This window comes from Phoenix dactylifera, chromosome 8, assembly GCF_009389715.1.
Source record: "Phoenix dactylifera cultivar Barhee BC4 chromosome 8, palm_55x_up_171113_PBpolish2nd_filt_p, whole genome shotgun sequence".
In the NCBI taxonomy this organism is placed as follows: domain Eukaryota; kingdom Viridiplantae; phylum Streptophyta; class Magnoliopsida; order Arecales; family Arecaceae; genus Phoenix; species Phoenix dactylifera.
Genome location: NC_052399.1, coordinates 6,981,912 through 7,051,709, shown reverse-complemented (window position 1 = coordinate 7,051,709; position 69,798 = coordinate 6,981,912). Strand labels below are relative to the sequence as shown.

General features: G+C 40.9%; 10 protein-coding genes across 12 annotated transcripts in view; 5 read left to right on the top strand and 5 right to left on the bottom strand.

Annotated features, from left to right (window-relative positions):
* The window catches only part of LOC103716008, an 8,275-nt gene extending 7,170 nt beyond the window's left edge, over positions 1–1,105 (top strand). Inside the window, exons 6-7 of the transcript XR_005512758.1 lie at positions 299–430; positions 946–1,105. The gene's annotated coding sequence lies outside the window, so the exon portion shown is untranslated. The remainder of the gene's footprint in view (positions 1–298; positions 431–945) is intronic.
* Positions 1,106–1,222: 117 nt separating this feature from the next.
* LOC103716009 (phosphatidylcholine:diacylglycerol cholinephosphotransferase 1-like) lies at positions 1,223–5,078 on the top strand. Of its 3 annotated transcripts, none has more exons than XM_026808072.2 (4): positions 1,223–2,653; positions 2,845–2,982; positions 3,080–3,440; positions 4,747–5,078. In XM_026808072.2, exons 1-3 carry the CDS (start codon positions 2,165–2,167, stop codon positions 3,428–3,430), a joined length of 978 nt encoding a protein of 325 aa, XP_026663873.2. In that variant the 5' UTR covers positions 1,223–2,164; the 3' UTR covers positions 3,431–3,440; positions 4,747–5,078. The 3 variants fall into 3 exon arrangements, with proteins under 3 accessions (XP_026663873.2, XP_026663874.2, XP_008802057.2); XM_026808073.2 differs by lacking the exon at positions 4,747–5,078 and adding an exon at positions 3,629–4,717; XM_008803835.4 differs by lacking the exon at positions 4,747–5,078 and having other exon boundaries at positions 3,080–3,607.
* Positions 5,079–6,093: 1,015 nt separating this feature from the next.
* LOC103716010 (elongation of fatty acids protein 3-like) lies at positions 6,094–8,294 on the top strand. The gene has a single exon (XM_008803836.4). It carries the CDS (start codon positions 7,041–7,043, stop codon positions 7,881–7,883), a length of 843 nt encoding a protein of 280 aa, XP_008802058.2. The 5' UTR covers positions 6,094–7,040; the 3' UTR covers positions 7,884–8,294.
* Positions 8,295–20,913: 12,619 nt separating this feature from the next.
* LOC103716011 (ethylene-responsive transcription factor ERF014-like) lies at positions 20,914–22,625 on the top strand. The gene has a single exon (XM_008803838.4). It carries the CDS (start codon positions 21,123–21,125, stop codon positions 21,765–21,767), a length of 645 nt encoding a protein of 214 aa, XP_008802060.1. The 5' UTR covers positions 20,914–21,122; the 3' UTR covers positions 21,768–22,625.
* A 4,939-nt stretch (positions 22,626–27,564) lies between these two features.
* Positions 27,565–28,356, bottom strand: LOC103716012 (uncharacterized protein C6G9.01c). The gene has a single exon (XM_008803839.4). The coding sequence runs from the start codon at positions 28,258–28,260 to the stop codon at positions 27,811–27,813; it is 450 nt and encodes a 149-aa protein (XP_008802061.1). The 5' UTR covers positions 28,261–28,356; the 3' UTR covers positions 27,565–27,810.
* Positions 28,357–30,533: 2,177 nt separating this feature from the next.
* Positions 30,534–36,028, bottom strand: LOC103716033 (transmembrane emp24 domain-containing protein p24delta4-like). Its single transcript, XM_039129672.1, has 4 exons — positions 35,683–36,028; positions 31,549–31,755; positions 31,369–31,445; positions 30,534–31,268 (listed from the first exon to the last, which is right to left on the bottom strand). The coding sequence occupies exons 1-4, from the start codon at positions 35,908–35,910 to the stop codon at positions 31,124–31,126; spliced, it is 657 nt and encodes a 218-aa protein (XP_038985600.1). The 5' UTR covers positions 35,911–36,028; the 3' UTR covers positions 30,534–31,123.
* A 1,321-nt stretch (positions 36,029–37,349) lies between these two features.
* LOC103716013 (WAT1-related protein At1g21890-like) lies at positions 37,350–41,072 on the bottom strand. The gene is made up of 7 exons (XM_008803840.4): positions 40,798–41,072; positions 38,974–39,036; positions 38,763–38,879; positions 38,411–38,651; positions 38,130–38,288; positions 37,892–38,043; positions 37,350–37,791 (listed from the first exon to the last, which is right to left on the bottom strand). Exons 1-7 carry the CDS (start codon positions 40,986–40,988, stop codon positions 37,593–37,595), a joined length of 1,122 nt encoding a protein of 373 aa, XP_008802062.1. The 5' UTR covers positions 40,989–41,072; the 3' UTR covers positions 37,350–37,592.
* Positions 41,073–42,474: 1,402 nt separating this feature from the next.
* LOC103716034 (protein kinase PINOID-like) lies at positions 42,475–45,808 on the top strand. Its single transcript, XM_039128532.1, has 3 exons — positions 42,475–42,488; positions 44,495–45,180; positions 45,732–45,808. The coding sequence occupies exons 1-3, from the start codon at positions 42,475–42,477 to the stop codon at positions 45,806–45,808; spliced, it is 777 nt and encodes a 258-aa protein (XP_038984460.1).
* A 7,352-nt stretch (positions 45,809–53,160) lies between these two features.
* Positions 53,161–53,958, bottom strand: LOC103716014. Its single transcript, XM_008803841.4, has one exon. It carries the CDS (start codon positions 53,956–53,958, stop codon positions 53,161–53,163), a length of 798 nt encoding a protein of 265 aa, XP_008802063.1.
* Positions 53,959–54,825: 867 nt separating this feature from the next.
* Positions 54,826–63,416, bottom strand: LOC103716015 (dr1-associated corepressor-like). Its single transcript, XM_008803842.4, has 6 exons — positions 63,117–63,416; positions 60,814–60,886; positions 59,882–59,975; positions 55,550–55,666; positions 55,406–55,466; positions 54,826–55,321 (listed from the first exon to the last, which is right to left on the bottom strand). Exons 1-6 carry the CDS (start codon positions 63,147–63,149, stop codon positions 54,935–54,937), a joined length of 765 nt encoding a protein of 254 aa, XP_008802064.1. The 5' UTR covers positions 63,150–63,416; the 3' UTR covers positions 54,826–54,934.
* Between the last annotated feature and the right edge of the window lie 6,382 nt (positions 63,417–69,798).

Below are 69,798 nucleotides of genomic sequence, written 5' to 3'. Positions count from 1 at the left end.
TAGAGATGCCGAGCAAATATGTATGAATTATCAAAAGAGGGTACGATATTGACATGAGAACCAGTCATCAGAAAAAAGAACTTTCCAAGTTTATCAATGGGAAGAAATTTTCAAACTAGACATGTTATATCAGATAATTCTTGCTTCAAAAAGTTTATTTTATATTTTTTCCTCCTGTAAATATAAATGAATCGACGTTAGTTTACTTACTAAGAGCCAATACTCCCCCCCCCCCCCCAATACACACGCGCACACAAAAGAAAAAAAAACTGATTGTTTTTTGGATGAATGGTGGCAGGTTAGAGATCTTGAGAACCACTGAGCTGATGAAAATAGAGAGGCTGCTAAATTCTCCAAGCTAAAGGTCCTCACAGTAGCAGCACTACAAAAGTTTCCCTGGTACAAGATAAAGAGAACTTTTTGTCAACAGGTAAAGCCTCTGCGACTGATCCATGAAAAGTCTCAACAAAGCACGAAGGATATCATTGCCCCCCCATAGTCCGACATAATGTTCTCTTTTTTTTTCGCGCGGGTGGGGGGGACACTTTTAGTAAGTAAACTGACATTACAGGAGGAAAAATATAAAATGGAATTTTTGGAGCAAGAATTATCTCATTGATAAACTTGTAAAGAGCATTAAGATTGTACATATCAAGTTCGTTTTTCTGATGACTAGTTCTTTTGTCAGTATAATACCTTCTGTTGATAATTCTTGTCGTTAACACATTTACATAGGAAGGGAAAAGAAAATAAATTCTCCTATATCCACCCAAAACATAAAACACCAAGTAAATAAAATTCATTTCAACAAAACCTTTATTAGCTCGTACTTCAGCTCTCCTTTCTTGCTTATTCTTTTTATCTAAGCTCTGCCCGACTTAAGCATCAAATAATCCTCCATCAAACAAGTCCCAGCAATCTCCTGATTATCTTCTTTGCTTGCAGGTCAGATTCCATGCCAACCAGCTTCATCCAAGCCGATCAATCTCCGCCATCAATGTTAGGCTTGCTAAATTATGGGTAAAACATCCAAGTGTGAAAGGATAAATATGTTATCTAGTTCCAATTGTCTTCTATTATGAAATTAGTAACTAGATTCGTACCATGCATGCCCCAAAAAATCATAGAAAATATAAAATTTAAATTATAAACTATAAATATAAAAATTTAAAGGATGGAGTTCACTCTTCAATGGCTGTACCGACATGATTTACCTTGCTTGCGAAAATCTCCTCCCGCTACCAACTTACAAAAAGAATTCTTGTTAATCATGCCACATAACACCAACATGCTTGCGCGATTCATGTGAGCCATTTTTTAGATATGACCGTGGAACCGGTGCAACCCGTATCAAGTGAGGCAGCCGTGCAAGCCAAACCATGTCATTAAGAAAAGATAACTGAGGAACATTCATACGCTGCTCCCAGCTGGCTGAGGTGACAGCTAACTCCTCACAAATCCTAAATGCTTCGGGGCCATGTGATTAAGGCGGAGGCGACGAAGGTAGCTGCGTCTGAGAAAACGGCTATTAAGAAAGAAACGAGAAGGAGCATGGAATTTAATTCTCCAGCCTGTCGTTGAAGGATATAGCTCGGAAGGCGGTGCAAAAGTAGTGGGGAGCGAGGGTGACAGATTCCACTCCGCTGCACGCTCGGTCGCCTCGTTTGAATGCGCGCCCGCCGGGGTCTCTCCCCGCAGGGAAAGGACGCGTTAAAACCGCGTTTTTCTACTGCAACCACCACACCATACTCTGAGCCCTCTGTTCTTGGTAAATTAAGAAGACCGTGTTTTCTACCGCATCCACAGTAATTTGAGCCCTTCTTCTGCCGTCCCTCTCTGTGGTCGACCCACACCCCACGCTTCCCACGAGACTTGACCATCTCTTGTACGTGACCCAGCTCTGTCTTCCCCACGCCCGTTCTAATTTTGCACATTGCACGACAAGCACCATTTGCGTGGTGCCTTAACTTTTCTTGCACCGTCCTTCACCCAAGCATTCGATCGATCGTTGGGACCCCGCCTCCACATATCAATTGCCGTCTTAGGCAACCACATCGTCGCCAATTTCCCCTGGGGGACTCCGCCGCAGCACCCTATAAAAACGAGGCTTGGACAGCACGCGCAGATATGCCTCCCGGCAGCAGCACCGGAAGAACCGACGGAGATGCGCGACAAGGTTGGGAGCATCATCCGGCCCTATCTACATGAGAGGACGAGCGACAAGGTAAGGTTAAGACGGGAAGCCGCTGAGCATGACGACAAACACGTCGGCGGCGACGCCCACAGAAGCTCCGCCCGCCCCCTGAACGGCCATCACCACCACCATCCTCGGTGGCAGCCGCCTGGCGGTAGTATGATGAACGGCGGAAGCAGCAGCAGGAAGAGCAGCAAATGGACCGCTGCCCTTTTGCCTCCCAAACGCGCCTTCATCGCTAGCCTGTCGATAGAGGACGTGGCCGGGATTGCGAGGCATCATCCCCTACCCTCTCTGTTGTGCATTTCCTTGCTCTTCTTCATGGGCGTGGAGTACACCCATGGAATGGTTCCTTCCTTGGCCCCACCCGTGGACCTCGGTTTCGTCCTCACGCAGCCCCTCCACAGCCTCCTCGCCACCAGGCCCTCCCTCAACTCGGCCCTCGCCGCCCTCAACACCGTAAGTCCCTGTTCGTTCTGCTTTCAATACAAACGCATGCAGGGGTGTCAAAGGCCCCCCTCGCGCGCCATCGTCCATGGGCCGATCGCACATGTTTGAAGGACCATCGACGACGACGATGGCGGATCCGGCCAACCAACAGCTCCAGGCCTGCAGTAACCGGGTGGATGTATGAATTTTTTTTTCCTCAGGTGTTCGTGGGCATGCAGATCGCGTACATACTATGGACCTTGCTGGTGGAGGGGAGGCCGCGGCCTACCATCGCAACTCTCTTCATGTTTGCGTCAAGGGGTATACTCGGATCCGCGACCCAGCTCCCGCTGCCGCAGGTACCGAAGAAGATCGGCAACGGCCGCCATGCCGTTTCATGTCCTCCTGCTTAATTTTCCTTCTAGTTCTCATGACGCTGGCCTGCATCTCTTGCAGGGCTTCCTGGGCTCGGGTGCGGATTTCCCTGTGGGCAACGTGTCCTTCTTCCTCTTCTTCTCAGGGCATGTGGCGGCGGCGGTGATCGCGTCTCTGGACATGCGGCGGACGCGGCGGCACGGGATGGCCTGGGCCTTCGATGCCCTCAACATGCTGCAGGGGCTGCGGCTGCTCGCTTCCAGGGGCCACTACACCATCGACTTGGCCGTTGGGGTCGGAGCTGGCTTCCTCTTTGACATCCTCGCCGGGAATTACGAGGATAGCAGGAGGCATGCGGCGGCCGGCGAGTACCAGAAACCAGAACGAGTATGTTGCGCCTGCGACTGCAGCAGTGGCAGCTGCTCTTCATAGCCATTCCCATGTAATGCAGAAACCTCTCGCCTGCCTCTTCATTTCTTTTCTGCCCTCTTGTTTTTTACACATAAATAATTCCATGGCACCGAATTTCACCTCCTAAAACACCAGTCACCATTTTGTACACCATCTTTGGATTCACTAGATCAGGAAGTCAGCATTTTTCTTTTTTTACTTCTTCTTCTAATCATATAGATATCACCAAGATGAAAACTGGTACCAAGCCAGCTTAGCTTCTAATGAGGTGGGAAGCAGCATTACATCGAGGTTTAAGTCAAGATTGTCAGCTGAGCTGAAGGATAGATCCCAAAGCGCTAGGATAGCTCATGTAATAGCGAGCTTGGATCCATGCATCCTGGGACAGGGTTCAGCTAGCAGCGATCTCCATGTAGATATAACTAGGATAGGGAAGAGGTCAGCATCCATTTATGAGGATGATGTCCCTGCTCTCTCTCATTCTTTTAGATTCTTGCATTTGATGGAAAATGAGAAGGGGTTCACTTACTCGATCAGAGTACGAGCTGCCAATTGCACAGCTTACAATCACATTGCTTGAATGTGGAAAGGTTGCTCTGTCGCAGGCGCCTTCTGCGCACTCAATTTTTTCTGCCAGACTCTGCATGCAAGTTGCATTAACCTTCTTACTGCCAATTCTACTTCAAAATTCCTACACTTTACCGAATGGTGTATTGAAAAAAAAAAAAGAAAGGTAATGCGTCAATTGAAAGGCAAGCGATCTACAACTTGAAATGAGGGAATATGGCCTTGATTACTGGCACTATTAGAGCTATATAGACAAACCCCAGGAAAACCATCACGAATCATAGAAGTTCTTTCGGGTAGATTGTTATTTGCAATGGATGAGATTGACGGTTCTCCAAATGCTTTCAAACAATTGTTAGTCACCTCTCTGTGTTGAGTATGTTTGTATTTTGATTTAGGTTACCCTCTATTTTGAGCAGGTTTACAATTAGTTTAGATTCAAAGTATGGCTATGCTGTGCTTTAGCTCTGTAAAGGATGGCTGGATGTCCTTGTGGCCTAATTTATGCATTGCAGGTGATATGAAAAATATTCATTTAGGAAATTTGAGAAGGGATATCAAAATGCCTTGCCATCAGTCAACAGTGACCTGCAACAACCACCACAATTAAGAGGCACCTTCCATATTATTATGGCATTGTAGATAGCCTACTGCAATGAAGAGAATAAGCTAGCCTGAAGAAATGGATATTTGTGGAGGATATTAGCAATTGATATTAAATTGATCATGATTTCTGCACCATTATCACATCAAAGACAATTTTTTTACAGGTACCACATTATAGGCATGCAACTAGAAGAGAAAAAGGAACTGAAACGTAACAAACAAGCAGCACAGTAAGTGCACCTTCTGTGGATCAAAAGTGACTGTGGTCCCTTGAAAGGATGTTCCTAAATGTTTAGAGCCTGAATGTTAAATCCATGACCCAAAAGCATCATGTATCATTAGGTCCATAACAGCAGATATCATCAAACTAACATAACAATGTCTATCACCCCAAAAAACAGAGTTAGTACTGTAGGGGGGAGAGAAAGAACTTAACTCCAATCAGAAGATGACCTTGATATACAAGTTGGAAGTAAAAGAAGACCTTGATCTACGAGTCTTATTTGTGATCTGTAACATTCTTCCTCTTCTTGTATAAACTGATTTGAACTTCCCTCAAGTCTAATCCATTACCACCTGATCAAGCTCAAACTCTGTTCCTCATTACTCTTCTTTTTCTTTTGTAGAATGGACGAATTAATTATTTAAAACAAGTGCAAACACATCCATGAAATTCTAAAAAATGAAATATTTTTACAAAGCTGCAGAAGCTATGTAGAAAAATCTCATAATATAAATTTAGTATGGTTAGCCACATAGCTCGCCATCCAATCTGCACCCAATTACTTACCAACTCGATGCATAGCGAGCCTATCAAGTCCATGTTTAAATCCAACACTTGATTCATCAAGTCAACTTCATCAGCTCGACGCACCACGGCCACCATGACTCAACCATCAGCGTTCACACCGCTTACTGGGGAAACAGGGAGTTTGAGCTCAACCAAAACAATGCCTTGATATACAAGTCGGAACTCGATTCAATTAAAAGTTTAAGTCACTAGTATATCAATCTATCTAGCTTCCACTAATTATTCCATAAGGGTCTAAATCTCACACATGATCCTCGACAGTTACAAAGAGTATTAGAGCTTAATTTAGAGTAAGTTCAGCCCTCTCAGTGCTAGGATGAATAATGCGGCAAGTTTTATACTTGGAGTGGGCAACGTGAGCATAGTGCTTGCTAGAATCAGTGGAGGCTAGTAGATTCCAAGGTCTGATTCATTTTACATACAGATCAGACATTCTATGTTAGCTATTCAGATACATGACAAAATTAGGTATCGATATAATTGTTTTAAAGCCAGGATAATAATCACCTCAGCCACCCACTGGATGAAAGATTTTTTTGAAAAGGAATAAACTTGCACATATTCACATAGCATTCATCCATAGATTTTGGATAGGGTAATACTCATCAATTATCTACGTGTTTGCAGAAAAACAATAAGCCTTACAGGGGCTCTCCTTCCCTCCCTCCCCTCCCCTCCCCTCCCCTCCAATTCAAAAGCATTAAGGAGGAGGAGGTTCTATCATTTAATTGGTCAAACAATGTTCTAATCAACTAATCTCCCCTCCAATTCAAAAAACTGTAAAGAAGGAGAGTGTTCTGGCATTCAATTAGTCAGACAATGTTCTCGCATGCCGTGGTGCAACCACAACTGCAGGCTGTCAGAGCTGTCGGTTGTTAGGACTGTTAGTCCTTTTCGACACGTGTTGATTGTTCTCCTTGGCTGATGGCTTTTTCTCCATCGAGACCGAAGTCAATCACCTCGGTTGGTTGGCTGCTCGGTTGAGACTAAAGTTGTTATCCTCATTTTATGCCTGAGGTTAATGCGGTAGGTTTGGCCCGAGTCGAGGTGTCCAATATTTCCTCCGGTCACCCTAGAGGCAAATGGGTTAGATGAGCCCGGGGCTATAGTTTTAAATTTATTCGATCAGACCCATCTCAAGATTTTATGCACGTATGAATGTCAGGCCCGGTCCAGGTTGACACCTTGGCCCGACCCATAAATCTACAGTTAGTATGTATACATTTATATATGACGTACATGTTTGAATAAAGTGTATAACTCCCTATTTTTTCTTGTACGACAACTATTTATAATGATTTTGTAGATGAAAACAAAGTAGTGGTTTTATTTTTCAAAAAAAAGAAAACAACAACAAAAGAACCTCATAATTAGGAAACAGAAAGAATGACAACATACCGGGCCGGCGTAGCCTCCAATCTGACCCTTCCTCATCGGCTTGGGTTCGGGTCGCATGCATTGGTTTTAAATCGGGCTGGGCTCGTCACTGCTGTGAACCGGCCCATTTACACTACCAACTCCATAGCACTCTCCACGTCTCGTCTTATCACATTCCTCGCCGTAGACTTTTCCCGAACTACATACTCAGCCGCAAAACCACGTCTTCCGCCTTCCACCAAAATCGTCCTCCAAAATCCTTAAAAGAGGATGGCGTCGTGGTGGCTGTACCGCCTCCGGTGGTGGTTGGTGGACCACCCAGCAATCGCCGGCTTCGAATGGCGTCCCAACGAGACCCCCGGCGCCTCCGTACCCTTCGTCGCCGGCATCGTCCTCTCCTACCTCTCCCTCACCCTCCTTCTACACCGCGGCCTCCTCCCCCTCCCCTCCCCCTCCGCCGCCGCCCTCCGCCTCGCCTCCTCCGCCCACAACCTCCTCCTCTTCCTAGTCTCCGCGGCCATGGCGGTCGGCTGCGCCCTCTCCGCCCTTGCCCAGGCCCCCTCCCCCCGCTGGATATTCTGCTTCCCTCCCTCCTCCTCCACCCGTGCCGGCGCTGGTCCCGTCTTCTTCTGGGCCCACATCTTCTACTTCTCCAAGATCTACGAGCTCCTCGACACCCTCCTCATCCTCCTCGCCGGCGGACGCCGCCTGACCTTCCTCCACGTCTACCACCACGCCGGCGTCATCGTGATGTGCTACATCTGGCTGGCGGCGGCGCAGTCGCTGGTTCCTGTGGCGCTGGTGACGAACGCCGGGGTGCACGTGGTGATGTACGCGTACTATCTGTCGAGCAGCGCCGGGTGGCGGTGGCGGCCGCGGTGGAAGCGGGCGGTGACGGAGCTTCAGATCGCGCAGTTCGTGTTCAGCTTCGCCGTGTCGGTGGTGTTCCTCTGGTACCATTTCGCCGGCGGCGGGTGTAGCGGGATGAACGGGTGGCTCTTCAACGCCGTCTTCAACGCCTCGCTCCTCGCCCTCTTCCTCGATTTCCACAATACCTCCTACACCGCCGGCGGCAAGAAGGGCGGCAAGAGGAAGGAGGACAAGGGCGAGTGATTGGATTCGGTTTTATTTCTTCTTATTCTGATCAGGAGGTGACGGGATACGTGCTGCGGGATTGGTGGGCTTTTCTGTGCGATGGGGACTGTGGACTTATTCTTTTGTTAAGCTGTTGTATTTTATGAAAGGTGTTCAAATGTGGTCCAACCGCTCCCTTTTAAGTGCGATTGAGTTTCTTATTTGCAAAAAAAGCCCATTAGGTTACATCTGCCGAGCTCTTGGGCTCGACTCCATTTGGGTTAGCGGGGTGGTCTGTGGGCTCTGAGTTGTGGGCTGGACTGGTTATTGGGCTTCTCTTATCTATCCTCTCATTTGTTGCCCATTGGTATGTTTTCTTCCTTTTGGTTATTAATGTTACAAATTGCACATTAGAGTGCAGATTAACAGAGAACCCAGAGATTTGGTAAAGCCTTGACGAAGATAAGGAACTTGCAGGACAGGATATGGCAACTAAAGCAGACTCGTTCTCTTATCTCACATTGTCAGAAAGCCTGATTGTTGGCTGGTCGTGTTTCTTCTTCTTGCTTTTAAAATAAAGCAGTATGCCATTGCTGTAATTCTACAGCAATCTGAACATCGATAGCTTGATGGCATTTTTATGAAATAAAACCAAATTAGGGCTTGTTGGGATTAGACCAGATTTTCTATAGAAATCGGGTATGTTAGCCTGTCCAGCCCATTTTTTCTGGAGGCCCGTTCTAGTCTTGGCCTAAATCCTATTTCTGGTTTTGTTATCCCGTAGGATTTTGACTGGAGAGGAATTTAGTTGATATGGGTCTTATTTAGAGGCCCATCGATAGCTTGTCTAACCTAAGATATCCCAAATAGAAAAATAGCTTCTTTTTGTTTTTGGGTACAATGGTGGCTCATGCTCTATAGATGTGGATGCAGCCAATAAAATTAAAAAAAAAAGACCAGATAAAGAAACTGGCACTGTGTCACGATTCATCCATACAAAGCTTCCAAAATGGTGAGCCGCATAAGCAGCAACTCAGTCAACTGCACCGTTTGCTTTTCTGTGGACGTGCATAGCCATAAGAAGAGGAAAGTTGCACTAACAACTTCTTGGAGATCTCTCCTGAAAAAGTGAATTACAAAGAGAGGAACATGACATTGCATATGGGCATGCCAACTAAATTATCCATCGGTGACTTAACCTTCATTCTGCATCAGGCTCTATTATGTTTCATTTCAGAAATATGAGAACTTTTATACACTAGATGTGAATCAAGTATAAACTAACGAAAGCTTGTAGCATTAGAACCGAAGATGGAGGAACCCTGGCTTACCTGAACCGAAGATGGGCAGATTCAAGGGTAGAAATGGGAGTAACAGCTTTAAACAAGTTTAAGGATAGATAAATTTTTCAAGATGGTCACTACCTTGACCCATATCTCCAAAATGTGGGCCCAACCTCAGCCTGTAATAAACTGATGATATCTAGGGTTGGCCCAACGAGCTACAAGTGAGCTCGGTCTGGCCCAGGTTGGCATTGGAAATGTTTTTGCTGATAGATCGACGACGCATCACAAATCTTTTCTTCAATATTTTTTTTCACATACTTAAAATATAAAAGAAAATTAATGCTGACAAAAAGAGATCTAGGATTAGTCATCAAATAAAAGTGGAAAAGAAAACATGATAATCTAGAATATGACATATACTCCAACTTTTCTCTTCAATATATTTGTTCATTCTCTTATCAAGTAACTGCACAACCTTCCATCCCATCAAAAGAGAATGGACATTCTTCCTAATCACCCAGATCAACTTTTAAGTAGCCCAAAAACCACAGCACTATAATCACTATCTTAGAGGCCTAAGATAGCTTTAGGGGTTTCCTGAGCCCATGGTGATTCGTTGGTTTGGAGGCTGAAGCAAAATCCAACCAATGACTTCTGCAATTGCGAAAAATCATAGTCTAAACATTTTTATTTCAACTAATCCTCGCGGTTTGTAAATCTGGGTGAGCATTTACCACCTCTATGAAAAAAAAGGTGGAAAAATCTTATCCAAGACAGTTTATATTGGCCTGGCCAAGATAATAAAGTTTGGGATTTTATGACATTGTATTGGCAATAAACCCAATATCTTGTCTAACATGAACTGAGGCCAAATCCTTGATTCTGTACATTTCATAAAATGTCAGCACTTTTCACAAGACTAAAGCTTACAGCTGTACCCATTATAATAAGATTATGTTATAAGATCATTTGTCCCATATTACATGTGTTTGGTGCTCTTTTTTTTTTTGAGAACATTTAATGGAGCTTTCTTATCACCAACCCTCCTGTCCCTCCCCTGCTTCCTTGTAAGAAGCACACAAGAACCAAAAAAAAAAAATGCTGATAAGTACACAAGAACGAAAAAAATGAAGATATCACTTGATACGGGCACCTCCACACTAGTACTTGGACATGTCTACTAATTAATGTACTTAACTATTGAATATATGACTTTTGTCTAGCATCAACAATGTTATTGTTCATAAAGGAATGCCACCTACATTGAGGAATGAGAAATTCTATGTTAAAGATGATGTGCATTCAAGTTCTTTTAAGAAATTTTTTATCTCAAAAAAATGTCCGAAGTTTAGCTCGAGTTGGTGTTTCCACAGACTTGCAATAAGATTATCAGTGAGGAGAAACTGCACATAATAAAGAGCCATGATGCTGTTGTTCAGATATAAACTTATATCCTACACAAATAGCTATTGCTCGAGCCACCTTTATGAAATAAGATGAAAGGAGGGGAAGAATCTGATTCATGTTAATTACCGCATCTATTAGAATAGCTTTGCAAGGTTTCTCCGAACTTATATATCAAACAAATTTAAATTTCGTTGTACATCATAAGTGGCTCCGAGAAACAAACTAGAAAAAGGTGGATTTGAGAGTTCAATATACAATATAATCAGGGTTAGAAATGAGTTTGGATCCTACTGCCGCTGTTCTCCCGCACCACCACCGCCGCCACCCCATCACGGTCACCTCGGTGGCTGCGGCTGCCGCACTACTATGATTCTGGCCCTATATCGTTGCCTCGCCCTGCATGCCCCCTTCGACAAGCCTCCGCCGCCAATTCTCCTACAAACGCCGCCTCCTTCTCCCCCTCCCACAAGCCTTATTAGCCAGGGCTGGTTTGTCTTCATCTTTTACGACGCTCTCCTCTCCGATCAAGAGCTAAAGCTCATGGATTTCGGCTCCTTCCAAGGGGAGTGCGAGTTCCAGAACGAGCTCGCCCTCGCCGCCTCCATCTACACCACTTCCTCGACGTCGTCTCCGAGGCCGTCCTCACCCACACCCCACCTTCTAGTTGCTCTCGCCCCGCCTATATCTCCAGGAAAGGAAGGGTTTCAAGAAAAAAAAATCTTTTGAAAAATAACAGAAAAGGGAGGCCAGCAAGAGAAAGGGCGGGCTTAGTTCAGCCGAGTCAGAACAGGAGGAAAAAAAGAAAAAGAAAAATTACTTTCCCATCCCTCCAAAGACTCAACTCTAACTGGAGGTCACTGTTGACCAAAACTCTTACTTTCAGTCCACTACTAAATGGTTCTCTAATTCTTGGTCCCTGAGTTACTGTTTCCTTTAAAATATAGTACCCAAAGTGCCCCAGGTTACGGCAAGTGCCCCCATGCTACCGGAAGCGGGAAAAAAAAATCTCCCGCGTATCCGTTTTCTATCCGAAACAACTCTGTTTTTCTCTACCGAAGATGCTCCCAGATAAGCTTCCCACTTCCAGCTCTTAACCTAAGATGCCCCTGGTGATCCCACGGAAGATGTTTACCGAAGATGGCTTTGGGGGAAGATTTTGAAATGGAAAAATAGGAGAAAAAATAACCTGCAATAGGATACGCATTTTGTCTCTGTCCTCTCTGTTTTATCTTTGCCATTGGAGATTCTTTGGTCAAGGAAGAGACATGCACCCATTATGATGGATACTAGATGGATAGGGAGAGAGCATGTTGAGCCTTTGTGCTGACCTAAAAATGTTGAGTCCCTCTTACTCTTTATATGTTCCCTGTTTGAGAGAATGTTGAGTCCCTCTTTCTCTGTGTGATGAGACTCTGCTTCACTATATTTCTAACTCTGTTTGCAATTCGGAATCATCTGTTCATTGCCCCCTCTTTTTTCCATTATCATAGCTTCAGAGAACACTGCTAGCTCTATTTTTATGGCCATTTGTTGTTATAATAGCGAAGCTATCATTATTTCCATCTCAAAGGACACAATTTTTAATCAGATTTTTAAGAAAATAGTTGAAAGGTGGAGACATTTATCTTCTATAATGATAGAAGTTAAGTTTTATATTCCAAATAAGTGTAGAATGCTTGTTACGCTCATGAGCGATAAGGATATTCGTGACATGCATCAAATACACGCCAACTTAAATGCCAAGGTGATCGAGATAGTTGTTACTCATTCTCCAACCTTGATCAAAAGTGTTGCTGTGGTAACTGAGAGGTATTCCATATTTGAAATTTTAGTTTGTACAATTTAAGTGCAAAAGACTTTAATAAGTGTGCTAAAATAATGTTTATCCTATTGTATGGACAGTGGCTCATCAAATTGTGCTGAAATTAATTCGAAAGGAAATTTTTTTTCAAAGGGTAGCTCGAGCAATTTTGGTCCAGTTGTTGAAGAAACAAAATCCGCAATTAAAGAGAAGCAAGTCAAAAAAATTCGTTAAATGCTTGGAAAAACTGTATAGAGGGCGTTGGTCAGAAATTCATGAATGTGGAAACTCTACGTGACACCATTCGCAACTATTGTATTGCAAAATGCAGAAATTTTGTGTTCATGAAAAACAATCGTGAGCAAGTTACTATAGAATGTGTATATAAAGGTTGCGAATGACGCATCCATGCTTCTCGCCTTTGGAATGGTGAAAAGTTTGCAATTAAAAAAATGCACTGCAACCACAGATGTGGAGGAGGGTTGCAAATGCGGTCTCATTTAAAGGCTTCGAAACATTGGATTTCGAAAATTATTAAAGATCAACTTCAAGATATGCCGTTATATAAGCCGAGTGATATTGTAAAGGATATTCGTCGAGAATATCGTATTGAATTACCATATCATCAAGCTTAGCATGGTAAGGAGGTGGCTATGATGGATCTTTATAGTAATAGACAGCTATCTTATGACTGGATTTGCTGGTATTGCAATGCCATTCTTCAGACCAACCCCGACAGCATTGCAGAGTATGAAACAATTGAAGGTTGATTCGGACGTCTATTCATTTGTTTTCATGCTTCACTAATGGGTTTCATAAAAGGATGTTGTCCTTTGATTTTTATGGATGGCACATTTATAAAGCATAAGGATGGAGGTGTACTGCTTGGAGCCACTTTCAAAGATAGGAATGATGATATGTTTCATATAACTTATGGTATGGTAGATATAGAAAGAAAGTGATGAAAATTGAGAATCGTATTGCCGATTTTTGAAAAAAGCTATTCATAGTTGTCGTGAGTATCGTGGTCAACAGTTCACATTTATGACGGATAGACATCAGGGGATTATTAAATCAGTGCCGAAGTACTTTTCTGGTTCTTACCACTCATATTGTATCTGTCATGTGAAAAAAAAACTTCAAGAATCAGGTTTGCATTGTCATATTATGAATAATTTAAACTACAAAATATCTAAGTAATATAGCATGTGGTATATCTAATTCTTAATTGTCAATGCAGGTGCTTGTCCATTATCGTGCAACTGAGAGAAAGAGGTTGATTGATTTACTAAATGCTGCTGCCTATACTCCAAGGCTTAATGTTTTTCAAAAGCTAATTGCAAAGTTACATCAGAAGCCCCTGGTGCTACCACCTTTCTCCTACATGCAAAACCAGAGCATTGGGCAAATTCAGTATTTTCAGATCCATGCTGGGGCATTGTGACATCGAATGTGGCAGAGTCTTTTAATAGTTAAGTCATAGAGGCTCGTCATCTCGCTGTGCCTGAGATGGTTGACCATATCCGGATCCAAATAATGCAGATAATGCATGAACGACATAATCGAGGATATGGCATTCAATCCCAACTTTGTCCAAATGCTGAGAAAGTGTTGCATAAAAATGCTGAAGATGGTCGGAGATTAGCTGTGTTTACGTCCAACATAATGATATATGATGTAAAGGATACGAACTACTCATGCAAAGTTGACCTGCATATGTGCAACTGCTCTTATGGCGAGTGGCAAATCTTCTGCATGCCATGTAAGCATGCTTGTGCATGCATCGAGAAGGCCGGCAGATCATTGTACCAATTCACTGACAATTGCTTCCAAGCTGAATTGTATAGAGTAACATATGCTGAAGCAATCAATCTAATTTCTGATATGGAGAAGCCCCAAAGTGCCTCTGAAGAGATTCACATTCTACCCCCTATCAGAAAAAAGCGTCCTGACAGGCCTAAAAAGAAGAGAAGACCTTTTCAAGTGGAGTCAGTACGTGATATGAAATGTGGACGATGCGAAAAGCTTGGGCACAACAGAAGGACTTGTAATGAGGTCATCAACTAAAGAATATGGACATTATTTTGAATGTATCGAGATGTGAAACTTGTATTTTGATCTTAGTCACAGCATATTAAGTGGAAATGTCTTGTATTGATGTTAATGAAGTGCAATATAATATTGTATATGTTGATTTTTGGTTAGATTTTGATTTTAGTACTTGAAACCGGCATACAGTTAAAAAATTGTTGAAAACATTTAATGATGCACAGTTACTTGGGGAATATATATTGACACCCATTTAATCAACAGTTGGCACACCATGTGTCACATTTACAATCCTATGGCACGCAATGCGACATAGTTGTTGTTGCTCTGGAAAAATATAGTCGTTAGAGAGGAAAATGAACTAGCCGTTGTAGCTTTATCCCGTTGCCTGGCTTGCCTGCGACTTTAGCTGCTCTCTTGAATTCTCTAAAACTCTTAAGGGGTCGACTCCCTTAGTATTGGGGTCGACTCGAGCTATACAGAGGTCGACTCGTGTCCGCGTGAGGTCGATACTTAGGCTTGTGTCTTCAAAGCATTTTCTATTGTGTCAAATGTGTGCATAGAAGTTTGAAATGTGTGTATTGGATTTATATTGTCTTCGAAGCATACTTAACTGTGTGCAGATAAGAACTAAATGTGTGCCACAGGGAACAAATGTGTTCAAAGCATACTTTACTGTGTGCAGTCTATAACTAGATGTCTGCCAGACTTTAAGAAGTGCATGTGAAGCATACTCTATTGTGTGAATTATGTGCATAGAACTCTGAAATATGTGTATTGAATTTATAAAGTATCTTAGTGAACATACTTAACTGTGTGCAGAAATGTTTCAAACTATAATAAATGTCTTCCAAGCATACTTTACTGTGTGCAGATAATAACTCAAAGTGTGCCAAGCTTTAAGAAGTGTGTTCCAAGCACAGTTTTTTGTGTGAAAATAACTCTGAAGTGTGTGACAGGATAATACCTAAATGTGTGCCATGATTTAATAACTGTGTACAGACTAGATAGGAATGTGTCATATGGAGTTAACTATGTGCCAGCAAGTGAAAGGTGCGTGCCAAATCAAAAGTAGTTGTAAGTTTTGGAAATGCTATGTCACACTATGTGGATATCTGAGTTCCAACATGCACAAATTGTTGCAGTTCTTCATCCCTTCGCATCTCTATTGGTCGAACTAATTGTGGCCTTCCTTGCGAGAGAAGGTGCAACTCCTCTCTAGGTTGTAGCTTCTCGATAACCTAAAGCTAGCGAACACATAATTTTAGGAACAAGTTAAAATATTTGCAATGTAAGAAATCAACATTCAAACCTCAAATTGTTTTAAAATCTTCATAACATCGGCAATCACGTCCACCCTGCGAGGAAATGGGGTGTTGTTCCAACGTAGGAGACGTGGATACATGAATGATAGCCGATGGCTTCCAACAATGTTGTTCGCATGCTCGACAACCCATACCTGGCAAAAACCATTGCAAACATCAAATTACAAGTAAATATATATATCGTAACAATGAAATTTAAAAAAAATATTAAGATGCTTACCACTAGAGCGACCGTGCAGCCGTCCATGTATCTAGCAGATCCTTCGCCGGTGATGTTTCTTGTCTTCACACTATTGGCTAAACTAGGCATCTGCTAGCGAAGAAAAGAGAAAACAGCAAGACCCAAACTGTATGAACCTAAGCAGTCTAAATCATCAATATATGAACATAATGTCTTAGGAACATAGTAGTGTATGGTTGGGAAAAGGATAGTCCCAAAGAGATATAAAATCTATAATTTTATAAAATCCTCCACATCTTGTCGTCTGCTCTTACTAACAAGGTATTGTAATCTATTTTTAATTGCATCTCTATTGGCTTTTTTGTGGTCACCCTCAAAATACCGGATGATGAGGTCAGACGTAACCCTTTCCTTCCTATGCAGTTCCACCTCATCATCTGTGGCACTCAAACCAAGGACTAGTGCCAAATCAATTCCTACAAAAGGCACTAGAACCCTACCAAGCCAAAAACCCTCCTCAACATCATCCCAAAAGGAGAGCAATGTGTCCAACACAAGCCTACTCTATTTTATATATGGTAGACCTAGCATGTGCCCAGAAGGAGTGCCACTCATCCTATCCTTCTGTTCATGAGATATACATGGGATTAGGGTGACTATAAAACTTCCAAAGTGGGTGAAGTAACACCTTCCATTCTCCATATTACTGGGGCCAATAGCAGGTTTTTTGCCTGTAATCTGCTTTGGGGCCATCTAAGATATCTACATCACAGATATAGTCAAAAAAAAAATTGAATAATATCAACTCAAATGAATCATCTTAAAAACTATAACAAATAATACAATTAGCACGGAATAGTCATATTTTTTCCTAACAAATATCTCAAATGTGCTACCACAACCTCTCTGTCTATTAATTCGGCAAATCCTAACTATTCCCAAAATTTAAAAAGTAATGCCCTACAATATTGCATATCATGTTGGTGTTCAAAAAAATTATTGGAGAAAGTATGCGGCAACGGTTGACAAACCTGTTGAAGGAATGCAGAGATGCCTCAGGGAAGGTTGGAAAGAGCAATATCCACCGAAGCTTCGGTTACAAACGAATAGGGTGAAGTCAGTTCGAAGGTCGACTCCGAGGCCCGACAGAAAATATCTCCTTGCTTCGAAAAATCGAATCAGAAGGATTCTCCTTTTCGATGAGGAGAACGGCTTAACAGGGGAAAAGAGGAAGATCGAATATCGTTAGGTAGTGGTTTCCAGTTGTAGGGTTTGAAACCGGGGCGTAAAAATCAAGTGGAATCGGGCGAAAAGAAGAGGATTTTTTTTCATTCAAAGAGAGGATTAGTATATAAACTTTGGAGATGAAAGAAGGGCTGGAATCGGTGAGGTTTGAATAGGGCTTGTTCCAATGACCAGAGAAGCATACGAGGAAGAGGGGAAGGGTCAGGGGTATTTTGGTCTCATTATGGCATTTCAAATGTCAATGGAGCACTTATTAAAAAAGCAGGGACTATTTGTTATAGCCGAGTCTAACTTTGGACCGCTAAACAACTTCTCCAAAAAAAAATAATAGGGAGACCGGTAATCTACAGCTGATGAGTTGCTGTTAAAAAGAAAAAAAAATCTAAATATTTTAATCTACTTGGCGATCTAGATATTTTCTAACTTTTGATAAAATATTACAAGGAAGTATCGTAGCAGTAACAGTTAGTTACATACTTGGTTCCATGGATTGATTTTAAATGCCAAACTACGTGAAACCCAAGGCATACACAACCTTTGAATTTGTGGCAAGAACTACAGCTGAGCCTCTCCGTTTCTTTTCACGCGGGGCAATAGATGACTCCTACGATTGACTCAACCGTCCATGCATCAGCATCCAGTTTGAGAGGAGTCACCTCTTGACTTCAAGAAAGATAAGCAAATAAATAAATAAAGTGAGTTGATTTCCTACGTCTGCCCATATATTTAAAACGATCAACTGTTGGATCACCCATTGGTCTGTGGGGAGTCCCCTGAATGGACCCTAAGCCATCCGCTGTCCATGGCAGACAGCTAACACACAGCCACATCGAGGAAAGGAAAACTTGGTCCCTTAGTTTAATGATGCAGTCATCCCCCTCAGGTGCTGCATAATCCCATATATAATGTGGTGTCGGTCATGTAATAAAGGGGCAGTAGAGAAAGCGGTACGGATTGACGACGCTTTTCCCAACGGCATCTGCAGACGAGGGGAAACGACGACCATAAGGGAGTTATTAAGGAAATAACAAGCCAATTCTGGGTTTGAAACTTGTTTTTGGTTCCAAATATGGCTTGGAATTTGGATCGCTGAATAGCCAACCAAGAGTTATGGTTGGCTTGTATGGTTTGCATATTTAAGATGGATTTTGCTCCTCTCCGGAGGAGGTGATATCCATGCCTCTCAAATTCAGAATTCATAATAAAATATCTAAAATAGAGCTAGTCATGGGCCGGGTTTGAGCGCAAAAAAAAATCAAGCCTGAAGCTCGCCTAAAAATAAAAAAAAATCATTTAGACCAAAGGCCCGGCCTATGATTAGCTTTCATCCAAAATAAAGATTCACATAGTTAATCATGATCTTTATCACTAAAAATATTTCATATTTTACTAGTCTCTAATTTATGCACCAGGTGAATGTAAAAATGAATAATAAAAATGATATGAGATTATACTTTACTATAATCTATATGTATTAAAATATATATATTAATTTTCAATCTATATATATATATATACATATTCGCATGTATAAACCATAATCAATTATATAGATTCCCAATTTAAATATTTTATCATATATTTTAGCATCCAATATTATGAAAATTGTCCATATTTGTATCTACACTTAGAGACTATGAAATATGTGATATTTAGATTATAATTATTTTTAACAATATAAATTGTAACTAATATTATGAATATTTGATTTAAATACTCTATTATTGATTTTGAACTCAAAAATATAGGTACTCTCTCTTTTTGAGAAAAGCATAATCCATGTATATATACATACATATACATACATACACATATATAACACGTAGCAGGTGTTACATAAGTTTGGGGCTCAAGTTAGATTCAAGTTTAATGTGTTAGATGAAGTTGTTAAACTCATTTTGTCATTTATAAATCAAGCTTATCTAAACTAGACCTATTTTTTATATATCATATTTTGTCTAGCAAGAATACGGCTAGCAGTTTAGGATTCATACTCAGCTAATCTATTTAGACATTGACTTGAAATTAGGTTATGACAAGATATATATCCTTATGGTTCCAAATCTAAGCAATCCCCTACACTCACCACTATTCATTTAAATGGCCAAACTATATTTTGTTTTACATGATATAATTTTATTAGACAATGTCTCGACAATGTACAAGCAAACTATTGTTGTACGTTGATCAATATTATATGCTTCATGCCAAATTTTGGCATAACATGCATGATTTATCTATCATGGTCCTATCTAACTTTTTAAAAGCCAGGTCACGGATAATAATCTCTAGCAACTTTACCAATTGAACCTAGTAATGCCTAGGTCTATATGAAGACTAATAAATCTAGAGTCGTAGCTTCATACAATCACACAGATGAGCATTGGAAAATCTCATGCAGGCCACCAAATTATCCTCGTCCTGGTCCTATATCTGAGTTCCTGTTCTAGCGTCCTTCAACCAAGATGCTTCCTTGGAGAGCTGCGTCATAACGCGGTTAAGCTTTGGGAGCCAGAAGAGATCCAGCTAAGCGAAAGTTGTTGGGTTGCGCGGGGACGCTGAGCGCGTCGCATCTTTCAACGTCCCGGCTGAACCCCTAAACTGGACCCACCCTCAAATCCACGAAGCTGCCTCTCACGGAATCCTATGTCTTCCCTTTCCCTCTCTCAATCTCTCTCTAGATCATTGCCTCGAGTGGGAAACAAACCATTGGCTCGTGGCCTCTTCATGATCCTTATTGCCAGTTGTTTCCCTACGACGATTCATCGAAGGGCTGTGATTACGTTGATCAGGTGGGCTCCACAAAGCTCATGGCATCTAGGGCCCACGAGTCAGGAGGTCCTCCATACCTTGTGAGCTGTCGTCTAGAGGGAAGAAAGGTGACGCAGAAGTTGCGTGTTCCCATTCATTGCTTTCGTCTCGGGGTGGACGGGGTTCTACGAAATGGAAAAGGAGCGGCTACTACTTCCAATGCCTGGATTTATATCTAATAATCTTATCTTTGTTATAATATAAATGAAGGACATCATACTTTAGGACGTTGGACAGTCATTACCGAGAACTGCCCTCGCATGATCGAAGCGTGGTACCAAAGTAAAACCCATCCATACTTTTAATATATAAGTTATAGCTCGGACTGTATGAATACATTACGGAAATAGTACATACTACACATAGAATATATTCAATGCCAGAGAGGGGGAAGATGGTAGAATATAACTAAGAAAAATAATCTAGCCACTAGAAATCCGCTTCCTGAGAGCTGGAGAGCTAGTTTCCAAGCACTTTCTTACCTTGGTATGCGGAGGAAACCTTGGGTAAATATGCAATCTTAATTATATAAAACTCTTTTCTTATCTCTATAATTAACTAGATTCAATAATGGAGTAATAATATATGACAACAAATGGTGTAAGACCCACAGGCTAGGGTGGCATCCTGCAAACACTTATTGTGCACTATAGTCATCTGTCTCTAGAACATGCCTGGGGAGCCAGGTATGATTGGAGTTCAACATCGTGATGCCACTTAGTCCAAAGTTTGATTGCACTCGACATATGTCACATATCTGAATCACGGTATGTGCAAATGTCGCTAGCAACATGATGCTACTTTATACCTGAGCACACGTAACCAGCTGCTTTCTCAGAAGTGGACATAGTAATACTGTACTGGAAATAAGAGAGGGTCCATAGTTGAAGAGCATTAATTAAGTAGAAACTAGGTTAAAAAAAGAGTTATTTATATTAACTATGGGCTACATAATGACCAGCTGCCTTGTTCATACATGGCCATTACTTCTACCTTCACACTTTTTTTGGTGGTAGGTTGCTTAGAACAAAGAGGGCATCTACCATGTCTCGTCTCTATAAATAAGCCACCCACCTCATTCCTTCCTCCCACTAGGAATTCAGAAAGGGCTGGTGAGGAAGATTAGGTACAATAGAGGAATCCAGCAGTACGCACTATCACCATCAACCATCCATGGTGAAGCGTAGCAGCAGCAGCAGCAGCAGCAGGGTCCTTGATACTTCCAACTCTTCCATCCCACCCCCTAACCACACCACCACCACCAAGCTCCGACCAAAGGATGAAGGTATTAGGAAGAGGCAGTACAAGGGAGTGAGGATGAGGAGCTGGGGTTCCTGGGTCTCAGAGATAAGAGCACCCCATCAGAAGACCAGGATCTGGCTGGGCTCCTATTCCACCCCTGAAGCCGCTGCGAGGGCCTACGACGCCGCCCTCCTTTGCCTCAAGGGCTCGTCGGCCGCCCTCAACTTCCCCACCTCCCTCCCCTACCACCCTGCTCCCAACACTGTCATGTCCCCGAAGTCCATTCAGAGAGTCGCTGCTGCCGCCGCGAACGCCGTCACCCCGACAACCTCCACGCTCGGCCCTGCGACCACCCCATCGCCTTCATCACCATCCTCGCCATCCGAAGACTACTCTCCGTCCGCGACGACGACGAGCTCGAACAGCTGCATGGCGAGCACCATCGAAGACAAATCGTGGATCGACTTCGGAGCGTTCCAGTCACCGAAGCTCATGGATCAAATGATCAGCCCATTGATCTCTTCTTGGGAGGAGTTGGATGAGGAGGGAGACTTCGAACTTTGGAGCTTCTGCTAGAGAATGAGATACTGCATAGCTTCTAATCCATTCACGAATTAGATGTTCCTTTTCACCTCTTCTAGATTTAGATGAAATAAAGAGAGGTGATACTGACAGTTGAGTGACCGCATTGGCCTTCATCTATTTGATTTAATTTTATTTCAGATAGTTGAAGATCCCATGGAGCTACATGGTTTTAAGATTCAGGTTGTTCCTCGGAGTTTCTACAATTGCACACAAACGTAGGTTTCTATATTTTGCAGACTAGTTGTTCATTATGGGATTACTTCATTATCTCCTGTGAATGAATGGATTCCGATCATTGCTTGGAAAAGAAGCAAGTGATCAGGAATTCCTTTTCCTAGAAAGTTATATACTTGTGAGGGAAGCCATGAACACCAATAATAAATCCAGATGTCCTTTGGCAATGGCCGTTGGATTGACATAATAGAGGGGGGTCTGGATGAGAAAAGGGCCGGATCTGTGTATTCTCTTCAACGAGCACAGTTGAGACTGTTGGTGGCACAGTTCTTTAGCTCCATCTGCTTTGGAATATATTCCCATGATTCAAAGCGTCCAAATGTGTCCTTATTTCATCGAAACTTTATATCTGTAACACTGCTTTATGTCAATGCATTATTGTGGCAACTGTAGAAGAGAGCCAAAATCGGCCAAAACGAATAAATTTTCTATCTTCTACGCGGTTACCTTTTAGGATTTCTATTATTTCATTTCTGCGAGAAAAAAAAAAGAGAGCTCACTGCTCGGTGCATGAAAATCCATCGTGATATGTACATATATGCATGTCTATATGTATTTTCGCACGTACATATGTTTGTATGTGCTGTGTTTAATGGGAAAGCCTTCTGGACTCAATTCTTTGCAGTTGGATTTTGTTTCTTTTAATTAGAAGAGCATTTGGAGGCCAAATACTCACAAAAAAACTTGCGACATGATCTCTTTGTATCAAATCCTCTAAATCCCATCAAATGTATCACTCAAAGTAGCCCTCCCATCCTCTTATTTGGCCATGCTAGCTAGCATGATGGGACTGGAAAATGTACATCTGAGACGCGTAGCCAGGAATGAACCCTTTCTCGGCTAGCTTTCTCGCAGCAAACTTGTGTGCGCTTGCATCATACAAACAACTGGAATCCGATCACCTTCTACAACCTTACCTTTCAATTGCACACGGGCCAATGGCAAGCAACGCTATCGGTCAACTTAATAAACGTCTTGGTGGTCAAGATGCAATTTTTACAATATTGTAACAACTATAGCTCAGCAATTTTAGAGAAAAGATTAAAGCGAATACTGATATTCCTTATGATGATGAGGGTGCTAATTATTTGAGTTGACACAATCATTTGTAATGATACAAGAGATGTAGTTTCCATCCACCCTCTGTTTTTATCTATTCTCATGTTACATGATTTTGTAAAGTAATCAGGATGCTTTGTTATTGTTAACCATTATATACATTTGTGCATAGGTTTGCAATCTTACATCTGACATTATATGATTCTTAACAGTAGAAGTCAGCTTTAGTTGTGATGCCACTCTAATTTCAGAATGGTGTAATGATCTCAAGCAGACTTCTAGTCCTTGAAGAGCATGGTAAGCATCTTAACATAACTTGGAGATCGATCTTGATCCTCAATAATTGCCCTCGTACAACCTTCACTATTCAACAACATTCCCAACCAATTACGGCTCACGTTAAAGTTTAGCTTCCGACACCTCCACCGTCCATCACCTGTTGGTACCATTACCGGGCTCATTTAGTAATATCTAGTATTCTCTTTTATCATCAAAAAAAGATCTACCGAGGGATGGCCATGAGTTGCATACCCCCAGATGATAAGACTAGCCCCGTTTGCATGAAGGTATGGCCTTTCCAAGGATGGGAGACCAGATCCTGGTTGAAATGATCCCCTTAATATCCACTCATGGGATGTCTCATGCTCCGCTGGTCATTTTTCTTAGATGTCTGGATCTGTATGAAATCTTTACAGGCTCATTCCTGATAGGCACCTCCAAGATCCGTGTGGGGGAATCTCATTGCATTGTGGTTTCTATGATGTCAGCTAGGATAGCATAATTGAAGAAAAACTTAAAAGAGTTTGTCCAAGATATGCAATATAGTAGGATATACACAAACTGTGTACTAGGATAAGTGGGAATGAGGATTTGATGCCTGTGAGGGGCTCCACACATGGACATTGCCTCTGCAAATATCCAACATTGTTCAGAAACTCCACCATCCCCCATTCTTTTCTTATAGTATGTTTTAGTATCTATGACTGTTATGTTACTATTGTTTAGCACATGCAAACAGGCAAGTAAATTACAAGCTTATACTGTGGGAGAAGTCATGAGAATAGGGGAAAAAAATCTAAAACAATATGGCTTAGAAGATTGCTTTAAAAACTTGACTAAGCCTAGCATAAACAAAGAGAGATTTCTTGTAATAATGGATATCAACTTGGCAATTTCCATCACACAAAAAAAAAAAGTTTTCCATGGACTATGCGTGTATATTTGCTACCGCTTCGTCCAAGAGCTTATGAAGAACAAGGAGATGGAGATGCTAGTCAAGGCAAGGAGAAGTTTATAGATGCAGTCACAAAACCTTTGAAATCAAAAAATCTTTGCTCTTTATCAAGCTACATCAGTTGCTCAAGATATATTCCAAAAGAAAACTGGATTAAAGGAGGATGTTGGAAAACCCAATTCTCATGACAAGTAACCAGTCGCTAGGCATGAGCTCTAATCTTTTAAAGCTTTTACCATTGTCATATGTGATTATATAAACATGTCAAGATTATCTTCCTTTGTGAATCATGGTGGTATAGTTTTTATATATTTGATGAATTATGGTGGAAAAGAATCAAAAAGTCTTCCTTCAATAAACCATTATCCTTTTCACTCCGCTATTTGGTCACCCCTCCCCCCATCATTATCTCCATCTATCCTGTCTTTATCCTCTTATCCACCACAAACTTTTGAGGAACATGGAACAAGTTTGTTGGAACACAATGAATGACCCACAAATGTCATTTTAGACATTCACACCAGTAACCTCTCTCATGTTCTAGTTTTATTTCATAATCATCGTGACTTTCATCATCTTTGTGCTATTGGATGCTTGTTAGCTGTACTTGGGTGATTTGCTCCAAAGACCACATCGCGTATTTTCTTTGTGCAGAAGCACATTAAAGAAGGAACCATCAAATGAAGCGTTTCATCCATTGTCATGTTTTTTTGAATCACATCCCTTCTCAAAGTTAGATCACAATTATTCATCTGTTACATTCATCTATTACACCAAATTTTACTTCTTAGCTATGTAACTTTTCTATACCCCACAACTAGCACTTAGTTCACCAAATACCCAACAATCATGTGCTCTTCCTAATTAGAAAATTAACCAACTTTGGCCTTCTCTTATGATGCATTTGTTTCAACTGTTCTAGTTGAGCCTGCATCCCTCACACCAAATCCCATTGACCCCCTACCCTGACTTACCATCACATTGTAACAAGAATCAAAGATGGTACTTGCAAGCCCAAGGTTCTTTATGCTACTTACATCTGATGCTAGTGAGTTTCTTAAATATCAGTCACATAAAGCTTCCTTCTGAACGAACATCATGCATAGTTTCTTCTAAAGTCCCAATGGCATCTAGCTATGGTAGAAGAATTTAATGTTCTTTTTTTGGTAGTTATCTAATGCTCTTGTTAAAAACTATATGCGATCGCTATTTCCTCCACCATTACATAGCAGTACCATTAAGTGCAAATGGGTGTGTAAGGTTGAGCAAAATTCTAATGACAGCATCCCATTGGCATCTAGCTACGGCAGAAGAATCTAATGTTCTTCTTCTTTTTTTATTTTGGGTTTTTTATTTAATGCTTTTCTTAAAAATAATACATGATCTTTCCTCCACTATTACATGGCAACATTGTTAAGTGCAAATGGGTATATAAGGTTGAGCAAAATTCAGACTGACTTTGTTGAGACCTTTAGCCTAGTAGTCGGTCAACAAACTATTTACATTGTTCTCAACTTGCAATATCCAAACAAGCGAACCATGCAATTAGATTCCAAAAACATATGATTGTGCAACAAAAAAAAGAGATTTATATATCACAGCCCCGGATCAAGGCTTTAAATACTAGTGCCAAATCCCATACTCTTTTTTTAACGACACAATACAATATCAATTTGGTGCCAACTACCAACACCAAAGGTACATCCCAAAACCAAAAAATAAAAATAAAATGAAAATCCACCAATACGATATGGTTGGTAAGCACTAGCATGGTTGATATGGTACAATCTGTAAGCATCAGTTTGCATGGTCTCAACATCCTAATGCTCGTACTAGTGTCGGTTACGCATTGAAACAGCGCGCTACTGACAGTATTGTCTCATTTTGGTGGTTTTTGAATTCATGCCCCAGATCATGCTGATCCTTTATATCCTTCATGTGCACATTGCTAGCATAAAGTGATCTATAGCCTCAAACAGGCTTCACGAGCTTCATTCTGAGAGCCTTTCAATATCCTAGACTTCAAATATAGCATAACAGGTTCATTATGTTCATCAAAAAGACAAGATCTACCATTCTTATTTTACCTCACTATATGGATTAGGAGTGACAAAACCAAAAACATAACCTTATGAAAACCTGGAATGAACAATCTAGGAAGCTTAAGCTATTCCCAAGGGATGCATGCAACATGACATCGGGAGGCCTTATTATGAATCAAGCTAAATATTCCCTTTATCATGTAACATGGGCAGCTACAAGCTGGACTTCCTCTCAGGTTGTTTTGGGATTCAAGTTCTCTCTATTGGATGGAATCTTCTAACGGAGGCAACTAAGTTCCAAACTATTATTGGTGCACTTCACTAAGTAGCTCTTATTACACTTGACTTGGTTAATCTTGTTGATTAGAAGTGTCAATATACACGTGCACTATGAACATCTCATCTCATTGCCTTCAAGAGAATTTTGTGACATTTGAAAGACACTGTTGAAGTGTGGATTATGGATTATTCATTAGCCAGGCCTCTATTCATTTTTAAGCTTACAATGACACCAATTACGTTACCTGCCTTGATGATCAATGATTCAAATTGGGCAATGTAATGTATAGAGGACCTAATCTCATATGTGGTAGTCTCTGTCACCAAGGTCAAGGGACAATATCTGAGATAAAAAAAGAAATCTCTCAAACCTAACCTATCTCCTTTTTGATAAGTAGTAGCTATGAAAGCTTGCAAGCAAAAAAGATCTCTACCTGGTAAACAAATCCTTTCTTAGATGTTGTAGACCTCATGTATTCAGATGCAGAAGATATACAAATTTGTTCTCAATTCCAGTCTTTATAACACAAGGATAAAGCTATTTGGGTTTCCATTATAGATCCTTTGAGCTATCCGATATGCAATGGCATGTTCATGTCTACTCTATTGCTCATCATATCAAACTCAGAAAAATGTAACTAAAAAGAATCGTTTTTCCACCAAAAAAGTCGACACTTTCCTCAGAACTCATCATCTTCTCCAGCTTTTTTTTGAACCAATTTCTAGTTTTTAACACACAGTCAGTTAATACAGGGGAAACACGTAAACCATAAAATTATTCGTACTGCGACCTAAGTACAAGAATACCCAACTGCCCAAAATTCCCTACACAGAAGAAGAAGAAGAAAGAAAGAAAGAAAAACGATGATATGGAAGAAAAAATCTCAGCATAAAACTAAAACAACAGAAACTGACAGTTTACATACTAAAAGAATACTTATTTACTCAAAAATTTATCACCTTTCATTTGAATATTTCTTATATTTCAATATCAACTCAACTGATACAGTGGATGCAAGTAAAATAACTAAATTCTTGTAAGATTAGAACCCCAAATTAGTACAATTCAGCGAATTACCCTAGAAAATTAGCTACATAACCATGAAAGAAGACAAAAACAACAAAATCCTCAGCACCAAATCGAAAACTCACGATACCGGATTCCTTCGTTGACTTCCAGAAACGATCAGAAGCAGCAAGAACAGTCGAAAGGGCAGAGAGGCGTACCCCCGGCATCGAGATTCCCGATGCCCAGCTCTTCCTCGGTGTAGATGGAGAGTCCTTCCCCTGTCCTCCTTCGTTTCGCCTTGGCCCCGGGACCCTCCTCCACCACGGTCGTCCCCCTCTTCTTCTTCTTTTTATTATTATTGCCCTCCTCCCCTGTTCTCTTCTTCGCCTTCTTCTTCAGTTCGGAAGCCTCCGAATGCTTCCCTTCCTTCGATTCTTCGGGTTTTTTTGGCTTCTTGGCCTTCTTTCCTTGGAAGATCTCGTCGATCTCGTTGCCGGGCTTTTTCTTCTTCTGCTTCTCTTCCTCCTCCGCCATAGCCATGGCCATGAACTCCTTCTCCTCCGATTTATTCTGCTCGGAAGGAGCCGGCTTCTTATTCTTCTTCTTATTTGTTGGCGTCGAAGCCATCGGACTCGTGGAGTCGAGAAGAAGGAACAAGACGAAGGGACGCAGCCGCCGCCGCGACCGGATGGAGAGTGCGGAGGCTTTTTTGAGTTTGATAGGCTAATAGCTAATAAGGGCTTTATACACGTGTCAAGGGTGGGAACCTTTTGTATAGGCTAGGGTAGTCGGTACTCTTGTACATACTTACAATATTCTATGAATTATTAAAAAAATAAATTATTTTTATGAAATCCATTGCGTTACAAATTAATGGTACTTTTTTTTTTTTCTTAGGCGGGCGTCTCACAGTATATGAGTATGGAGACGCCCAATAAAATCAGAAAACATTATATCACAGAGAGTCGTAGGCAACTCTCCCCCATGCATCCACATATTGCGCCTGAATTACTGGCCATATAAGAGGTCACCCAATCAACAACCCCATTAGTCTCCCTGTAAACATGTCTAGCTATGAGTGCGTCCCCATCTCGACCCATAGCCCAAATATCTCGAAGTAAGGGATGATCCCACCCCGACACTTTCGGATCCTCCTGGATCCACCCTATAATAGTGGCCGAGTCGTCCTCCATAATAATAGAGCAGGCCTGTAATACTCACTGCCCATATCGAAGGCCCTCCCATGCAGCCCTCAGCTCGGCGCTAGGAACCGAGGTCTCTGCTAGCTGACAGCCACCAGCCGCTAGTGCACGAGAGCTCGGGTTCCTAATGACAAACCCAGCGCCCCCTCTGCATCCACCATTCTACACCAATCCGTCAAAGTTAACCTTAAGGAAACTCGGAGGTAGGGGCTCTCAGGTGAAGAACACCAAACAAGATGCTGCGTGAGGAAATGAGAGTCCCAAATATTCCGAACTGTCGGTACTATATGTCTCTCTCTCATGATTACTTGGAGTAAATAAACTTAAAGTATCCTAAAAGCATATATTTTAATTTTATTATTATTTTCTAATTCTCTTGTATACATTTTTTTTTCAAACTTTAATTTTTTATTATTTTTTAATCGAATAGAACTGAACTTATAACCATGATCACGAGTCATAACTCATTAGATTGCTCGGGAATCTTAACTTTTTAAATACCAAAAGATAATATTTAATATTTTTATACTTTGTATATTATATATTCATAAGATGCAATAATTCCATAACTAAAGAGAAACAGAGAGCATTTCACCATCATTATAAATATTATCATTTAAGTTGTAAAATATCTATGTATTAAAAATCCTTCATTTATGGTTCTTATGGTACAATACAATTTATGGGTGCTAGAGTGGTTCGATATATAAGTTGTAATTTACAAAACCTATATTTCTTTCTCTTTTTCTGATTTATGGGCAATCTCAGATTTGTATACCACATCTGATAGTTTAAATTTTTATTTTGCAGCTTGAATTGTTGAATTTTAGCGGTGGTAAAGTACTTTCTTCATATCACATATGTATTATGCGTATTATAGCAACATGCACCAATTTATGGTGCATATTTGTTATATAAATAATGTAAATATAATTTTGGCCCCCATAGAATCAATATATTATATCGCTGTCACATTTCTTATAGACTTTGAAATGAAAATAGGTAGATTAATGACAATATGCATATGGAAAATTGTACTCATTGTAAGAACAAAATGGCATGCTTCTTTACTTATACAAAAATGGACGACACACTCTTTATAGTTTTGCATGCAATACATGCAGATGATTTTGAAGCATAAATAGATAAACAAAAAACTCCTGATGCAGAGTGGTTGCTCATTTCTTTATTTGAATAATATTTTTTTTTCAAAAAATAAAATGGCCAAGGTGCATTACCAAGTCTTTCACTGTTATCAAAGGCATCATGGTCCACAGTAAGTCCCTTTTCTCTCATTTCCCCCTATTTTTTAATCTAAACTGCAGACTTTACAATCTTTCATGGAAAAAAAAGGACTTCAGTTTATTACCATCCTCCATGCAACATATAATGCATAGAATAAAATTTATGATGCTTCTTATTACTCTAATTATCGGTTTGATGACGACTGTAGAAACAACCACACAATCCATGATGAAGCCTACATGTAATAAAGATTAACTAACGGTACGACTAGAGCAGAAGCAATTCGGAGAGGAATTATTTCGGTTCCATTTAGCTTTCTCGGATTTATAGAGAGCAGAGCGTGCGAGAGTCTGCGCCTCACATGAACACACGTGCACATGCACGTACGGGCAAGATGTGACCTAATGATTTCAAGCAGAGAAGGTTTGTTTGATGGCTTATGCATTGATCGCATCAACTAACAAACAGGAAGTTATGTTCTCATTTCTCATCCATAAAGAAATATTATACACGACATCCAAAATGAAAGTTCTTCTGCTCCACTATTCCTTTTTATTTGTTAAATCCTTCTCTGTATTTGGCTTGTCATTTTTGTCAATAAACTGGACAACAGAGAAGTCCCCAATTTGCTTCAGCTCCAGTGTCACACTACTTTGCCGAGTCTCTGTAAGACATATAGGGACTCAAATACGAAAATTTATTCAGAACCAAAGAACTGGAAAAGAAATTTTCAGAAAGAAGAAAAGGTGGCAAACAAATGTGGTTAAGCTCCCCTCTGAAAGAAGAAGAAGAAGAAGAAGAAGAAGAAGAAGAAGAAGAAGAAAAAGAGGTTAAGCTCCAGCCTCAATGCTGTAGTAGATATCCATGCATGCGTTGCCTGCTTCCATGTGCATCTTCGAGTTGCATCTCATGATCAATGGAAGAAATAGGAAAACGGGACTATCTGCATGCAAAAGAAAAACATCATCGAACAACGATAGGTCTCGCAAATTTTAAACTTCTAGGGGGAAAATCCTAGTCAGAACTTGCCTAAGCTGTTAATCTTATATCAGCTTTTTCTTCTGAAAGAAACTTGTCAGGTGCCACAGCTGCAGAGCAGAAGCTACTATGCAAACACCGAGGGACATTATACCGAACCATGCAACTCTAGCATTTGTCTTCTCACTGACGTCTCTCATTTCTGATTCCCTGCTTCCACAAACCCAAAATGGATGCTTAGAATTGTACACAGCCTAAGCATGCATTTATAGCTGCATAGAGCATTTGGGCTCAAACCATGATATTTTACCTGCTCTTGAGGTACAGCAAGTTATCATGGATTGCCTCCACAGCCCCTTCCAATTTCCTCAGCTCGAGCTCGACACCCTGAAATAACCAAGATTGCATATTGTTATAATAAAGTACACATACATGAGATGAGACGTTTAACTTTGGGTTATATGGAAGAGTTTATAATTCAAGTGCTCACCTCAATTTTTTCCTTTCTTGCAACAGATTCCCAGTCCTTTGCTGCAATCCCAGCCTTCCAATTGATGCTAACACTCGCCCCAACACCTTTGTTAGAATCCAGCCAGAAACATGCCAAGTAATTTCCAGATTCAGAAGTAGTGAATGCAAACTGGCCTATTGTAGCACTTTCTTTGTGATGAAGTACGTCACCATATGGTGATGTCACCTGAAAATGGGCACAGCTCAATCAACTGAATAAATAGGACTAGACTGACAGCAAAAAAAAAAAAAAAAGAAACACATAAAGAACTAGATTATCTGAACTACAGCTCATCATTCAACTGCACTGGTTATCCAACTAGGAATTATTTTATTTTAAAAAAGAAATACTAAATTATATCATTCTCAATTTAAACTAAATAGAGATTTTAAAATACGAAAATATAAAAAGAATATAATTAACATTTTGGAGTATATTATCATGTTATAGCACGATATATTGATTGGTGATAATCAAAAACAATGGTGTATCATGTGAAATGACTTAGTGATACATAATGCTTGCAGAAACCTAGCATTTAGTCTATAATCTAACATGCTTTCCTCATTCCGAATTATAAAAACAAGAACAGACTTGACAAGAATAACAATCATTATGAGTCATAATAAAAAAATATTAATATCACGAAGTACATCCAAATTATTTATATATCATATTTGTGTATTTTTTTAGAATTTACAAAATATTTGACTCTAGATTAGTTTTAGAAGTCAGAAATAAAGTTGAAAGCTAATCTTTCTTAATTGTCAGAATAATCTGTTCCTTGATTTTGGGAGATGTAAAGAGAAGGAAAAACCTAGATTTCAATGTTTATAAGATTTTTTATTTACAAAGTAAATAACATATAAAAATTGACTCTCGGCTTTTCAGAAAACAAAATATTAATCTGGAGATTTCTTGAAATGAAGGGAGCTCAAAAATGAAATGTACCTTTCCATTAAAGTTCAACACATAAAAGCTCATAATTTTTCACCACAGACTGCAAAGCCTGAAGTTAATACCCCAGAATTAAATAAAAAGGCCTTATGCCAACTCCAGTGAGACCACTGAAACTGATGCCTTCCAGTTTCGCTGAAATGAAACCCGCAAAGTTTGTGTTGATTCTGGTCTAAATCAGGTTTTGCCCAATATAGTCCAATGAAAATTCCAGATCACAGTCTCTGCTAATCCTTACAAGATGCTATGAACCTCACAACTAAGTTCCCATGCAGAATAATCTTGTTTTGGACAGAAGAAACTGCAGATATTCTTTGCGTTTATGTGTATAACAAAAGGACCCTGCTTTCTTCCATGCCACCAATAAGACAATGTCAGAACATTAGCATTTCCATTAAATGACAAACTAGTAGTAGCAAAACTTATGAATCTCCAAATAAGTCAAATGGTGTAAATCTCTAAAATCAAATCCATTCCCCCCCCCCCCCCCCCCCCCCCCCCCCCGCCCCACCGAAACAAAGGAAACCGTGATTTCGGGATGAGAGAGTTGTAGACATACTTAGTTGGTCCTAAGTACTTTCATTAGGGTGGAAGTTGGGAACAGAATCAGCAACTTCCTTGTGGAAGCAAGTAATACTTAGTTCTTTGTTCCACTCACTGTATTGAATGACACTAACCAAACAGAAACTTATGGAATATTTCTCATAACCAGTCCATCTATACTAACATTTGCACCAAAATCCACATCTCGCTACTAGTACTGAAAGAACATAGTGATCAGATTAAAAATTGCTCCCTGAGGAAAGCCAACACAACTAGAGATTGACGGAATATACCATGCAAGTAAGAGGTTCCCAGTGCTTGATTAGAGTTAATCATAATCGATGCGCAGAGATAACTTGATGTCAACTTTTGCTGACAATTTTGCCGCAAAATAAGAATTACTTCTAATTAAGTTCAGGTCAAAATGGAAAAGTATGATACCGATTCGAGTGATTATCCTGCTGAAGTGTATGTTATGTCTAATCACTGTGAATTTCGGGATATCACCATATGGAGCATTCTTCTGTGATAAGTGATCAGAGAATTGGTATAAAAAAATTACAAGAAAAAAAATGGGGTGTTCATGAGTTGACTGGAGTTAGATGTGTTCATAAATATGAAAGCATATGCAGATAGACTCTATGAAAAATGGTCTTGGCACATCCTAAGAGGATGATGTCTACTGACATCTAGTGGTGGGATCTCCAATCTATGTTGCCTTTGATCACCCTGCTCCCAATTAAACTAAACAGAAGGGTGGCCATTTTTCATTCAATTTTCCCTCACTGGACCTTATTATCAAAAGAATGTTGACATACCAATTTATCTCAAGGAGTATTATTCATCAAATTGCTCTTTTGGATCAATATATGTTGAAAGTTTGACATTAATAAAAGCTAAAATTATAGTTGAGGGAATATGTAAAAAATCATCCAGGACAAGCGACAAAGTTTTCAATTGACAACCATATCCCAGAAAATCCAGTTCCTACTGCATGTCACCAATTTTAACAATTTTCTGAGTGTTGAGTGCACCAAGACTATATTGTGCACAAAAAGCCTTAGGTTGGGATGAAATGGGTTGTACACTGATGGTGATGGACACACCGGTCCCAATTTGTAATATCTTCCATAGACCTGTTTGTTTGCTACCTACTTACAATTGTATTTGTTATGTAGTGAGTCTGAAGAAAAAGTTGATAAGATGGTAAATAAAGCTAATGAAAACAGAGCGGCTTAATTTATGACTGAAAATGTTTAACTTAGCATTCAATAGATAACTGATAGAGAAGCACATACACTTGCTTTCTGGATTATGCTCCTGCTGACTGAATTTACCACATTATTGGGGTCATTGATTAGCTAACAAAGTTGAAAATTGCTAGGAGATAAAAAATATTGTATAATAATTATAGAAGGGTGCTCGGTCTTATATGCATTAGTACAAGTAATTAGCACATACAACCAGTCTTAAATGCTTAATCACCAAAAATAATACAAGAAAAAAGATAACTGAAAATCCTGTACGGTTGAGTTCTGAAAAATTTTATATAACAGACTGTGGGAGCATGCTTAACAAACTGAAGAATTAAAGTAAAAGAAAATAGACAAAGGATTACTGACACTTATTTAAATAGCAACTAAGGTAGAGGGTCACATGCAGAACTGTGTTGATTAAGCCCATTATCCAAAAACTAGGCTGGTCGATAGTGATCAGATAAACTGAAATATTTATAATAGCATAAGATATATAGTCGAACTTGGCATTTGGAGGAAAAGAAAGAAATGCGAGCTTAAACTTGGTGGCAGAAGCAACTTGATTTAAGATATAGTTGGTGTGGAATTGCAGCTAAACAGATATTGAAGTAATTAAGTCACACTTAAAAAAGAGAAAAGAAACTTCGTGTAAGTTGTCCTTATCATCATAGAAAAATTATCCTTGTCGACAAATTTTAATGTCATGGAAGGCACAGCAAATTGATATTCTTTCTTGGTACGCCAGGAGAATGGCCAATGATGCTAAAGTTATTAAAGGGCTCCACTGGCTAATTATTACAGTACTACCAAATCTGCTAAGATTATAATCTTCATTCAAGGGAGATAACCTAATGGATCATATGTTTATAGATATAAAACAAAAGAGCAGTCAAGAAAGATAAAAAATCCACCTTTCAATAAAAAATTCTAGCCGTACCGATGCGAACCGAGGAGTTAAAAGCAAAATTTTCTCCACCCAAACACTATATTCTTTCCCAATTCGATCACCCGTCGCCTCATCAAGTTATGAACTCAATCAAAACAAAAACAGATTGCCACGAAGTAATAACCATAAACAATATTAATGGATCCATGGTGAAAAGCCAAGAAAATAAGGAAAGAGATCCAAAATCATATCATTTCACACCAAAAAGAAAGATCACATCTTCTTACTCATAATGATTATCCACGACACAAACTACCCACTCCCGATTATAATAGACATTATACAAAAAGAAATTAATAGCTAGGAAACAAATCCTTTAGATCATTGAAACGAGATGCTAAGGTCGTAGCAACTGCTCGCATTATAGATAACTTAAAAGGGAACGGAAAGGATGGATATATATGCCTTTGCGGAGATGCTGGCGGTGCCGTGTGAGTCGTCCTCGTAAACGACGGTGTAGTCGGCAAGGACGACGACGTTGGCCTGGATCTCCTCCGACACGCACTTGGTCCCCGACGGCGGGAGGCTCAGCCACACCGCCGCGGCGCGCGGCGGCAGCAGCGCGGCGGAGCACAGCAGCAGCAGCAGCAGCTGCACCGCGGCAGCCCGCCGGATCACGGCACCGTCTCCCGTCCCCATCCTCCCTCTCCTCCTCCTCGTCGAATTCTCTACCGGTATTTGGTTGCCAGAGAGAATGCGGAGCTCCGAGCTCGCCGATCTCTCCACGCTATCTCCGGGCAACGCTCTGTGAAAACGCCTCACGAAGTCACAAGTCATGGGATCATATGGGCCGGGTTCATCAAACCCAAACCTCGTAAGTTGGAGTGAACTCAGATGCATGCTGGTGTCAGTGCCATGCGTCTTTTTTTTTTTTTTTTTTGCATAAACAACTATCTTCAACCTTTTCCTCCTGAAAACATATGTATTTTTTATAGTTGTCTTGCCATCATTTTTCTAAATTTATTTATGTGAATTATTTTGTAATTAGATTCGTGTTGTTTAATTCCAAAGAGATGGTAGGGTTATATGATGGAAAAATGGTTACTATAGCAGTTGTTGATGAGATGTATGCATATGAGACAAGTGACAGGTTTTATTTTATAGTCAGAACATTAATCCTTAGTTGCTTCATTTTAGTTGCTTTGATAAGTGATTTTTTGATTTGGCTTTTAGGGCTTGGTTGAACGAGGGAGCATGCAATCCATGTATAGATCTTCTAGTCTAATGGAGCTAGAGGAGCGAGGAAGTTGGTTAATAACTGGATCAGAATTTGATGTCTATCATCAAGTCCTTAGCAAGAAAAATGAGGAAACTTGGGCATAATTAGCCTAGAGCAAAGGAAGAAATTAAAGAAAATATAGAGTTTGGTTGGTTTTTGCGTGAGTTATCATTCTCATGCTTATTGCCTATCACGTATAATGCCACTTATACCTCAATATAAAGCAAATCCATGGGACTTGCCATATATGGTACTTTCATGCATTCTCATGTGACCTCAAGTTTGAGCCTAAGAAGTAAAAAATACTCCATATTTAGTCCAAAGGAACTTTCAGTATTTGCTAATGGAAGGGGAAAAGAAAAATCTGAAATATCAATCACAAACGAATTACAATCCCAAAACTATCACAATCGTCCATGTTATATATCTCATGTGCTTCACTAGTGCCGTGTACTCTAGTATGAACTATTCCAACGAAATACTTTAATTATATGTATAAACTTATTTTTCAGCCTCCTAAACTCATCATGCTGACTTTGATTCTTCTCCACCTGCTCATAGCGCATGAAGGCATCTAACTCTAGCGACGTGTTCTTGTTTGGCACATTTGTACGTGGGTTCATTAATTCCTTCATCTTTATGTGCAGGGTTAGACTTAGCTTGACTTGATAGTTGATTCCATCAATGAATCTAGCTTTCACTTAGAAATAAATAAAAGCACTCATACAATAGCCTGTCGTGCCACTTATTGGAATTTCCAGCACCATTCCCATTTGCATGGTGCGATCGAGTGGAAGAACCATTTCTGTGGAGCATCACTTCGAACCAACGACAAGAATGATCGAGATGACGACATGCATATTGGTCTACAGTATTGTTGCATTGCATTAACGTGAAGCAGCTTTAGCTGTGCACATCATATTTGGCCATTATTGGCCCATGGTTGTACATTTTGATGCCAAGTTGCACGCCGATTCAATTCCCTCTCAAATCATTCATAAAGTGTGAGCACAACTCAAAACTCAAAAGACTAGATCACATAATTAAGAAAGTGGCAGCATATAGTCCACTAGTTGCATTAAGGGAAGTGGATCTAAATGCTTTAGGGAATCCTTGCTGATGGAATCTCTACTGCAGTGGCATGGTCGGCAGATTTAGATCTGATGGCATCGGTCGCAGCTATCGGTAGCTCGAGTGCCCCCATCTCCTCGCCGGTCTCGGAGGGTTGGGTCAAGTGATCCTTGCTCTTACCCCATATGAGAGAGTAAAGACCAATAACTATGATGATTGCACCAATCAACCTATCAATTTCAGAGAGATGGTACCAACAACCAATAGTAAGTTAGTATATATCCACATTCTCTACTGCCATAGTTGGATTGAGATGACAAGAACTCATACCTTCCTAAAGTGATCTCCTCTGCTAAAATGATGGAGCCCAGTACAGCCACTATTATCATGCACAGTGGGTTGAAGGCAGTCACAAAGACAGGTCCCCTTTCTTTCATCACCTTCCCTTGAACATAGTATGCTATCCCAGAGCACATTACTCCCTGCATTAGAATCAATTCAATTGTTAAAATTCCTTAGCGTAAGAACATGAAAGAGAAAAAAGATCCCATTCTAGGAAGCATCTCACGGAGTAAGCGGCCGTTAGGAGTCTCATGTCGAAGCCTATCAACCATGGCTTGACACTCCGCTCCATCACGAGAGCAACTGCACCACTTTGCGCTGCACCCATGAAGCATATCCAGACGGTCAAGGAAAGCTCTGCCGGGTAGGACTTCAATGTATTTGACTGACCAAATAAGAACCATCATGGTGTATTAGCCACCTAAATATATATGTTTCCTTTTTCTTGTATGAGTTGAAACATAAAACATAGATCGAGCCTTAATTCTGGTGATGAAAGAGCATTACTTGCAGTATAAAGAAAGCAGACCAAGAGAAGCAGCTCCCCAATAGCATGAACACGCCTGCAAGCCAGTGACTGTCGTCTTGGCTTCCAGCAGTATTGTTGTGGTGGCTACGTCCCTTTGTCCATATGAATTCTACCACTGGTCCTTTGTAAAGTATCATGAGCAATGCACCGACGACCGTCACCAGAGTCCCGATGATCTTCGCTTGGCTGCGTCGTTTCTTGACATTTATTTTCTCCATTCTAATTGCACAAATAAGCATGATTTATTGATATAAGTTTTAGTTTGATAACTACACGAAGAGTTCTTTTTGTTAATATGCTTTGATAGAAATCAACTATTGAAGTTCTTACCTGAGAACAATGGCACTAAGGAAGGTCACAGCAGGAAGTACGTTGTAAAGGGCGGACGAAAAGCTTGCATTCGTGTTCTTGGCCCCCATGTAGTACAAGTTTTGGTCAAGCACAGGCCTAGAGGTGAAGATAAGCCATGGTGTTAAAGAAGAAGATTTTTATAAAGTCTAAGCTAATTATTTAAAACTTTGGTTGGTGAAATGATGAATACTCGAGTAGTCCCAAAGCCATTATCTTGAGGAAGTTGGACACTGTCATCTTGGGCCTCACTTTCCTGTTGAAGAGAATAAAGAGACATATTGGCTCAAAAAAACTGTTTTTAAGTACTAAAACGTGAGAGAAGGCATGCATGAGGATGGGAAGTGCTTGTATGCAATGCCCACAAAGTGTGATCCACTTAAAAAGTTGGTGGTCCTCTGCGGGAGAGAATGAGTTCATTGTCTCCATCACCACTGCATCATGGCCCACGTAGGTCCCACGTATGATGGGAGAGAATGAGTTAATCCTTCTGTTGAAGTATTGATGAGTTTTATGCTAAGTAGGTCCCACGTATAAAAGGGCCGATCTTGACTCGCAATACATGCACACCATGATCCAATAAATCGTGATTAGACCTGTCTCCTGATTTTGGTTTGGTGGGTGAAAACTTCAAAGTCCGTGCTGCACATTTCTTCGTGCTAGGGGCGAAAAATGGATGGACTATTTTGTGAGCTAGCCCCTGATCATGGAGGTGCCAGGATGGATTCGGTTGAGTTCTTTTTTTAAGTTCAGCTTTGGCTTGGAATATGCCAACTTTTGTTCTAGTGACCTCGAGAAAGGACTTTCTCTTTAATGTAAATTGAGCAAGCAATTTGTTTGCCTGCTAATGTAGTTTGACCAGCTTGTATTTTATGTAACAATCTTTTTGAGAAAATTAGTATGCATGGATTTCTCCGCAACCTAGGAAAATGTATAATCAACTTATTTTACCTTACCATGACGTGATTCTAGAGGAACTTGGGTTAAGGTTGTGTTTATCCATTAACAAAGTCAGAAAAGAAAAGAAAAAAAATTGAATTCATGAGAGGACCTAGGATAGTGAGGTTGTGGTGGAGAACATTGATGGGGGAGAGATATTTAAGACTACAGTGAAGTCTATAGAAGTTTGTGATGACAGTTTGGCAAATCCATGTTGCAAATTTGGAGGGAGAGAAATGTAGAGAGCATTTGTGAGTAAGATGAGTATGTTTTATCACAAAAATTTAGCCTCTTTTCTTTCTTCATAGTTGGTTTTTTTAATTTTAACTTGTTAAATTTGTAATACTTACCTTTTCATCACGCTGTTAATTGATCTATCTATTGAATTTTCGTTTGTTTTATTTTACAATCATGAAAAAAATTGTGGAATCAACTGTCACCTTTTCATCATTTGGAAAAAAAAAGGGGAGAAAAAGAAAACCCGGACCAGCGAATGAATAGCCATAATAAAAATTTTGTCTCAAGCTAAGCTTCTACATAATAATACTTCAATCTTTACTTGAGACTAGCAAGCTTGGAGTAAGTTTTTCGACCTTCAAGCTGTCATAAACCCTAAGCAGATTTTAGAGAGCAGAGACTTACGGTATGATAATGATCGCATGTAGAGTCATAAGACGATTAATCAAGAATTACTTCTCGAATGATAATAACAAAATTTAAGAATGATAATAACGATAATACAATATTTCTAACAAGTAGTGCCTCTCTACATGTGACAAGACCATGTCATGAAATCTGATCACTTGTAGAAACACGCCACATGTCAATCTATCTGGCGTCCAGCAAGCACCTTTCATTTTACCTACTTTTATCACCACCCAGTATGGTGACACGTTAAGGCCAGATTAGTGGGCCAAGAGGAATTGCTTATCTCATCAAATCCATGTCATGCATGCATTTATTTGAAGTAGGCCATGTAGATATATATATATATATATATATATATATATATATATATATATATATATATATATATAGAGAGAGAGAGAGAGAGAGAGAGAGAGAGAGAGAGAGAGACCTCTCGAACCACAACGCAAACGGTAAGATGACAGCCGCGGCGATGGCATTCCGATACACCACGAGCACGTAATGGCTCATGCCCCGCTTGAGCGTCGCAACCGAGATCACGTACATCCCGGAAAACCCAAACTGCAAGAAGACCATGGCCATGTATGGCTTCGCTCTAGTCCAAACCCCACCAAGGGCCATCCTATATATATATATTAATTCCTCCTCTTATCTCCTAATACCCTTCTCTCCCTTACTACTCCAACCTCGTAAGACTTCTTCTCTCTGAGGACTCAAACCTTCATACAGCCTCCTTATATAGCTAAAAAGAAAGCACCAACCCATTGACCACTAAGAACTGTAGTAGTCTTTAAGGGGGTGGAGGTCACCACTAGATTCCATTATTCTCCATAAACAACCGGAAAGAAGCCCATTTCAAGGACACTCGAGGGTGAGGCGAGGTGGCGTGAGGTGAGGTGAGGCTCCGAGGCCCACAAGTCATGTACTCAAAGGAAAGCTGGCTCTAGGAGGATTAAAGAGGGGTGTCCAACTAGAGTCCATTCCTTTCAAAAAATAACATTATTCGTGAGTGAGTACTTAAAGATTCATCTAATGGAAACAGGGTTTAGTGCATGCTGATGAGGTGCAGGCTGCGGTGGTGGCGAGCAGTCTAACTCGGTGCGTTCATCTTAGGACAGCATTCCAACGCAACTGGTTGAGACTTATCCAAGGACATGGAATTTTTACAAATTACCATCATTGTGACAACACCATAATGTTTGGTTGGTGAAATAGGTGTTGGCAAATTAACCGTCGTAATTATACATGTTACATGCATGGTTAAAGACAATGACTTGGCCCCCGTTATGTTACACGTTTATATAACATGCATGCATATATGACAAGCATTAACGGCTAGAAATTGTTTTCTTTTCACCTCATAGAGAATAATCAACTTTTCAATATATTTAAAAATATAAGGAGGTGTTAATCTATTGCATAATATATAATGTATAAGTACTGGTTTTCTCATGCACATCTTTTTTCCTGTTATAACAGCTAAGTAATTAATGGCCAGCTTTACTTTATCTCAGAATAATTGAATCAAAGTTAGTAGAGTTGTGCAAATATATCACAACCAATCTTTTTGTTATAAGATGAAGTTTTGGATATTTTGCAACAAAATTTATATATGTGAGTCATGCACTACCAAAAAGGAAGCTTAAAATTTGGCGCAATTAACCAACCATGCTAGACCTACGGCAGAACTCAAGCTCCCACTTTGCATAAAATGTAACCGATGCCCTTGATTTCCTATAAAGGTTGATAGAATAAATCCTAGGAAGCCATTGTAATGGGATAGTGGGGTTATTGAAACTTTAGGTTTGTAATGGAAGGTTCCGTAGTGCATGCACACACGAGTTTTAGCAGAATGCTCCTCTCCTCTCCGGATTCGTCTTCATTGGCTTAATCCTTCTCAACAAAAAGAAGAAGAGAAGTGTCCGGTGAAAACACACCATGGCTAGTTGGCTTATTATGTCCTCCAGCACTAGAGAATATCTCCATGAGGGTGCATATATATCAGCTTTAATACATCATGCATGGTGATAATTAACTTTGCCCTATCACTTTTAAATGGAAACTTTTTGGGGTGCATAGCTGACCAGCTGCTTTCCACATAATAACTATGCCTGACATTAGGTACATATGCAAAACCTTGACATGATAGAGCCACATCTTTTGGGAATAAAATCTGCAATGCATGGAGATTTCCACCCGAATCAGAACAAGATCCAAGATAGAACCGACAGACCTCCAAGGGTGACAGGACTGCTTGTTCTATTGATGAGAGCAAAATGGATAGGTTTGGTCGTGCAAGCATATATATATAAGACTTACTGGATATATCTGACCAAGCTAAGAGACTTATATGTTGGATAAAAGCAGAAAAAATACATCAAGATCTTTGTGAAACGGATCCATACCTTAGGCTGGGGAACCAATGTTATGATTTCGATTGAGACCTTAGTGAGGCAGAACCTGTTTAAATGCCTCTAAGTGGGTATTCAACTTTTTCAGAGCAGCTAGGCTTCATACGTAGTCGTATTATATGAATGGTAAGTATGGTCTCTATCGTAACTCGTAAGGGTCGGACAATTTTTTTTTTTTTTTGGATAATTGTATTATTAAGCAAGAACCCCTCGTGTGGATCTGTGGATGCGAAAATGTATCTCGTGCTGATATAATATATGTGATTTGCACCATTCATGTAATTCGAACATACGTGCCCATTTACGCATGCACATGCAGCATCTACATTGCCCACCCACAGATTTAAAGCCAGGGAAAGGAGTCCAAAGTAACCCAAGATACTTAAATTAAAGTCCAAACATAAGAGAACAAATTAAACCAACCTAAACAAGTCGTGGACATCTTTTAAGTGTTAGTGATGATGATAATTGCACTCAATTTTATTTTTTTTTTGAAAAGCTGGTAACTTTCCAGCGGGCAACACAAAAGTGGTGATTGCTCTCATCATCAATAACCATAGGGATTAACTAAAAAGACTAATTCATAGCATGGATGGGGTGCATTTGGACCCTAAGCAAAAATACTAACTTTGCTGGCGGGTCATCATGGTGCCTCTTAGCGTGTAGATTTTTTTTCCCCTCTGAGAGAGAGAGAGAGAGAGAGAGAGTCGTGTAGACGCTTTTTTTTTCTTGTATAAAGTATGTAATAAAATGAGGAAGATAATGGGCACAAGTGCAACTTCTTCTAAACAGCAAATAAATCTAGGTGATTGGTTTACACACACACACAAAAAAACACATCATTTTTATACCAAGAAGGGTGTCTTTGGTGAACTGAATTCGAGATCTAGTTTAAAAAGAAAGTTGTATTCAAAACAGCAGAAGTACTGAGCGTTCTTAAGCTCATGAGAGAATGAATGCATTTGCATGCGAACAGTCACTACAGAAAATTTAGGCATTGCTGATGCATCTAATGGGATCCATCAGAGTTCTTAATTACAATGTGAAAGCCAAACCATCTCCCACCAAGTTTCTTCCCTTAAGAAAAAAAAAAAAGAATTGCATAGCGCTCAAAAGAATGCGTGTTAAATGTGGTCATGGAAGTGAAAGCATGCTAATGCTTCTTTTGTCACCACTATCACCTAACATCCCCCTTTGTAAAGAGGCAACCATTTATTCTAGAACGACTGTGACGCCATAAAATATTTTATTCTTCAGCTGCTCAATGGAGAAGGCAACTCCAATATAGCTAGACTCTCCAGTTCTCGCCTGGCTAGGCTTGCGCATGTAGCTGGCTTACAATCTTGAAAAAATTGGGCTTTAGGGCAATTATGGTCCTAGTAGAGTTCTAGAAACTTATTGCCTTATTTTCGAACTGACTCTTTTCTTGGGTAATGGAATTTTTATTTGAGTCCCATTTTTGACCACTAGTTCATCTTTGTTGTGCTTCCACTAGGCCTGTTAATGAGCTCGAGCTGCTCGAGCTCGGCCCGGTAAAAGCTCGGCTCGTTAGTCAAACAAGCCCGAGCCTGAGCTCAAAATAAGGCCCGTTTCAATTCAAGCCCGAGCCCGAGCTCGAGCCCGAGTAGCTCACGAGCCCGAACGAGCTCGTAAAAATTTCCTTTTTTGTTCCCGACATGCTGTTGCCCGCATTCAAAATTTCAAATCCCCTTCCAGGTTCTACGCGGTGGAAATACTGCTGGCCAGCCTGGCCTTGGGAATCGTGTACTGCAACCTCAAGAGTCAAGCCCAGAGAACATCCTCCACAGCTCTCAGATTTCGACCTCTCCCTTCAGTCCACTGCATCCCCCACCGTCGAACCGCTAGACCCCATTGCCCCTGCCGACCCCTCCTGCCTCCCCCACCGCCTCTTCGGTACCAGCAAGCTGCCCGGTTCTCTCCCGGACCGCCGATTCGTATAGCCGAGCCGGTCGCCGCCTGGTCCTGCTCCTTCGTCGAGACCTATGAGTACATCGCCCCCGAGGTCGCCTCTGGCCAGACACACGGCAGCGCCATCGACTGGTGGGCATACGACGTCTTCATCTACGAGATCCTCTATGGTCGCACCCCCTTCGCGGAGCCCACCAAAGAAGCCATCCTCTGCAACATCGTCAATCAGCCCCTCGCCTTCCCCGCTGCTCGCGGCCCGGCAGACTCCACCGCCTGGGACCTCATCTCCGGTCTGCTCATCAAGGAGCCGGCCTCCCGGCTCGGTTCGAAACGGGGAGCCGCCGACGTCAAAGCCCATCCGTTCTTCAAAGGCCTGAACCTGGCTCTCCTCCGCTCCTATCGGCCTCTATGGACGCCCGTGCCGACGGTGCTCGCGGCCGAAACTGGCGGCCGCCGCACGCGACGACGAACCGGTGAGTCCTCGGTTCTCTTTTCTTTTTTCTTTCTTCTCTTTTTCTTCTCCTTTTCTTTCTTTCTTTCCTTCATTCTTCTCTCCGACAATGAACCAAGCTCCGGGATGGGGATGGGGATGGGGATGGGCTCGGGCTCGGGCTCGGGCAAACGGGCTTTACGAGCCCGAGCCCGAGCCTTTGTTGTGCCTACTGAGCCCGAGCCTAAGCCTAAAATTTTGTGAAACGAGCCGAGCCGAGCTCGAGGAGGCTCGAGCTCGGCTCGTTAACAGCCCTAGCTTCCACTCTCACTGCGCGGTGATGGGCATCATCAATACTCAAGACATCGAACATCTTGGTCCAGCATGTCTCGTCTCAAGCCATTGACATATCTACTAGCAACATGAATGAGCTCCTCACTAAGGCTGTTTCTTGCTTGGAGCTCATAGAACTCCTCGGTGTACTCATCCACGGTCCTAGTCCCTTGTCGGAGGTTTTGGAATTTCAAGTAGAGGTTTTGGCGATAATCCAATGGGACAAATCGCTTTCTCAACTTCTTCTTCATTTTACTCCAGGTATAGATCTTATCCTTACCTTGCTGAACTCTTCGTTCCTGGAGTTGCTTCCACGAAACCTGTACATGTCCCTTTAATTTGAGGCTTCCTCAGGAATTTCCTTCCAATCAAAATATTGGTCGATTTTGTCGACCCAATCAAAAAAAGCATATGGCTGGAAACACCCCTCAAAATCTCCAACATCAATCTTAATGCCATCATCCCAACGTCTGGCATGAGGGGGTTCTCTATGTGGTGGTCTCTCTCTATTCCTACGTGACGGTCGGTCATGTAATTTATTTTCTATCTCATCTGATTGACTACTCTCGACCATCCTCTGATGGACTCTTTGTCTACCTTGAGGTCTGACTCTACGTCTTGGTTCATCCTGATGGATTTTCTCTCTCCTAAGTCTCACTATCTCAAGTATGTTCAATTCTAGTCTAGTCATAAGGTGGAGAGGTATTCTACCTGTCATTGAATCTGCTCTAAGGTTTGTTATTAGGTTCTAAATGCATCTTACTAATTATCAGACATGATTGTAGGCTACGATTTGATCCAAAACTATTTCGGAGATGCTTCTAATGTTATGGAGGTGAAACAAAGTTTTTTCTAGAATTTTTTTGGATTTTTTTATTTTTTATGCCAAAAATGAATATTTTAATACAAAAATTAATAATGCAGAAATATTTTTATTTTTTAATGTGGAAAATGAATGCAGAATTTTTTTTTAAATGCAGAAACTAATTTTCTGTTTTTTTAACTCCAAAAATTAAAATTTCTGTAGTTTTAAATGCAGAAAATATAATTTACTGTTTTTTTAATCCAGAAAATATATTTCTCTGGTTTGAAGTGCAAAAATTTAATTCTCAGAATTTAAAGTGCAGAAAAAATGAATATTATGATGCAAACACAATAATGAAGATTTTTAGATATGCAAGATATATTTGCTCTGATACCACTTTTGGTGCAACCTATAATCGATTACTACAGATGTAGATTGATTTTATAATTATCAATTATGGTGTGATTGATTAGACACTTCAGCAAATCTCATTATCCAAAAAAATTATCATAGAGATATGTGAATGCAAAACAGAACATAATAGATATTTTATCAAGGAAGCTTAATCAATGAAATATAACTAGTGCAGCAAACTGAAAATAACCACAACAGAACAATAAAAAAATACTGCTAGTAAACTAGGATTCCAAGAATGTCATAGATGACAACGATGGTAATGATGATAGGTGGAGATAATGATTGATGGACGAAAAAATAAGAATTGGGCAAAAGATGGTGATAGAATTAGTCAAATAATTACCTCTACGAGTTTGGTCCCTCCAATCCAATGAGAATCTTCAAACCGTGCTCCACCAAGGTATCGAGATGAAGGATGACGGGGTCAAGAAGGTAGCTCCAAAAAAAAATAGGTCAAGAAACAGAATGAAAATAGAATAAAAAAGGATATCTCAGAGCTTTGCCCATGATGGTACTCACCTTTCTAGGGTTTCTTCTTCTTCCATTTCTTTGATTGTTGTCTTCTCTTTTTATAGGGCGAGTTACTGTTCGCAAGAATAGTAACCGGATCGGGTTACTGTTCACGTGAACAGTAATAGGCCGGGTTACTAATCCGTAAACAGTAATGGGTCGGGTTATTGTTCACGTGAATAGTATTTTTTTTTCATTTTTTTTCTAACTTCTTCCCTTCTTCCATACATTCAACATGCATAATTGTATTTCCAAGACTATCATCCATCCTCCTCCATTCCTAAAGATAAGTGATGGCCGTGAGCATTGAAGAAAGGCTAATGCTCAAGCAATTAAGTATAGTGGTTTAGAATTGGGTTAGGCTTCCTATCATTACCTAGGTAGACCCTTTTTGCTTGGTAGTACTAGTACATGACTCGACTGAAAATCTAAGCCTAAACATGGCTTTGGATGGAAAACACAAAAACAACAAAAAATATGAACTATGTATAATATGGAGTCCTGAGACTACATCAAACGGAGACCCTCTAGCCGAGGCTTTGAGTGACGACCGTTGTCGTCTCCCACGCCTGCATCTCCGCCTCCATTCACTCCTCGGGTAGCTCGAAAACCTCCACAAAGTACCATTGGAGGTTTTCAATCTCCTCCTCAAAGATCCAATGGTTCCTATACGTCGGTTGTCAGGGAATGCCCTGCACCACACTGGAACATGTCCGATTGTCCACACCCTTCCTCTGGTTCGGCCAATCCTCACCGCCAGAGAACCCCTTCACCGGCCTTGCACTACGGTCAGCCATCTCGGTTACCCACCAACTCCTCGACAAAACCATCCAGTAACCACACAAACATCCATGCCTCGCTGTGCATCGGTCTTTAGTGAGGCAGGTTCACAACTAGGAATCAGCAACAGAACTGAATCGCAGACAACTTGCCCAAGCAAGCCCGTTGAGCTTCGCTGAACATGGGAAGGGCAGACGAATTACGGGCAAAAAGAAAAAGGCTTCAGCAACCATACCCAACCCGTAGAGGGATGAGGTCGAAGGACATCCAACTAAGGAACCAGGCTACAGAGATGAGCCTAAAGGTGCCTCTCCTGTATGGCCACACAGATGACCAAATAGGGTTGCTTAGACATGATAACAGTAGTAATAATGAAAATATCGTTTACATTAGTAAATACGCTGCATATGCTTCCTAACCATAGGGGAAAATGTGATAAATCAATAATGGACCCTGATGCAAAGTGCCGATATTAGCACCATGCACACCAAAGCACCATAGACATAAATTTGATATGTAAAACACAAGGGCAGCAATCACTGTAAAAAATGCAGCAAGGCCAAAACAGATATGACTTTGCTCAGCTGATTGCCCATCTCCATCATACATCAGCAATCCTTTGGTGGCAGATTATATATACTTGAGATATCGACAGGTATCGATGGTAATTCAAACCAATGTCGATGTACAGTTTCATTGAAAGGAAGATGCGTTCTTCCAACACACTTTCAGCAAGACAGGCAGAATCAAATACTTACCGAAGACAAAAGCTGAAGGCAGCTGGTGAGAATGCAATCAGCGGCATTCAAAACAGACAGACATGCGCACAAACATCAGCAAACATGCTTGCAATAAACACAGGTCTAATCAGGAAAGCTAAGTAAAATAACTGAAGAAGCTGCACAACGAAATTGAATGTCAGAGGGTCAATTTATTTCCCAGAACACGGAAAAAATTGAAAACACGGGATATACCTTGAGCAGTAACCTCTGCATAATTGGAGAGCAAACTAGTGATGGTGCTTCTTTAGGTCATTCTACCTCCGGTGGGGAGTGGAGCAAGAAGCAACACTGCGATACAGCCCCTCAAAGTACTGTCCTGAGTGAGGTGTAAAGTCTGCAGAACCACTGCCTTGAGTGTTGGCTCCTGCTCTCCATTAAAATCTTCTCTTCTCTACCCACTTATTCAATATTCCATTACCATTTCCTTTCTTTTTTTCTTAAAATAATAACTGGTTCTCTGCCTTATTTATTGAAAGCATGTAGTTATTTTACTTACTTCCATGCATGTTCCAGATCACTTATAGCACATAATCTCATTATTTGCAGTGTTTTTCATTATTTTGGTGCCCTTTTTTAGTGTTTTTTTTTTGAGAAAAAAAAAAAATCAGATCTCTTCTTGCTGGTTATGATCTGTTATGTGCTGAAGTTCACTTTCCTTTTTTTGGTCAGAACATAAGTTAATTTTGATGCATGCTTTGAGTATTACTGTGAGAATTTAAACAGCCTCAATTCCCAAATATTCAATCTTAGCTTGCAGTTTGACACTATATTAATTAGCTCGGAAGTTTAATTGTCCATTTATGCTGAACCAAAATCTAATATCTGAATTTATACTCCTCATTGAATATAAAAAGCCTACAAACCCTAGAGAGCAATCAAAAAGGATGAAGAATAATAAGAAACAAACTTTAAATTTTCCCCCTTTTCTCTTTATCTCTCTTTCTTTTTCTTTTTCTTTTTCTTTTTTTTTGGTAGTTGGATGGGTCTGGGAGCAAGTATACGGGAAACCCATTCCCACTACAGTAGGAGTTTCCAAGGAGACCAATGCAATTCTTTTGGGAAATTTCCTCCAAAATCTGAACTGAGAGAGGTCATCACAGAAAAGATGTAGCAAGGAGGAGAGACAGATTTCTTGTTACCTCTTGTTGCTGTCTAAATATTAGAGATTCCAGTATATTTTCTACAGAAACGGAATGTGTATCCATTCTCAGATCCTCTACTCCTATCCACTATTGAAACATAAACCCTAGATGGTTTGAAACATGGGGAAAATGAATGAGAAGAACATTAATATAAACATGCTACTATTCACCCATGTTGAAATCAGTGTCGATGCCACTTAAAACAAATTCCTTTTTTCTTTTCATTTTGGTTTCCACATATTTTCATGTGTTTCTCACAATAAATTTTGCTTATTTGTAATTATGTTTTCTGTTTCCCGCAGACACCAGGAGACTAACTTAAGTATCATAAATTTTTGTTTTACCCAAGAACTTAGCTTTTCCACAGCACAAGCACTTTTTGACACTTGGACGCAACAATAAGACACTTGAGACTCCATAAGCAGCCTATCCTATTATAGTCAATTCAAAGTGTTGACAATTGGCACATAATTTCAGACTAGCCCATAAAAAAAGAATCCAGTGCAAGAGCTGACACTTTACTCTTAGTCATTCTGAGTATCAGGTGAGATTGATTAGAAATCATCAAGTATAGTGAAATGTCAACATTTTTTTTCTAATAACATAACAGAAGAATAATAGGTTTCTCCTTCACACTCAAATCACCGTTAATTTCTGAACTACGCATAATCCTAAATATACTTGAAAACATCTACAAATATAATTCCTTTATATGGTACATCTCTAGCACTATAAAAATTTATGTCATATTATTATTTATAATAAATTAAACAAAAGGCGAGAACATATCAATAAAATTTCTTAATATTAGTATCATTCCATGTTCCATATCCATCTGCAATCCAACAATCATGTTGTCAAGCTAAAGTAAATCATAATCCAATTTTTCAATTGGCTAAACAGATGTCTGATCAACATTTTTCACTATAGTGCAGTACGTAGTTCAAAGGGAAACCACCGTCCTGGGTTCTTACCAAAAATATCAGCACAACCTCCCTGGTTGGCATTACAAAAAAAGGAGAGAGCCATAAAATGAAGATTAATAAAATAAAAGCAGGTTCGAACTACCATAGTACCATCCCATCTGCTGAACTACTCCTATGAATTATCACAATCACTTCCAAGTTACAAACCATCCACTCACCACCACACTCAATCATTGAGAGTTAGAAATGACCTGTGACAAATTAGGGTGAAGTATCATGAACAGGCTGGTAGAGAGTCATGGAGTACCAAGTGGCTATAGGATGAAAGGGCACAACTGCATCTTCCGCAAATAGCGCCGACAAGACTAGATGGGACAGGTCCTAGTGTGGTGAGAGAAGGGTCGCAGAACAGATGGTGAAAGTGTCTTTTTTCTTTGTGTGCATGCTAGGAGTAATGTCCTACGAGCATCAACAATGTTATAGAAGTGGAGTCCAAAGCTATAGAACTTAGCTGGTTAATTCGACCCACTTCACAAAGAATGCAAACTACAATGTTTCAAAGTTTGATACAAGATGGACAAAAAGTTCATAAAGAGGAGAATAAAGGTAAGGTTTGGGTGGTGAGCTGTGAAGACAATATAGACGGAAAGGTAAGTAATGGGAGCGAGAATTGGTCAGAACAAGTTCCAGTTCCTTAATGCCGGACAATGAAATATAATTATAGCTTGACATCAAATGAAAACATAAATATGGATAGTTCTAAAACATAACAAATCCTCAGCTTAATGAGGAAGAGAAGATAAAGTAAATGCCAGAATCTACAAAAATTGTTCAAAATACAGCATATACACACACGCACACACACATACAGGTAGGCGATCATGTTTTTCACAAGATTTTTCATTACTCATGTCAGCATTCTCACTTCTGATATCTCTAGATGTTGTCACCAAAAACCTTCCCCAATGACAAAACATCCTGACACTTGAAAAAGCAACTTTCAAGGTCTCGTCGCTTCGGTGAATCACTCAAGCCTTGAGGCATTTTCGGTGCCATGGAACTAGACTAGGGAGCTATTACGCTTTCTTCAAAGGATGGTCGCTTTTAAGCCCACCTCTTGGTTGTCATCGCTCAATCACTTCCTTTTCCACTAAGTGATTGCTTGGGGACCTTAGCGCACGATTTGGATTGTTTCTCTCTCAACTTTGGATTTTAGCACCCAAGAATTTTGTCTGAACAAACGATGACAACCTGTATTCGAAGTTTCCCTGAGGTTGGTAAAGCGAAATAGAGGCAACCCTAGCCCATTGAGTGCTCTACCTCGAGCCATCAACATCATACGCTCTATTGAAATAGATTTTGCAGAAAACCAGCTATATCCAATCTTGGTTGGTCTTTCACCCCCTAGCCACAAGTCATCCCTGTATTTTGCCACGTAAGTGGGTTGTGTCCTCCAAAGCCTGTTAGAGCTTAGATATCAGAGGAAAGTTCCGAAGTCTATAACAAACCTCAAGTTTGGTTATTGATACCAAACTAATCCTTGGCCTAGGATGCATTAATAAACAGACTCTGAACTAACCGCTCACATGGACTCTCATTAACCTGTACCGTTAGAATTCACATCTGAAACAGATATGAAAGGAAAAACATAACACTCACACACACATATACGAGGAAAGTTCCGCAGTCTGTAACAGACACCACCTCGAGTTTGGGAATTTATACCAAACTAATCCTTGGCCTTGGATGCATTGGTAAACAGACTCTGAACTAACCCCTCACACAGACTCTCATTAACCTGCACCATTAGAATTCATTTCTGAAACCAGATATGAAAGGAAAAACATAACATTTTAAAAATCCTTTACCCAATATATTGGCTGCATCAATAACTAAACCAGGCAGATCAGCAAAAACGTTGAAGATAGCTATGCATCCAACCATGCTGCAGAAAACACAACCACTTCTCCACCGGTACTCTCAGCAAGAATATTTCTCATTGGATGAGTTATGAGATATAATACCAACAGTATTCAAGATATGAAAAAGCATTGCCTTGAACAGAAAAAGCAGAACTAAGTATGACACTGTAAAGTCAATTAAACTAGAGAATTCAATGCATGAAAGAGGATTTTTCAGGAGTTCAATTACATAACAGTAACATCAGCAGCATCAACAGAATAACAATGGGGTAAACATTACATACCATCCTAAACCATATCAGCATTATCTAATCCACTCATACAAAATTCCAACTAAACGTCCAAAATGCAATGTTTGTAAACAAACCTAGTACAATTCATTCATTATTCAGAGAATTAAGGAAACCTATGTATTCATACCCTTGTACGCATCATTCAGCAACGCCAGAAGCTCCCTGCTTGTCTTGGACCACTCCATCTGGTGCTTCATCTCGTCGCCCAGTTGCCTCCTCCACTTCTCCTCCAAAACTCTCGCCTTGGAGGGATCCATCCGCTTCAAGCCCGCCTCCCACGACACACCCCAGAGCTCGTTCGCCTTCCAGTGCTCCGCAGCTGCAGTGCTCACATACAGCAAGGAATCAAGCCCATGAACTCCCCGCTCCTCCCCATCACCCTGCTGCTCCTCCTCCTCCTCGGCAGCCACTGGTGCCGCATGCCCATTCTTGATGGCCGCCACCGGAGTGCCCTCTTTGGCCTTCTTTTCCTCCTTGTTATCATCTTTCTTGTCCACGGCGCCCCAAACTTCGGTGCATAGATCGTGGACGAGGCCGTCGTTGGGGCCGGAGCCCGGAGGACCGGACTTCTGGAACTTGTGGCGGAGGTGGCGGAGCTTGTTGTAGACCTGCTCCTTGGTCAGGGGGGTTGGGAGGGATGCTTTGACGAAGTCGTAGAAGATGCCCATGTTGGAGGGAAGCGGGATGGAGCCGGTGGCGGAGCGGAAGTCGACGGCGGCGCGGAGGACGGCGACGGCGTTGTCGTCGGCCAGCCGGCGCTGGCCGGCCTGGGAGCTCTTGCCGGAGGGCTCTTCCTCGGATAAGTCGCGGGCTTTGCGCTTGCGGTCGCTCTTGCGGGAGGGGGAGGCGGGGTCGGAGGAGGGGTCGTCAGGCATCACGGCGTCGAGTTTTGGGGGCTTCGAGGATTCCATGGGGGATTTGGGAATGGTCGGGGATAAGGGGGAGGGTTTGGTGGATTTGGACGATTTAGGGTTAGGGTTTTTTTTGCGGGCATCGGGGACGGGTGGCGGGTCTCCGTTTGGATTCGGAGATGTTGGACTTGGGTGGGGTTTGGAATTAGTTTTGGTTTCGGGAGGATCGGAGGAAGAGGAAGGATGGCGCTTCGATGATTTGGATTTGGTTGCCATCTTTGCTTCTTTCCTTTGTTGGACTTCCATTTCTACTTGCTTTCAGGCGAGAGAGAGAGAGAGAGAGAGAGCCGTAGAAGAGAGTTTGTAGGACGGCGGGAGGTTTGGGGACGAGGGTTTCCGCTCCTGAGTTAGAGATGGGAAGGGAAGGTGAGAGTGTGAGCTGAGAAAAAGTGCAGCTGGAAGTGTGTAATGGATGGAGACGAACCGTCACGAACGTTGCACAGAGGCTCGGCGGTCTCCAGGGCCTCCAGGCAAAACAAGGACCACGCACCGTACTTTGGTTGAGTTAAAGGTAATTAGTGAAAATATAATTTAAAAATAAATTAATTTATTTTTAGTAACCATCAGGAGTATTGTATCTGAAGTTGGATATTAATATTTATTTTTCATTTTTTTTCAGATAGCCCGCATGGTTCGCTGTAAAGAATACAAGTCTCAACAGTTCTGCATCAATGGGACTTCAAATTAGATCTTATGATTCTTCGAACATTTGGCAAAACTTCATTCTCCTCACCAGTATTACACGCACCACTGCAGAAGAGGCAAATTCTATTACCATTTCAAGTCTTTCACACTTCACCCCCTGGAATTTATCTAGACTTGGATGCCCAATGCCAAGAGAAAAATGCAGCAATTGGTCACGCAAACGACATCAGAAAATAGCTAAATTTCATAATATATGTGCAGTCATAGTGTGAAATTAAATACAAAACACGACTGCTTTGCTGGCAGCAGTAGGAAGTCAACCAGCAATCCACTAATCTTCATTGTCATAATCCTCATCCTCATCCATCTGCATGTTTAAATGTACAAGTCTTGATGGTTCTATGCCAATGTTGCCCACTACATCAGGCAAAGGCCAAGCAGAACACCCTTCTTGCTTAGCCTCTGCCTCTGCAGTTGAAGTTGCACCCATGACTGATGTAGAGTTGCAGGAAGGATCTGCGCTCTGAGCCATGTTTTCCTTCCCACTTAGGCCTTTCTCTTCACCCTCGATTTCCCCCGACAGGTCACCATGCTCGGGAAACATGTCGTTGTCATCCTCAAATTTTACGCACCCAACATCCCTTGTTCTTGGCCGACCCCTGCCTCTTCCTCTACCTCTTCCGCGTCCTCTTGGACCAATGTTACCACTCCTCGTTGCCTTCCATGAAACAGTTGGTCAGATTTTTGAGAGGGATTAGAGTTGTGAAAATGGTGTTGCATGTATAATTCACAGGGGCCGTACCACTTTGGTGGACCTCAACTCCGCATTGGCCTCCACATCGCCATCATAAGGCAGGGTCTTTCTGAGCATTGGTTACAACAAATCAGTTGCTTCATGTTTATCATGCATCTTTTGAAGGATGGAAAGTTATGGTCAGTGAGTTACCTTCTCCTGGATATTCCTTTTTCATCACCACAAGGTTCTGTGCCTCCAAGGTTCGGTACCTTATTGACAACATCAGTTAGGAAATCAAAAGCACTATAGCTCTTCACGCATTGTTTTCTGGAGAATTCAGAAGAGGTAAAGATACACTATTACTAATAATTTTCCATAAGTAGCAACAGCGGCAAAAATTTTGTTTGGTTCTTGAAACATAGAATACATATAGAGCACTTAAACACAAGTTTAAAAAATAAGAGCAGGATAACATTTGGGTGACAGCAGCACGTGCAAATTATTAACCCAAATTAAGTACACTGGTATGTGAAATATGTATATGAAAAGAAAAGAGTCTTACCAAAATGGGATGTCGAAATTCAGCCACAAGCTTATATTGAAAAATCTCATGCAGAATGTTCTTTCTATGATGGTTCTAAAATCTAACTATTTAGTGGTTTTCCCTCTTCTCTACTTTTTAATGAAATTATATTGGACCCTGAGTGTACATAAATGTGATATACATGTATTTACACACACAAATGCATAAACACGCACAGAGGTAAATATATACACCTTGAAGCATTGGCACTGTGAAACTTGTCCGCCATTTTATCTTCGTGGGGCAGGAATCCTAAAACCACCTTACGAAACTCATGAAAATGAAATTTTCAAGTATATTGGTCACCAAATTCCACGTCTGGTGGAATCCTAAAACAACCTTCCACTTCATCTTAGTTCTCAACATTTTTACTGAAAATCTTCAATGCTTTACTAAGCCCACTTGTCAAAAGGGTCATATAATCTTTGTTATGTCTGATCAGTTCTAAAAACTCCAGCTTGTTTTAGATGATCAAAAGGATTGCTTTTAACATTAAGATCAGAACACTTAAGAAACTAAAAGATAGAGATTACCGCCAACTGGCAAACAAGAAGTCAAAGTTAAAATAACATGGGGTAGTATAATAGCATAAACTTCTAAATAATCACATCACCTATACCTACATGAAACTTGTGTCATGCTTGGGCTTTCAAACCGAATGCAGTTCATAAAGTTATCAGAGTGGCTGTTTTTCAGGACCGTTGATCCATCATTTTAGTGGTTTCTCACTAAAATATTCTGAAGTATGGAACTAGAAATGTCTACGGACTTTGAGCTCGGGATAACAAAACGAATATCAGAAAAAAGTAACACGCCCTCTAATCTCCTTGAAATCTAACATTCCATTATTTTCAATCTTCTTAAAATTGCAAATTGGAGTTTGATAAAGAGAAACTATTACCTGGCATTTAATGGAATGAAGGAATAAAAAGATTTAAAATAAACATCTCATATATAACCTGGCCCTATTAGTTAGTTTCCATTGAAACCCCCAAAACTGACCTATTTGAGGATCAGTTCCGACTGAACCAAGTCAGTCAGTGTGATTTTCTGGTGGCAGTTGAGTCTCCTACTAGCCCAACAGACCCAACTCGATAGCAAAGAGGAATCATCCTGCTCCAGTCCCCTTGTGAAACTTTCTTTATTAGGACAACCATACACTTCATATGCTTCTAGCAATTCGCGTGGCATGATCAAACAATACATTTTGGATAAAATCTCCAAAACACTAGAATTCCCTTGTTGGTGATCAAGCTCAGGGATAGCAAAAGTAAAAAAGAATTCCTGGAGCAAGTGAAGAAGTTATGAGTCGTGACCTGCCCCATCCAGATCCTCAACCAGGAAGACATGCAGCCAGTTGCTACCATCTCAGGTTTGGAGTTCAGAACGAAACTCCAGCCATGCATGTAAATTTATCCCAATTATATAACAGTCATCTTCAGAATCCATGTACAATCCATCAAATTACAAGAACCATTCATGATAGGCAAAGGCAACTTCACTCTTCAGTTAATGTCCAACATTCGGCAGTCAACCTCCTATAAAAGATGGATGATAACTTCTATAGCTCAAGCAACAAATTAAAATACGAAACAGTAAATCTTGAAGAGGACTTAAAGAGTGCATATATAGTCAACATCATGTTCTTTCTCAAACTTCCATGTCAATAAATGTGCCCCTCATAAAAGTAAAGTTTCAATTGCTCAACCTGTAGAACATAGAAAATAATTCCATCCTTCGAAACTCAAAGCATGGAACATAGTATCGTGTCGGGCATCTGAAGATGCATGAAACAAGTTATAAAGCACCTTCATGCTTGGTTAAACTAAAGTCACTGAACTTTGCTAATCTGATTCTATAAACTCTAAAATCATCAAGTAGAACTCCTCAAGCAACCAGTAACAAGCAAGAATAAGAAGAGTATCAACTAGATTAACTCCAAACATCAGGAAACAAAGTTTCAGCTGAAACATCTGTCTTTTAGTCAATGTATCCTGGATTTGTTGGGAAAAGTATGATACTGTATATTAAACTGTTTATGCAATAACTGGACCATTTTCCCCACAAAGGTCATTAGTTTTGACTGCTTCAGATCAAATCCTATAGGAATCTCCTAATATTATCAAAAATTGCACGGCCAGAATTTGCATAAAAGAATTTGATGCATAATTGATATAATAAAGAAAATAAATAACGCAATGAACCACATAGTTCTTAATATGCTTTGTTCAGAGCTTCTTCCTCTATAATCTTGATGATCCAGAACCAAGCGAAGGTGAATAAAGAAAATAGTCTTCCATTGGATTTGAAAGAAATTACGATCATGGTTCACCCATTCCAATTTCAGGATCAATAGATTTATCTAATATCATATAAGTAGGGATTGTATTCAAATATACTTATTATTAAAAAATATCCAAAGTATACATAATATATTACTTTAATGGTTATAATTAAATCATTAGATTCTTGCTTAGTTGACCGAGTCAACAGCAAGCCCGGGAACAAAGAAGCAGAACACTCAAAAAATAAAGAATGTAAAAGCACCTGGGAAGTGATTGTGTACAATTAAAAACACTGAAATATGAAAACCACTGCTCAATGGTTTAATTTACCTTTTAAAAATGTGTGAAATTAGCATTCATCGAATTTTTGGAGCATATATGATATCATTGTATTGGACAATAAATAATTATGATAGAATCTAATAGTATAAGAAGATACTTGAATATAGAGGAGCTTAGAATCAACAGGAATAGCAGGAGTGACAGCTTAGGTATATGATTCTAGTTAAGAAGACTTATAGGCAAGCAAGGATAATAAAAATTAATCTTAACTTCAACTTTATAGTTTTGTAAAAATTAAAAGTTTTTGATAAAGATCATTATATTTTAAGTGAGCATATGCCCTAAAGAGCCATCATCATCTGAGTTTTCTCTCATCAGCATGGGGTTAGCCAGAAAGCACAATTTTAAGCTCAAAGGCTCGAAGGAAAGCTGAAGCAGACTTCTGTGATTGTCACTGACCTAAATTTAACCCTTTAAAAAGGCAAATTGCTGGCTAGGGCAACTGCAGGTGAAAGTGTGAACTATTATAAAACCTTAAAGCTAGTCGATAGGTAAGGTTACCTGACATATTGGTCACAAATTTAAATTCATGGAACTAAGAACTGACCTTCAAAATTTTATCTGGACCCAGGAAACACAATAGAAGAAGAGAACAGATGGCAAAGTCTAATATATGGAATAATATCTCTTTCTTAGGCACAAATTACAAGCAGAGGAGTCAAATTTTGACACAAGCTCATGACATTTATCCTGAGCATTTATTGTAAATTTAAGCGTACAGTTCACATTACTGGAAACCTTTTATTGTAAAGCATTTGCACAATATAGTAACATATGAGACAAAAATCTGATGACATCATGTAAGCATCAATTTCTCTCTTCTTCTGCAGGATTAGCACCAAATCTATGAGATATGTTAAGTAATACGATCACGCAGGTAGCACAAACATGTACTAATAATTTCTGAATCCTGTAGTTCATCACCAATATCAATATGCTACTTATACCAATATCTAATTGACAATTGTGAACACCAACAGAATATAGGCCCCACCAGCCATGAGTGATAAATTATTAAATCAGATTTTAAGGTAAAGACATCAAGAACATTCAAGACCATGAAATTTGATTTCATGATCCAGGTTGAAATGCAATTAAGCGATACCCACATGGGAAACTCTACAGTGAAAATTTCTATTTTGCCTCTAGATCACGCTTGCTGCACATATCTTCCAAGGTGAATATGCTAAGCATGTATGCTATTTGACACCACATTATTCAAATGATGCTAATCATAACATGCATGATTTGCATCCATATCAAAAAAAATTTTAACTGTTTCTATGTTTAGCCTCATTAATGTGTGGAGAAAAAATTTGAAGGTCAACTTACAAATGCAATGAATTCACTGTCTTGGCCCCTCTCTGTAGAGTAACAGCATAAGTCCTGTTGCAAAGATCTTGCAAAAATAACTCCAAAGCTTTTGCTGCAAGCCAGTCAGTAAAGTAAGATACAATCCATTCAATAAATCTTCATAAATTCAAACTACAACACTTTTTAAGATACAATTCATTCAATAAATCTTCATAAATTCAAACTACAACATTTTCGAACACTGCATCCATGAAAACTTTTTGAAAGCTAAACTATGAAATAACAAGCAATAATTAAAGGTAGATCGTAATTATGAATTGTTTATGTCTACATTAGCCATGCTTGTTGCCCATGATATTGTCATAATCCTTAATAATTTGCAAGCAAAGGCTTCTTCTATTTAGTTATTGCTGGAGTATAGAAATCTTTCAATCAAATAATGGATCATGCACGCATACAGAAGCTAGCATACAAGCACATGCATGTGTGTGCATGCATGCAAGCATGCACAAACAGACCTTCCTTGAGTAACAGAATTTGCCATCTACGCCACTGTTACAGAAAGACCACAATATAAATGAGATCAATTCAGTATCTTATATTCTAAGGAATAGAAGTTTGAACAAAGGGAAAAAAATTCTCTTCTGGTTTCTGAATTAAAGAGGGAAAAAAACAATTTTGGTCAACTATGTTATAATTTCATTGACAGATTTTAAACTAACGAATGATCTCAACATGGTAAGGTATGAATCAATGCAAAAATACATGCTATTCTTTGAATCTATGAGGCAGCATGTTTATATTAAATTAAATTAAATGATTTTGCTATTCAGAGGTCATAGCTTCTTTTAAGTGCAATTTATCTAATGCATATTTGCAACATAGAAGCAGCTCAACGACACAAAATTTCTATTGCATAAGAAGAAAGCTGGGATTATTGCATGACGTACAAACTAAAAGAGGCACAGCCAATGCAATCTTGCCGACGTCCTCATCTGCTTGCATTATCTTCTTTATTCGTGGCTGCAATAGCAGAATGAAGCAAAAGAGATCAGTTTCAACCAATCGTACGAAATAACACCACCACAGCACAGGATCATAGATAATAAGTTAAAGCATCACATGCACCAATAACATCAGCCTCTCAGACATCAACTTAAATCATCATATAGAGGGTTTTTTTTTGTTTTGATGCTTCATGTGCTGATTCTTTATTGATCACAGATCATCTACAGGATGTATAAATATTTATGCCTCCTTCAGCTATAAGTATAGCTTTGACAATAGGTGAGGTGCAGGAATGCAGCATGCAGTAACTTGACAGTAACGCAAATGGGATATAATTACTGTAACACATCACTTATACAATAATAAGTAAAAATAAAAACTGCACTTTCTTTTTTTGAACAAACAAATGCAGGTAAAGATAAGTATTAAAATATATTATGAAGACAAACCAATCAGAATATTGACAAGATTAAAGGAAAATTCCAGTAAATTGGGACCGCAGCACAAGCTCAATGTTGGGGAAGAGTGTAGCGATTGTTGAATAATTAATGTCACTTTTACAAGTGATTCTTGAATAACTTCCCATCAGAATTTCATTCAGCCAGCCAAAAAAACATGCATAATTTTGAGAATTTCTAAACAAATAAGAGAAATCAAGCTCATAATTGGAATAATCAAATTTAGGAAACAGTCTAGACAGTAGAAAGGATCAAAATTATACTGAAATGAGGCCTCATACTGTGGGTTGCAATGATGCAAAGGTAGAGAGTGTTCAGGTCTTCACTTCAATTTTGGAAAATCAAAACATGTGATTGGGATTTGGTTGTAACTTGAAAGAAATTTGAGGGGTAATAAGAAAAGGATTGTCTGTCTTTACACCTGCATGTTGGAATTAAAGGATCGCAATTTTCAAAGGAATCCTGTCTAACTGAGCACATTATATGTGCATATTTAATGGCTCAATCTTTTGCTGTGACTTGAGAGCATACACAGTGTTTTCCCCCGGTAGTTGGGGTTTGCATGTTCAGTTGAAGGGAACAAATGATGCCAACTGAGGAAGAGATCTACGATTGTTTTACTGCACACTTCAGTGTCTTATGCATGTGCAAACAGCACCATACTTTCATGCAATAAGTCAGACCACCTTACTTCAATAATTTCAGTTGCTGCTTTCTTTAACAGTGAAGAAAAGGGAGTCAGAACAAACTTTTTGAAACTAGATAAGAGAAGTCATTACATCCATGCTGAACTTACTGTTTCCAGTTATAGACATGCAAAAAACAAACATGCGATTCATGATGGCAGATGGCTACAGCAAAACAATCTCGCATAAAAATATGAAACCCTTATGAAGAAAGAACAGAGCTACTCATGCCAAAATTGGGTGCAATAGAAAATTGGAAGAAGGAGAAGGCTTTGGTGGTCAGAATTGGGAATGATCCATTTAGGCATTCATGCCACAGTTTCCGAACAGCTATGGCAGCTGAAAAAGTTTAGGAGATATAATGATCAATAATTGGCCATTAGTGGGAAAGGACCATGGGAAACAGAAAGCAGAATTCAGTAGTAGTTTTCTAGAGATTAAACTCTTCTCAAGACGTGGTTCAAATCCTGTCTCTGAGAGATGAAGAAGAGAACTAGTTTCCTTTCAGTGCAGAAGACCCATCTACACCTGCACATGTCATCAACCACTCTAACCACGTAATAAGTGGCACATCCCGAACCAAAAAGCACCAATTCCAGTAATTTTAGCCATAAATCCAAACCTGTGAATTGATTTCTAAGACTTATGTTATGGAATTCGCCATTACAACCAGCTCGTAGAAACGGCCGTGGCAGTGTAAATTTAGCATGCGGCACTCAGCGGGGTCAGTAGTATTCTTTTAAGACATCTGATCCACTATAACAGTAGCCCCGGATGAACCCAAAGATCTCAGCTTTCATCCAAAATCGAAACTTCGGAACAATTCCTTCTTCCCCGATTAGGACTAGGTAAAAACATTAAGTATCAACCAAATTCAAAGACCAATACCAATTAATCATCGCGAAAATCGAAATTTTAAAGCAGAAACAGCTAAATCGGAGCACCAAACGATAGATCCATTCAAGATCCTAATCATACTATCAGAAAGAACCTAAAACTAGATCCAAAACCCTACAAATCGCCCGTCAGGGCCGAATTAACGAAGAGAACTGCAACGAAAACAAGAAGAAACTGGGGAATATGATCAGCGAGGCAACAAACCGCGGGGAATCGGGTGCCGAGCTTCTTCCTCATCTCCTCCTCCCCCTCCTCCTTGCTCGAAGCTGGCCTTTCGATTCGAGATCTCTCCCAATTTCTAGCTCAAACGCGGCTCTCGGATCGGGAGCCCGTTTCACCTTGCCCCCCAAAAAAAATTTAATTTTCTTTTATTTTTTTTTCTTTGTGGTTATTTCTCCTGTTAGAACACGTGGTGTCTACGGGCGTGGCTGATGGAGGTGATCGAGCGGCCGAGCCGTCTGATTTACGGTACGTGTTCACCGTTCCCCAGTGCTTCCCCTGCCAATATTCTTTGCAGCAACTTTCATGGTCCGAGTATATTAATCTCGATGAATAACCAGCGTCATAGAAACCACTAGATATCCAAATCATGAATTTTTGAAAACATCTTTGATTTTATTATATGTTATGCCTTTAACATCTATACTTGAATGATTTATATTATATAATAAATTGAGAAAGAAATATGTTATTTTAAATTTTGTCGATCAAATTTTATAAATAAAATATTCTGATGAATAGTTATAAAAAAAAAAGTAAATAGATAATCCATGTACAACTTTATTTCTTATTTATGCACTTTTTCATGGGATTTCAAAGAACATGATTTTTTGAGGAAAAAAAAATATCGTTGTTTTCTAACATCGCAACTCCTTTTAAAATCTAAAAATAAATAAAAAATATTAATACTCTTTATTTAATCTATATATTTTATCTACTTTATTTTTGACTTTTAAAATTTTATTAATTTAGTTTTTAATATGCATAACACCTCTCCGTTGCCAATATATCATAAAGACCATATGTGCCGCGATAAACATGTACCAATTTTGCACCATATGCGTAAGGATTTGGGATGGAATTACAATGATAATTGTTTGCTGAATTTATCTATTTTGTTTAATATCTGATATGACATCAAAACTTCCTTTTTAGCATTTGTTATTAAAACAATGCTCCCGCATATCCAATCGGGCTGTCAAATCTCTTACCGTCCATCTTATGGTACTAGATGAGCGGTTGGATTTGAATGCTTAATCTCCTAAGTCCCTAACTCATGAAAGCAATAGGTCATGTAGTCTGAGTATTGTCTAAGATATCTTATTGCCACATCTTTATATATATATATATATATATATTCTAATTCTATTTATTTAATATCTCTTTAGTGTCATTGACATAAGAGATGTCATTTATAGTCTATCTGTTTCTATATATGGAAAGTTAAGAAATCATCATATAATAATCGAGAAATTGCAATATAAAAAAAAATATAAAAAAAAGAAAAAGGGAGGTTTGTGATGATTTTAAAATCTTTTCTACTAGGCAATATATTATCTTTATGCATGAAGATAATAAATTCATATATATATATATATATATATATATATATAAAAGAAAAGTCAACTCCTTGGAGGAGTTGCTAGATTAGTTTTATGAATTACCAAAAGAGTTAGGATCAAGATATGCACAGTGCATCTTTTTTAGAATTATTCTTGAATTGGATAAGAGAATCTCATATCAATAATTCGAATAATCTAGTATTTTTAAACTGCTTGCATATCAAAAATTATATGATTTAAAAAATCCTAACCATTGTATCAGGCGATCAATTATGTTATGTTATTTTAACTATCTAATTTTTTACTCACTTGATTCTAGACCTATTCACAGACCGGGTAGCCTACTCGACGCTCTCAAGCGCTGGGCTTTCGAATGGCTGCGAGCCTGAATTTGTAGGTCCGGTAAACTGAATCTAGTCTGGAATATAAGCCCGCTTAGTAAACGGGCTAGATTTGGGTTCAGGTCTAGAAGCCCAGTCTGAGCCCGGCTCGGCCCGAATGTATATAAAAGACTATCCCTCCGTCACCCGGCTCCCATGTCCTCTCTCTTCCCTTCAGTCACAACCATCGTCGGTGATCCCTAGAAACCTTCTTCTCCCTTGCTCTCACCCGCCCCTTCGCCTTCTTCACCAAGGAGGCTGCCGCCGAGCAACGCCGCCTCAAGCGCCGCTCCGTATCGAGCACTCCCTCTATGCCCTCCGTCACGACCCGAACGCCCCCCCGCCTCCCTGACTCATCGACCTCCACCTCTACCACCCCCCACCACGCTGTCTTCTCTCCGTCTGCCCCATTGTCTTCACTTTGAACGTATTCATGGCCTCCATGCTCCACGCCCACCACCTCGATGACTTCGTCGTCCTCTTCACCTTCTTCTCCAACCAATCCAGCATCATCCCCAATGGCCGTTGTAATGTCTGGCCCAATGCAGACCGGGCCCAATACTATAGGGCCCAGTTGGAGAGTATTGAGCCAGGAAGGGTTAGCAGGCCACACTGGCCCAAGATGACAGTGATCTTCCACTTGAGAGCTGAAAGGACAGGACCACCAGGTGGCCAACGGAGAAGACCTCCACAAACATGCAAAACGGAAACCCGCCACCTCCTCTTCCCCTCGGCAGGCGAGCTGTGAGCTGGCCTGAAGGGGAGGGGCAGCTGGTGGCTCCCGGGACACTGAGGAAGGAGAGGATGCCACCTCTTCTTCAGGGCCAAATCCTAAGCCAAGTTTTTATATCCTTAAAACCTGCTAACCCCCTGGTTTTTGATATACCCTCCCTAACTCTCTAACCCTCTGAATTGCTATACCAGAGAGCCAAGCCCTGGAGCTGGAGGCAGAAGGGACCCCGCAACCTTAGGAGAGGAAGGAGGGAGTGTACCGAGGCGATACTGCACAGCTTCAACCAGCCACAACAAGGTATGGACCCCTGTAGGTAGGTCTAGGCAAGAAAGGGGTGGAGGAACCCCTCTGTGGGGTGTTCCCCTCCCTGTTTCATCAACGAAACAGAGAGAAGGAGACCGGCACAGTGAGGCAGTGAGGGTTAATCTTGACAGGAAAAATCGGAGGAAGACTCACGGGCTGCGGGCCGGACTAACAGGCCGCGGGCCGACCTGAGGACGGCCCAATCCCAGGCCCAACTGCCACCTGGGCCGAGCCCAACCGGACTCGGCCTGCGGGTGACAGCCCTCGGCCGCCGCCGCCCTAGGGCTGAGGGGCAGCCAAAGGGGCCGCCGGGTCTGGCCGTACCGGCGACAGACGCGGCCCCGAGGTCGCCAGCATCAGTCGAGCCCCCCCCCCCCGCCACTCCGCCGGCGAAGAGGTGGCGGTGCGGCTCCCACACACACACAAAAAAAAGAAGAGGGATAAGTACTTACCTCGGACCACGGCCTTACCTCGCCGTGGTCGGAGCCAGTGAAGACCCCCGAAGGAGATCCGGCGTCGATCCCCCTCTCGGCTTTTCCCCTCTTCTTCGGCGTCACTTCGGAGAAGGGGAGAAAGGGGACCGGCCTCCCCCGCCGCTGCCCCGAGAAGGAAGCACCACTCCGGCCGGCAGATTGGAGGGCGCTTCATCTCCCCGGCCGCCTGCGAAAAAGTGGGAGGAGACGGGAGGCGGAAGGGAACCGGAGGAAGGGGGAGAGGGAGAGATACGGGCGAAGGGGGGGCGAAGCCTCTAGAAGCTCCCGGAAGAAGGAAAAAAAGAGAGAGAGAGAGAGAGAGAGAGAGAGAGAGAGGGCCCTTAACGGGTCTGCCTAGCAGGTCGGATCCGAGTCCGGATCCGAAACCCATTAGGCCCAAAATGATTCAAATCGGTTTGGGTGAGTCCAATGAAAGGTTGATCCAAGCCCAATCAAATTAAACGGGTCAATTAAGCCTAATTGGTGTTGGGTCTCAACCCGACCAAGCCTGAATGAACCCAAATTGGGCTAAATCCGAACCCAGATAGACTTGGGTCCGAACCCAATTAAGCTGGGTCAGTTCCAACAGACCCAATTGAATATAGATCAGGCCCAATTTAAGCCCAATTATGTTGGTAGAAAGCCAAATTGGCAAGAAAAAGGGTGGACCTAACCACAAACCCGACCCAACCCTTTCATTAAAGGCCCAATTAGGCCTTGTAAACCCAAAATTGCTTTAATTAAACCCAAAGGCTTCAAGTTGGGTGAATTGAACTGGGCTAAAATCCTTGGTTGGGATACAAACAAGTCCATAGTAAGATGAATGAAATTTATGTTAATTAGAGGATAATGTGGGTCTTGCAATGTGATTTAGGAATCAAAGACCCATCGTCCGGACCCAAGGAATTGGAATACTACTCATTGTAAGTAACCTGTTCTAATCCTGTTATGGATCATGCCATGTTTACTAACATCCTCTAAGTAATTTTTTTTTTTAGTATATGTGATTCATGCATGATATGTTATGTTGGATAAGTAACTTGCCTAATCTTATAGACTATGGCCATGTATCGTACCATGATTTTGCTGCTACGTTAATCATATATGCAAGTTAGTATAGCAAAATACTATAATGGGCTCAAAGATGCTACTGATCGAATGCAACTGAGCTGGCCTTGCTAGTGGCCGAGAATGACTAAGCTGGCCTTGCTAGTGGCCGAGAATGACTAACTGGCCCCGCCAGTGGCCGAATAGACTTCGCAGTAGCATCCGAGAGAATGAACCACGGCATGCCGGGGGCACGGTTAGATATGCATATTTTGTGAAAATTCTTGTGACTTGCAATACTGCTCTGTTTAATTCGCATACATATTATGCCATGATAATTGTTAGATATATATGCATGTCAGCTTCTCAAAACCTGATAAACATGTTTAGCCTACTAGTTGATCCGGTAGGATTATGCAGGATTACTTACTGAGCCATGTAGCTCATGCCTGTTTATTTTCCATTTTCTTCCAGATCATCATCAGTGATCGCCATCAAATACATTTTTCTTATGTTATAGAGCTTCGTTATTTTTGGAGAAACCTATATACTTTTGTACATTTGAACAGCTTAGAAGTTCTGTATTTTTGTATCAATCTTCAATGTTGTAATGCAAATATTTTAATATATGAAAGTTTGAAATCTATTGGCTACCTGTTACTCCTGTATGAGGCTGCGTGCTATTGGGGGCGATAGCCGGCCGTGTCACGGATCCGGATCCGGGGCGTGACATCTCGTGGTATCAGAGCCTTAGGTTGAACAAGAGGATAATCATGAAATATTTAGGGCAATAGGTAGTTAAAAATATTGTAGTCCACAAGGATTATCATAACATATTAAGTTTATCATAATCTTACTTTAAATTTTGACTGCTAGGCGATCGTTCAGAAGATATGGACGACGACAGGAGACCACCCTCCCCGGAGCCTAGTGAGCAGTCAGTCCCTCCGGATACTCCACTGTCTGTACCGGGTCAGGCAGACCTTGCCGGAGTATATCAGCTCATGGCACAAGTGCTGCAACAGCAACAGATGATGCAGCTGGCCGCTATGCCTCCGGCAGACTCCTGCTACGAGAGGTTCCGCCGACTGAACCCCCCAACCTTTGAGGGTGGGCCTGACCCCATGGTGGCAGAAGCGTGGATCCGGGAGATAGAGAAGATGTTCCGAGCTCTCCTTTTTCCCAATGAGGTGAAGGTCCGGCTGGCGACTTCTATGCTAAAAGAGAACGCTGAGTACTGGTGGATGGCCATGGAGGGCCTATGCCGTCGACGGACTCACATGGAGGGACTTCAAGAGGTTGTTTTACAACCAATATTTTTTGGACTCAGTCAACCAGGCAAAGCAGAATGAATTCTTGGCGCTGACCCAGACCGACCTGTTGCCCAGATAGACAACCCAAGAGGGGGGGTGAATTGGGTTTTAAAATAATTTTGCAATTAAAACTGTTGCTGGTGGTCCAAACCGAGAACGATTGGCACTGCGGTGTGAACGGGGTTCCGTCTGAGTTGTCTTGGTTGGTGTTGGTTGCGCTCCACCTTCCGCCAAGAAACCTGCAAACAAGCCTTGCACCACCACCAGGGTGGTGATGGCCCTCCGACGGTCAAGTCAGAGGAGATTGGAGGAGGAGGAGAGGTGATAATCGCAAGTAAGAGAGTGCTCTGGGAGATATTGCTCACCTCCCCCCTTTCTCCCCCCAGCCGCATATATACCTGGCTGGGGGGTCTCTCAGGGGGGTTCGTTATCGTGGGGCACGATGGTGTGGCCACTGACATGGCCGTTACAGGGCGTCGTGGAGCAGCACCGGGTACGGCCACGTCAGGGCATAGTGGGGCTCCGCTTTGTACGGCTGATGCAGGAGATCGTGGAGCAGCATCGGATACGGCCGTTGCAGGGAGTAGTGGAGCAGGAGGCCGCGGCGTGCCTCTGGGGAATAGCCTGTCGTTATCAAGAGATCTCCGACTCGGGGTCGGAGCGCTGGATCAAGGGGCAGCCGACTCGGGGTCGGGCTGCGGAGCCGAGGATATCCGACTCGGGGTCGGATTGCTGGATCAAAGGGCAGCCGACTCGGGGTCGGGCTGCGGAGCCGAGGATATCCGACTCGGGGTCGGATTGCTGGATCAAAGGGCAGCCGACTCGGGGTCGGGCTGCGGAGCCGAGGATATCCGACTCGGGGTCGGATTGCTGGATCAAAGGGCAGCCGACTCGGGGTCGGGCTGCGGAGCCGAGGATGTCTGACTTGGGGTCGGAGCGCTGGGTCAAAGGGCAGCCGTAGTCTTCCTGGGCGCGCGTGCCGGTCACGTGGGGCATGGCGGCTTATTTCCCCCGTAACAGTAGCCCCCCACTTCCGAGCCTGGAACCAGAAGGGGAACAGGTGAAGGGAGTGATG

Bases quoted from the DNA above. Each gene is read 5' to 3' on its own strand.
- LOC103716015 (XM_008803842.4), bottom strand. From the start codon at position 63,149: ATGAGGAAGAAGCTCGGCACCCGATTCCCCGCG. The intron at 60,887-63,116 runs GTTTGTTGCCTC...CTGCTATTGCAG, and splicing joins TCGGCACCCGATTCCCCGCG to CCACGAATAAAGAAGATAAT. The intron at 55,667-59,881 runs GTAAGTTGACCT...TGAATTCTCCAG, and splicing joins ACAGTGAATTCATTGCATTT to AAAACAATGCGTGAAGAGCT.
- LOC103716011 (XM_008803838.4), top strand. From the start codon at position 21,123: ATGGTGAAGCGTAGCAGCAGCAGCAGCAGCAGCAGGGTCCTTGATACT.
- LOC103716010 (XM_008803836.4), top strand. From the start codon at position 7,041: ATGGCGTCGTGGTGGCTGTACCGCCTCCGGTGGTGGTTGGTGGACCAC.
- LOC103716033 (XM_039129672.1), bottom strand. From the start codon at position 35,910: ATGGGGACGGGAGACGGTGCCGTGATCCGGCGGGCTGCCGCGGTGCAG. The intron at 31,756-35,682 runs GCAAAGGCATAT...GCCCATTTTCAG, and splicing joins ACGGCACCGCCAGCATCTCC to GTGACATCACCATATGGTGA. The intron at 31,446-31,548 runs GTGAGCACTTGA...TGGTTATTTCAG, and splicing joins CAAGAAAGGAAAAAATTGAG to GGTGTCGAGCTCGAGCTGAG.
- LOC103716012 (XM_008803839.4), bottom strand. From the start codon at position 28,260: ATGGCTTCGACGCCAACAAATAAGAAGAAGAATAAGAAGCCGGCTCCT.
- LOC103716034 (XM_039128532.1), top strand. The intron at 45,181-45,731 runs GTGAGTCCTCGG...ATTTTACTCCAG, and splicing joins CCGCACGCGACGACGAACCG to GTATAGATCTTATCCTTACC.
- LOC103716014 (XM_008803841.4), bottom strand. From the start codon at position 53,958: ATGGAATCCTCGAAGCCCCCAAAACTCGACGCCGTGATGCCTGACGAC.
- LOC103716009 (XM_026808072.2), top strand. From the start codon at position 2,165: ATGCGCGACAAGGTTGGGAGCATCATCCGGCCCTATCTACATGAGAGG. The intron at 2,654-2,844 runs GTAAGTCCCTGT...TTTTTTCCTCAG, and splicing joins CCCTCGCCGCCCTCAACACC to GTGTTCGTGGGCATGCAGAT. The intron at 2,983-3,079 runs GTACCGAAGAAG...CATCTCTTGCAG, and splicing joins CCCAGCTCCCGCTGCCGCAG to GGCTTCCTGGGCTCGGGTGC.
- LOC103716013 (XM_008803840.4), bottom strand. From the start codon at position 40,988: ATGGCCCTTGGTGGGGTTTGGACTAGAGCGAAGCCATACATGGCCATG. The intron at 39,037-40,797 runs GTCTCTCTCTCT...TCTCTTCAACAG, and splicing joins TTTGCGTTGTGGTTCGAGAG to GAAAGTGAGGCCCAAGATGA. The intron at 38,289-38,410 runs GTAATGCTCTTT...TTATTTGGTCAG, and splicing joins CTGCTTTCTTTATACTGCAA to TCAAATACATTGAAGTCCTA.